Genomic DNA, 72,089 nt, shown 5'->3' with positions numbered 1-72,089 from the left:
TATCTTACTAGAGTATTAATAGTACTAGAAAAATTCAGGGAAATGTATTTTGAAGTAAACTTCCAAAATGTGAACTTTGAACTTTAAAAGAGGAAAGAAAAAACTGAAAGAGTTGGGTTATACTTGCTTTGGGTTATACTCTAAACTCGAGGGTCAGGGGTCACCTGGTTAAGAGTCGCTCTCTCTGCCTATGGGAGTATTTCAATAGAAGAGTCTGAAATGGATGTGTGTGAGGAACCAGCTTCTGCCCAGTGCACAGCAAGCCCTTTTCAGTGCAGTGTTCAGCTTTTTTCATAGGCTTTTGCACCTCTAGTATTTCCCTGGTAAGTCCTGGCTCTCCTGGGCTTCAATCCCCAGCACCAGGACAAGCATCAGGCCTGGCATACCGGTGAGGGGCTAGGGAAGAGGTTCTCTCCTGCAAAATTACTAGGAGTATCAGAAAGGTGGGTGGGAAGAGTCTCTTTTCAGACTCCAGGGTAGTAGGCATGAGGTCAGGTAAGTCACTATGGCTTACTCCAGTTCTCTGAGGCTTAGCTCAGGTGCTCAGGCAAGTTTTAGGCTGACGCTGGGAGTTTGATTGGGAACAGCACCCAGGCACTGGCTGCAGGGGCTGCAGCCATGTTAGAGAAGATAAGAACACATTCCAGGATTCTGGAAACTGGGAGGAGGACAAAGGGATGTTGTGCATAGTATGTTCAGGTTTGGGGCTGGATGAATTACATCTGAGGATTCAGTTAATGCGTATGATATGGTATGCAAATCGGTACCATAGCATTAGATCACACATCTACTGAGGTAGAAGCTACTCAAGGTTCCCCAATAACTTCCTATTACTTTGTCATATAGGTATTTCTTGGAAAATACAGCTGTCTAGAGTGAAGACTACATTTTCCAGCCTCCTGTGTAGACATGTGACTGAATTCTGGCCAATGAGAAGTAAACAAGTGTCACCTGTCTTTAAGTCAGTTTGTATTTGTGCTTTCTGCATCTTTTTTTTGTCCCCCCTCTGTTTTGCTGTTTGGTAGGTGGTTACCATTTTGAACTATGAGGACAAAGGCCACCCTCTTGGAACTGCAAAAAAGTGAGCTGGAAGGAGACAGCTTTCTACTTGTGGGCTTTTATATGAGAGAATAAAATAAACTTCTACTTGTTAAAGTCATTGATGTGTGTCTTAGGTAATCCTCCTTTGTGCCTCATCCCGAGATACCTAGTAAGCAATGCAGTAGGGGACTTGAACTTGAGTCAGTGAAATCTTAAACTCACACATTCCCACCGCAGTCTGATGTTTCTGAAAACCCTCTGATGTTCCTGCTGCACCTTTATCAACACTTAGATGTGAGGCATTACTTGGAGCTATGATGGGGTGGGAGTTAGAAGGGGGTGGGGAGCTTGTCTAATGCAACTCTTCATACTCATTCATTTCAAGTACAGTTAAGGGGCCTTTGATGGATCCAGAGGCACTTTGGGGGTCAAAGCCCAGGACCCTGAGAGGGTGATAGAGATGACACCACCCTAAAAGCCAGGAAACTCCAGCCTTCTGCCACAGGACTTGCCACAGTTTTCTTGATTATCACTGATTCTTTTTGCTTTGGGTCCTTATACAGCTGATGAAAAAAATTCAGTCATTAAATATATATTTACCAACAGAGGGTGCCATTTTAATACAGATAAGTGCTTTTCCTCTGCTAATCGGAACCAGGTTTCATCCAGACAGTCCCTCTTGGTAGGGTTGGTAGGGAAGATCAAATTACATGGCTGAGTGGGCCTAAGAAAGTGCCTTAAGACTGGCACAGACAATGAGAGAGCACAGAACAGGAAGAAACATTGAGTCAAGCTTGTGGGGAAACTTCCTGAAAGGAGGCTTGAGGTGGGCACTCGGGGACCTACGGAGTGAAGGAAATAGTATTCCCAGGGGAAGTCACCACCTTACCCTAGGTGATCAGGGCCTGGGCAGGGAAATGGCCTTGAGGGTGGCTAAAGAGTGTATGAGGACCCCAAAGAGGGAAACAGTACCATGATTCCAGCCAAGGGACTTTAGGAGAACAATGGGTCCTCTGACACAGGGGCAGAAGTCAGGAGGGACAATGACAGCACTTTCTCCAACTGGTTTGATGGCCCAGTTATGGTTTCATCTGTAAGCCATAATTCTGCAGGATTCCTGCTCTCTGCAGAGTCCAGAAACTAGTACAATAGTCATAGATGTTAATAGCATCAAGATTCCATTGGTTCTTTCCAGTCTGAGTAAAGAAGGCAAAATACGACCCACAACTTTCTCTTGCTCCTGATCTAGAAGAGAAAAATCATACAGTAATTTAAACAGGGAAGATCTGATATAAGAATTATCAAACTATTTCCAGGGAATTAACTACAGAGTGGGAATAAAAGGGAATGTTTAAGAATCTCCTAGGGGTGATGGAGAGTACACAAAGAAGAAACATGCTTGGAAGGGGATAGTTCACCCCAAGATTGGGGTTTATCCCTTGGAGAAGGTGTGGTTGCAGCCCACCAGATGACAGAATTTCCCTGGGTTCGGAATTAGAGAGCCAAGGCTGGTGGATCAAGAAAAGCAGGCCAAGGGCCACCAAATGGAAACCTCTTGCTGGGTGCCCACATAATTCCCCAGGAATTTTTTTTTTCTTTTTATTAAATATATTAGTGTGACATTGATTGAGATTATATAGGTTTCAAGTGTACATTTTTCTACGATACATGATCTGAATATTGCATTGTGTGCCAACCATCTAAAGTCAAATTATCTTCCACCACCGTATATTTGACCTTTTTTATCCTTTACTACCCTCCCATCCCCCTTCCCTCTGCTAACCTTCATAATGTTGTCTGTGTCTGTGAGTTTTTGTTTGCTCATTTGCTGCTTTTAGTTTTATATCCTACATATGAGTGAAATCATATGGTTCTTAAATTTTTCTGTCTGACTTATTTTGCTTAGCATAATATTCTTAAATTCTATCCATGTTGTCGCAAATGTCTGTATTTCATCTTTTCTTATGGCTGAGTAGTATTCCATTGTATCACATATATGTATCACATCTTCTTTATCTAGTCATCTATTGAAGGACACTTCAGCTGTTTCCATCTCTTGGCCACTGTTGATAATGCTGCAATGAACATAAGGGTGTATATGTCTTTGGGAATAAATGTTTTCAAATTTCTTAGGTAAATACCCAGAAGAGGGGTTGCTGGATCATATGGTAACTCTATTCTTAAATTTTGGAGGAACCACCATACTGTTTTCCATGGTGGCTGTACCAGTTTACATTCCCACCAGTAGTGATTGAGGGTTCCTTTTTCTCCACAACTCCAACACTTGTTAATACTTGTCTTGTTGAAAATAGCCATTATAACAGGTATGAGGTAGTATTTCATTGTAGTTTTGATTCGCATCTACCTAATAGCTAGTGAAGTTGAACATCTTTTCATGTATTTGTTGGTCATTTGTATATCTTCTTGGCATAAGTATCTGTTCAGGTCCTCTGAATATTTTTTAATTGGATTGTTTGTTTGTTTGATGTTGAGAGTATATTTGAATATTAACCCCATGTTGGACCTGTTGTTTGCAAATATCTTCTCCCATTTGATTGGTTGCCTTTTTGTTTTGTTGGTGGTTTTTTTGCTGTACAGAAGCTTTTTAGTTTGATATAGTCCCATTTATTTATTTTTGCCTTTACTTCCTTTGCCTTTGGAGTCAAATTCATAAAATGTTCTCTAAGACCAAGGTACATAAGTTTAGTACCTATGGTTTCTTCTATGTAATTTCTTGTTTCAGATCTTATATTTAGGTCTTTGATCCATTTTTGAGTTAATTTGTATATTATGGGGACAAACTATAGTCTAGTTTTTCTTTTGCATGTGGCTTTTTAATTTTCCCAGCATCGTTTATTGAAGAGGCTTTCTTTTTTTCCACTGTATATATTTGGCTCCTTTGTCAAAAGCTATTTGCCCATATCCATGTGGGTTTATTTCAGGGCTCTCAGTTATGTGCCATTGGTCTGTGTGTCTGTTTTTCTGCCAATGCCATGCTGTTTTAATTAATGTTACTTTGTAGTATAATTTGAAACCAGGGAGTATGATGCCTCTAGCTTTGTTCTTTTTTCTCAAGATTTAGGAAGTTGTTTTGGGGAGATGCTGCTGAACTGGTGGTAAAGCTACTTAGGGCTCCCCAGAACTCATTGGGAAGCTTCCCTGTGAGAATGCTGGGCTTTCCATGGAACCAGTTGAGTCATTCCCCCACTCTTCATCAGGAGTCCACCCCTGAGGGGTAAGCTGAACTCAGGAAACGAGGTGGGACACTCACATACCTGGCCATGAATATGCCAGTAGGAATGCCGCTGAAATGTGCTGGGGTTGAGCTCCACCAGAGTCCAGAGTCCTGGGACAAAGTAGGCAGGAAAGTGCTAGGGAACCAGGGAGAGAAGGTTCCTCTTCTACTGTTCCTCCAGCATCTTATCCTAAGAAAGCTTGGCATGTGCCGTCTGGCAAGGGAGGGATGTTGGGAAGGATGAATTTGGAGCTGAAAGGCAATAAAGTGGTAACTGGTATAGTATTTTAGTGCACTCCATTAGGGGGTGGAAGGGATCTTCCATATAAACTTTTGAAAATATTACTTTAGGAAATATTTTTGCAGGCTAAAATATAAATCAAATAAAGGACTAAAAAATGAAGTATAAAAGAAAAGGCAAAGCTCTAGCCAGTTTGCTCGTGGTTAGAGCATGAGCCTGCACACCAAAGTGTTGTAGGTTTGATTCCTGGTTAAGTGCACCTACCTGGGATGCAGGTTTGATCCCCAGCCCTGGTCGGGGCACATTCAGGAGGCAACCAATCTATGTGTCTCTCTCACATCTCTCTCTGTTTCTCCCTCCTCTCACCCTCCCTTCCACTCTCTAAAAATCAATGGAAAAAATATCCTCAGGTGAAGATTAACACACACACACACACACACACATACAAAAGGCAAAGAAGAATTACATCAATAGAACTAAATAAATTATATAAACTAAATAATTGTAATTAATATGATATGAAATTCAAGAAAATAATATAAATAATTATTCCAATTATATATAATAAAGATTTTATAATTATGAACTTGGGTTTTTATATCACCATTTGACAAAAACTGGGAAGTAGGAAAGTTAAAATTTTCATCTAACATAATAGATGTGAATAGCTACGGTTTTATTCTTGATGTTAATAAATTTAAGAGATTTTAAAAATGAGAAGTATCCACTAGTAGAATAAAAGTTGAATGAAATTTTTAAGTAGAGAGAGAAAGAGCAAGAAAAAAATGTAGCAAAAACCCAAGAAAATGAAAAGGAGCAAAAATATATAAAGTATAAAAGATTATAGTAGCTCAATCATACTAGTAATGATAATAAATGTAAATATTTTTATGACACTCTTAAGCGAAATGTTTCTGAATTGTTAAAAAAAATAAAGGGACAGGCAAAGATAAAGTAAAGGAAAAAAAAAAAAAAGACCTGAGAAAGATTTTTAAGACAAAAAGTAGCAATGATTGGGAACTAGAAGGCATACAAATATCCATTATGAATATATAGAACTCATAAACTTTAAGGCTTTAAATAAGATTACAGTCGTGTATAGCATGACTGTGTTTCAGCCAATGAAAAAGTGCATATTCAATGGTGGTCCCATAAGATCATAATGGAGCTGAAAATTTTCTACTGCCTAGTGACGTCGTGGCCATCATACCATCACAGTGTTATGTAGTGATGTTTGTAGTGATCCTGGGGTATAAAAACCTGTGCTGCCTGTCACTTAAACATACATAACACTTGATAATGATAATAAACAGCTATATAACTGATTTATGTACTCACTACACTTTTAAGTTATTCTGGGGTGTGCTCTTTCTACTTATACAACTTTGCTGTAAAGCAATATGCCATGTTATGCTGGCAGCAGCCTCATACATCTCATGTGTACTTGATTCTATTACTTTTTCTTGTGCTTGATTTAATTTCAGGTTGTTTTGTTCATCATGGCCTTTAAATGTGAAAAATCTACAGCTACTATTGCCAGTAAGAGGCCGTGTTGAGTGATTAACCTGGAAACACAATGAAAAGGGATTAAGGCCTTTACCAGTTTGGCTCAGCGGTTAGAGCATTGGCCTGCGGTCCAGAGAGACCTGGTTTCGGTTCCCGCTAAGTGCGCGTACCTCGGTTGCAGTTTGTCCCCGGCCCTGGTTGGTCGTGCAGGTGGCAGCCACTTGATGTGTCCCTTTCACATCGATGTTTCTCTCTCTCTCTCTCTGTTCCTCTCTCTCCCTCCCACTCTACCTGAACAAAGAATGGAAAAATGTCCCCGAGTGAGGGTAGAAAAAATAAAATAAAAATAAAAGTGATTAAGGACTACGAAGGTAGAAAATCAATGATGATTATTGCTCACCAGTCAGGGATGTCTCATTCCACCATACCTATAATCTTCAAGAACGAGAACAAAGTGATGAAAGATGTGGAAGGACCTGCTTCATTGAAGGCAGTGGAACTAACAATTCAAGAAGAGCCTGTATCAGACATGGAGAAACTTCTAATGACCTGGATTGAACAGACACAGAAGCGATCCCAAGCACCAAGACAATCACAATCACAGCATAAAGTTTCTTTGTAATATTGAAAGAAAAGGCAGGGCCCCACTATAATGTTGGGTTTACTGCAAGTTCTGGGTGGCTTTAATGATTCAAGAAATTGTTATTTATTACACAGTGTGAAAGTGAGTGGTGACTCTGTGAGTGCTGATGTGAAGAAAGCCGAAGTGTAGGGGTGGGGGTTTGGTGGATGAACAAAATGTAACCTTGAGGTATGCATTCTCATGGCCTGGCCAGCCAAGAATCAAAGTATGCGTGTGAATAGATAAGGTATGTGTAATAAAGGGTTGGAACACCACCCCGAGTGTAAAGTATATATATGAATAGATAAGGTATGCATGAATTGGGTTCAGAAAGCCACCCTGAGAGTGCCGATGAGCGATATGCCCAAACATGAATGTATTTGCTATGTATCTCTGCTGAAAACAGTGAGAGACAGGAAGTATGCTGGGCTTGGCTGTAAGGTCAGCAGAGACATGATCTCAAAGAAAAAATTACCTAAAACACCATGTAACCTAGGGAAACACTTTGCAAATAAATTGGGCTGCATCCAGAGATTTGGAGCATTTGCTCCCTTGCGATGCTCCCCCTCACTCCAAGTAGTGCCTGCTTGTAGTTCATTGTTTTGCGATGACCCCTGGCAGGCCAAGAGAGTTGGCACCAAAGGACTTTTGAGAACTCTAGATAAGCTGATTGTGGAAGAAAATTACTTGCCAGAAAATATGTTTAATATGGACAAAACCTTCTTATTCTGAAAATGAATGCCTGAGAATACTTTCATTCAATAATGATGCCATGCTGCCACATTTCAAGGCTTTTAAAGAAAGGCTAACTGTCTTGCTTGGGGGCAATGTTGCAGGTTACAAATTGAAACCCTTTGTGACTTGGCACAGTGAGAACCCCAGGGCTTTCAAGTATATCAATAGGCATACACTGCCAGTGCAATACTGTTTTGGAGAATAACATACCTTTCAAAATTTTGCTTATTGTTGATAATGCTCCTAGGCATCCTCCTTTTATTGGTGATCTTCATCCCGATATTGAAGTGGTATTTCTCCCTCCAAAAACCACCTCTTTGATCTAATCAATGATTAAGGAGTAATAGCAGCTTTTAAGGCCTACTACCTGTGGAGGACCTTTGCCCAGGCTGAAACTGAAGGGGACACTGATGCAATTCTGGAAGGAGTACATTTATGACTGCATCAAGAACTTTGCTTGGGATTAGGGTAATGTTACTAAGGAGTGTATGAATGACATCTGGAAGAAGACACTCAAAAGGTTTATCCACAACTTCAAAGGATTTGCCAAAGATGAGTTGGTTACAAAACTGAACAAGACTGATTAAGATGACAAACACCTTTAACCTGGGTGTGAATGAGGGTGACAATGAGGAATTCCTAGAGGTAGTTCCAGAGAAATTGACTAATGGAAGTTGTTGGAACTGGAATAGGAATGCATGGTTGATGAATCAGCAAGAGAAAAGGAAACCGAAGAAGAGAGAACCACCAAATAAATTGACAATGAAGGGCTTAGCAGAAGTTTCTGCTAATTTTTTAAAAAACATGTTGATATTATATTTGATTTTTTAATTTATTTTTCAGTTACAGTGGACAAACAATATTATATTAGTTTCAGGTATACAAAATAGTGATTAGACATATATAACCTTACAAAGTGATCAGTGATAAATCCAGAATCCATCTGACACCATACATAGTTATTGCAATATTTTCTACTATATTCCATGTGCCATATTTTACATCTCCATGACTATTTCTATAAATTGCAATTTGTACTTTATATTCCCTTTCAACTTTTTCACCCATTCTGCTAATTGACCTCTGGTCTGGTGATTATCAACTTGTTCTCTGTATCTATGAGTTTGTTTCTGTTTATTTGTTTATTTATTTCCCCCTTTTTAAGATTTCAAATATAACAAATCCTATCATATTTGTCTTTCTCCGTATGGTTTATTTCACTTAGCATAATATCCCGTATATCTATCCATGTTGTCACAAGTGGCAAGATTTCATTTACATTAATTTTAACTATTTATTTGTTTGTTTGTTTATTTATTTATTTTATTGTTGAAAGTATTACAGATGTTCTCCCTTTTCCCCTTGACTCCCTCCTCCCCACTGTACTCCTCTTTCACTTTTCCCAACCTAATGTCCTATTACCCCTACCCCCATCCCTCTGAGGTTTGTCACTCTGTTACCTACTTCCATGACTCTGGATTTATTTTGATTGACAGATTATTTTGTTCATGATGTTCCATAAATAAGTGAGATCATGTGGTACTTCTCTTTCTCTGACTGGCTTATTTTGCTTAGCATAATACTCTCCAGATCCTTCCATGTTGTCTCAAAGGGTAAGAGATCTTTCTTTCTTACAGCTGCATAGTATTCCATTGTGTAAATATACCACAGTGTTTTTATACATTCATCTACTGATGAGCACTTGAGCCGTTTCTGGATCTTAGCTATTGTAAATAGTGCTACTATGAACATAGGGGTACATATATTTTTTTCTGATTGGTGTTTCAGGCTGCTTAGGGTATATTCCTAGAAGTGGGATCACTGGGTCAAATGGAAGTTCCATTTTTAATTTTTTTAGAGAACACCATAGTGTTTTCCATAGTGGCTATGCCAGTCTGCATTCCCACCAACAGGGTACTAGAGTCCCCTTTTCTCCACACCCTTGCCAGCACTTGTTGTTTGATAATTTGTTGATGGCAGCCCTTCTGGCAGTGTGAGGTGATACCCCATAGTTGTTTTAATTTGCATCTCTGATGATTAATGATGCTGAGCATTTTTTCATATGTCTCTTGGCCATTTTTATGTCCTATTTGGAGAGGTGCCTATTTAGATCCTCTGTCCATTTTGTAATTGGATTCTTTGTTTTCCTTTTGTTGAGTTATGAGTACTCTATATATTTTGGAAAGTAACCCCTTATCTAATGTTATCATTGGCAGTTATGCTTTCCCATAAAATGGGTTCCCTTTCCATTTTGATACTGGTTTCCTTGGCCGTGCAGAAGGTTTTTAGTTTGATGTAGTCTTATTTATTAATTTTATCCTTTGTTTCTCTTGCCCTGGGCATGAGTATCAGTGAAAATTCTGCTATGTATGATGTCTGAGATTTTTCTGCCTACATTTTCTTCTAGGATTTCTATGGTTACTCAAGTTACATGTAAATATTTTATTTATTTTGAGTTTATTCTTTATTTTTAAATTTTTTAAAATCCTCAACTGAGGATTTTTCTATTTATCATCAGATAGAATGGGAGGGAGGGAGGGAGAGAGAATGAGAGAGAAAGAAACATTGATGTGAGAGAGACACATTGACTGGTTGCCTCCCCACAACCCAACCAAGGACTCGGGACAAACCGTAACTGAGGTACATGCCCTTGACTGGAATCGAACTCACAACTCATTGTTTTGCAGGCCGACACTCTAAATGCTGAGCCCAATCAGACAGGGCGACTTCATCCTTGTATATGGTGTAAGTTGGTGGTCTAGTTTCATTATTTGGCATATAGCTGTCTAATTCTTCAACACCATTTATTTAAGTGACTGTCTTCTCTCCATTGTATGCTTTTGCCTCCTTTGTCGAATATTAATTGCACGTACTGTCTTGGGTCGATTTCTGTGTTCTCTGTTCTGTTCCATTGATCTATATATCTGTTCTTGTGCCAGTCCCAGGCTGTTTTGATTATGATGGTTTTGTAGTATAACTCGATATCTGGTATTTTGATCCCTCTCACTTTGTTCTTTTTTCAAGATTGCTGTGGCCATTCAGGGTCTTTTTTGGTTTCATATAAACTTTTGGAGTTTTTATTCCAGATCTGTGAAATATGCCATTGATACATTAATAGGCATTGCATTGAATCTGTAGATTGCTTTGGGTTGTATGGACATTTTAATAATGTTTATTATTCCAATCCATTAGTATGGTATATTTTCCCACTTTTTAATGTCTTCCTCTATTTCTTTTTTCAGTATCCTGTAGTTTTATGAAAACAGATCTTTTACCTCCTAGATTAAGTTTATTCCTAGGTATCTTTTTTCTTTTGTTGCAATGGTAAATGGGATTTTTTTCTTTTTTTTAGTTTTCCTTTCTGAGTGTTCATTATTGGTGTATAAGAACGTCATTGACTTCTAAATATTAATTTAGTATTCTGCTACTTTGCCAAATTCATTTATTAAATCTTGTAGATTTTTAAATTGTCTTTAGGGTTTTCTATGTATAATATTATTTCACCTTTGAATAGTGACAGTTTCACTTCCTCCTTTCCAATTTGGATGCCTTTTATTTTTTTATTCTTGTCTAATTGCTGTACCTAAGACTTCCAGTGCTATATTAAATAAGAGTGGCAAAAGTGGGCATCCCCGCCTTGTTTTTGTTCTTAATGAAAATGCTTTTAGTTTTTGCCCATTGAGTATGATGTTGGCTGTAGGTTTTCACATATGGCTTTTATTATGTTGAGATATGACCCCTCTATTTCCACTCTGCTGAGTGTTTTTATCACAGATGGGTACTGGATTTTGTCAAATGTTTTTACAGCATCTATTGATATGAACATATGGTTTTTATCTTTCATTCGGTTTATATGGTGTATCATACCTATTGATTTGTGAATATTGTTCCAGTTTTGCATCCCTAAGTTGAATCCCTCTTGGTTATGGTGAATAACTTTTGTAATATATTGCTAGACCAATTTGCTAATATTTTGGTGAGGATATTGGCATCTATGTTCATCAGGGATATTGGTCTGTAGTTTTCTTTCCTTGTAGTGTCTTTTTCTGGTTTTTGAATTAGGATTATGCTGGCCTCATAAAAGAAGCTTGGAATTTCCCTTCCTCTTGAAGTTTTTGGAATAGTTTGAGGAGAATTGGTGTTAGTTCTTTGAACGTTTGATGAAACTCCCCGGTAACACCATCCAGACCCGGGTTTTTGTTTGCTGGGGGTTTATCGATTACAGCTTTAATTTCCTTAGTTGTTATTGGTCTGTTCAAGTTTTCTAACTCTTCTCAGTTCAGTTTTGGGAGACTGTATGATTCTAGAAATTTGTCCATTTCACCTAGGTTGTCAAATTTGTTGGTGTATAAGTGCTCATAGCATTTTGTAACCATCATTTGTATTTCTGTGGTGTCAGTTGTTACATTTCCTCTTTTATTTCTGATTTTGTTTATTTGATTTCTCCCTCTTTGTTCTAGGTGTGTCTGGCTAAAGAGTCATCAATTTTGTTTATCTTTTCAATGAACCAACTTTTGGTGTCAATGATCTTTTGAATTGTTTTTTTTTTGTTTGTTTTTTGTTTTTTAGTCTCTATGTCATTTATTTACCCTGTGACCTTTATTATTTCTTTCTTTCTATTTGCTCTGGCCTTTTCTTTTTGTTTACTGTCTAGTTTTTTAAGTTGTAGGGTTATATAGGCTATTAGAAATATTTCTTGTTTTTTGAAGTAGGCCTGTAATGCTAGCAACTTCCTCACAGGACTGCTTGGGACCCAGGCCTCAGCCTTCACTGTTTAGTCCTCAGAGCCACAAAACCCAACAACTGAGAGCCAGGTTCAAGGTGCAAGCCTTCAGAGATTTGTCTCTGCCTATTGGCTGGAGGTAGTCTCTGACAGTTAATGAGCCTCAGGTTGCACTTTTCCCAGCTGGGTAAGGTTTAATTTTCAAGGGAGGGGCAGTTGTTTCTCCCCCAGTCTAAGGGATTTTATTATTTTTATCACTGAGTAACAAATATTTATTATATGTGTACTATATTTTTCTTTATCCATGTGTCTATAGATGAACACTAAGGTTGCTTTTATATCTTGGCTATTGTATATAATGCTGCAATGAACATAGGGATGCATATGTTTTCCAATTAGTGCTTTAAATTCTTTTCAGATAAATACCCAGAAGTGAAATTGCTGGTTCATTATGGTAGTTTTATTTTGAATGTTTTGAGGAACCTCCTTCATACTGTTTCCCACAGTGGCTGAACCAGTTTGCAATTCCACCAAGAGTGCATCCTTCCATACACTTATTTTTTGTTGATTTGTTTAAGATAGCCATTCAAACAGATGTGAGGTGATACCTCATTGTGGTTTTAACTTGCATTTCCCTGATGATTAGAGATGTTGAGCATCTTTTATTCCCATTAATCCTCACCCAACAATATCTTTTCCATTCAATTTTAGAGAGAGTGAAAGGGAGGGGGGAGAAGTGGGGGGAGAGATGTGAGAAAGACACATCAATTGGTTGCCTCCTGCATGTGCCCCAGCAGGAGCCAGGGATCAAAATTGCAGCCCAGGTATGTGCCCTTGACTGGGAATCAAACCCATGACCCTAAAATGTGTGAGCCAACTGAGCCACTGAGCCAAACTGTCCAGGGCATTGAGCATCTTTTCATATGTCATTGGTTAACTGTATGTATGTTCTCTTTGGAGAAATGTCTCTTCATGTCCTATGCCCATTTTAAAGTCATATTGTGTGTGTGTGTGTGTGTGTGTGTGTGTGTGTGTGTGTTTGGTGTTAAGTTATAAGAGTTCCTTATATATTTTGTATATTAACCCCTTATCAAATGCATAATTGGCAAATACCTTCTCCCATTTAGTAGGTTATCTTTTTGTTTTGCTGATGGTTTCTTAGCTGTGCAAAACTTTTAGTTTGATGTAGTTTCATTTTTTTATTTTTGTTTGTTTCTCTTGGCTGAGGAGACAAATTAAATACACACACACACACACACACACACACACACACATATTGCTAAGAGCGATGCCAAAGAGTTTACTGCTAAAAGTTTCTTCTAAAACTTTTATGATATCAGGTATAACATTTAAATATTTAATCCATTTTGAGTTTAGTTTTGTATTTTTTTTTAAGAAAATGGTCTAGTTTATTTTTTACATTTGTTTGTCTAGTTTACCCAACACCATTTATTAAAGGGAGTGTCTTTATTTTATTATATGCTCGTACCTCCTTCTTCAAATACTAATTAAGCATGATGTCTTGGGTTGTTTTCTGGGGTCTCTGTTCTGTTCTATTGATCTATTTACCTGTTTTTGTGCCAGTACCAAGCTGTTTTCATTACAGTGGCTTTGTAGTATAACCCGATATTTGATATTGTGATCCCTCCAACTTTGTTCTTCTTTTTCAAGATTGCTGTGGCCATTCGGGGTCTTCTTTGGTTTCATATGAACTTTTGAAGTATTTGTTCTAGGTCTGTGAAATATGTCATTGGTATTTTAATGGAGATTGCATCAAATCCATAGATTGCTTTGGGTAATATGGACATCTTAATGATGTTAATTCTTCCAATGTATGAATAAGGTATATGCTTCTGCTTTTCTGTTTTTCTCTTTTTCTTTTTTAAATGTCCTGTAGTTTTCTGAGAACAGGTTTAGTACCACCTTGGTTAAGTTTATTACTAAGTATCTTAATTTTTCTGTTGTAGTGGTAAAGGGGGGTGTTTTTCTGTTTCTCTTTCAATTGTTCATTATTGGTATATAAAAATTGCACCAATTTCTGGATGTTAATTTTGTATCTTGCTACCTTGGAAAACTCATTTATTAAATCTAGTAGATTTTTTACGGTGCTCTTAGGGTATTCTATGCACAATATCATGTCATCTGAGAATAATGACAGTTTCACTTCCTCCTTTCCAATTTAGATGTTTTTATTTATTTTTTCTTGTCTGATCACTGTGGCTAAGACTTCCTGTACTATGTTGAATAAGAGTGATGAAAACAGACATCCCTATCTTGTTCCTGTTCTTAAGGGAAATGCTTTATTTTTTGCCCATTGAGTATAATGTTGGCTGTAGGTTTGTAATATATGGCCTTATATTGTTGAAGTATGATCCTTATATTTCCACTTTGCTAAGAGTTTTTTTTCAATCAAAAATGGGTGTTAGATTTTGTCAATTGCTCTTTTCAGCATCTGTTGATAGTATCCTATGGTTTTTATTTTTCATTTTGTTTATATGGTATATCACATTTATTGATTTGCAAATATTTTTACCAGTGTTGTCCATCTGGAATGAATCCTACTTGATCATGGTAAATAATTTTTTTAATGTATTGCTGGATCTGATTTTCTTATATTTTGTTAAGGATTTTGGAATCTATGTTCATCAGGGACATTGGCCTGAAGTTTCCTTTATTTAAAAAATTAAATTTATTTAATTAATTAATTTTTGTTACAGATGTTTCTCCTTTTTCCTCCATTGACACCCTCCTCCCTCTCCCTCCCCACCTCGTCCCCAGCTTTGTTGTCCATGTCCACTGGTTATGTACACATGTGTATAAATTCTGTGGTTTATCTCTCCTCCCCCCTTCTGGGGATTGTCAGTCTGTACCCTTCTTCCACATCTCTGGAATTACCCTGTTCTTTAGACTGTTATGTTTATTATATTCCACAAATAAGTGAGATCATATGATATTTGTCTTTCTCTGTTTGGCTTGTTTCACTTAGGATAATACTTTCCAGGTCCCTCCATATCATCTCAAAGGATAGAAAATTTTTCTTTCTTACAGTTGCATAGTACTCCATTGTGTATATGTACCACAGTTTTTGGTTTTTTTTATCCTCACCCGAGGATATTTTTCCATTTTTTGTACAGATAGAATGGGAGGGAGAGAGAGGAAGGGAGAGAGAGAGAGAGAGAAACATTGACGTGAAGGGACACATCGAGTGGCTGCCACCTGCACGACCAACCAGGGCCGGGGACAAACTGCAACCGAGGTACGTGCCCTTAGCGGGAACCGAACCCGGGTCTCTCGGGACCGCAGGCTGACGCTCTAACCGCTGAGCCAAACTGGCCAGGGCTGTACCACAGTTTTTTTATTCATTCACCTACTGATGGACACTTGGGCTTTTCCACATCTCAACTATTATAAATAGTGGTGCTATGAGCATGGGGGCGGGGGTGTGTGTACATATATTCTTTCTGATTGGTTTTTCAAGCTTCTTAGGGTATATTCCTAGATGTGGGATAACTGGGTCAAATGGCAATTCAATTTTTAATTTTTTGAGGTAACACCATATTGTTTTCCATAGTGGCTGCACCAGTCTGCATTCCCACCAGCAATGTACTGGAGTCCCCTTTTCTCCATACCCTCACCAACACTTGTTGTTTGATGATTTGTTGATGGCAGCCATTCTGACAGGTGTGAGGTGATACTGCATTGTTGTTTTAATCTGCATCTCTGATGATTATTGATGTTGAGCATTTCTTCCTATGTCTCTTGACCATTTGTATGTCCTGTTTGGAGAGGTGTCTATTGAGCTTCTCTGCCCATTTTGTAAGTGGGTTTTTTGTCTACCCTTTGTTGAGTTGTATGAGCACTTTTTATATTTTGAAAATTAACCCCTTATCTGATGTATCATTGGCAATGATGCTCTCCCATACAGTGGGTTGCCTTTCCATTTTGATGGTTGTTTCTTATGCTATGCAGAAGCTTTTTAGTTTGATGTAGTCCTGTGTGTTCATTTTATCCTTTGTTTCTGTTGTTTTACGTGATGTATCAGCGAAAATCCTGCTGTGTATGATGTCTGAAATTTTGTTGCCTACAGTTTCTTCTAGGATTTTTATGGACTCATGAGTCACTTTTAAGTCTCTTATCCATTTTGAGTTTATTCTTGTGTATGGTGTAAGTTGATGATCTAGTTTCATTTTTTTGCATGTAGTTGTCCAATTTTCCCAACACCATTTATTAAAGAGGCTGTCTTTACCTTATTGTATGTTTTTTCCCCTTTTGTCGAATATTAATTGAGCATAATGTTTTGGGTCAATTTTTGGTTTCTCTGTTTTATTCCACTGATCTATCTGTGTGTTCTTGTGCCAGTACCAGGCTGTTTTGATTACAGTAGCTTTGTAGTATAACCTGTATTGTGATCCTGCCTACTTTTTCCTTCTTTTTCAAGAGTGCTGTGGCTATTTGGGGTCTTTTTTGGTTCCATATAAACTTTTCAAGTATTTTTTCTAGTTCTGTGAAATATGTCGTTGGTATTTTGATGTGGGTTGCATTGAATTTATAGATTGCTTTGAGTGGTTTGGACATTTTAATTAGGTTTATTCTTCCAATTCATGAACAAGATATGTGCTTCCACTTTTTTATATCTTTTTGTATTTCTTTTTTCAATGTCTTGTAGTTTTCTGCAAATAGGTCTTTTACTTCTTTGGTTAAGTTTATTTCTAGGTACTTTAATTTTTTGGCCAAATGGTAAATGGGATTGTTTTCTTAGTTTCTCTTTCTGTGAGTTCATCATTGGTGTATAAGAATGCCATTGATTTCTTGATGTTAATTTTGTATCCTGCTACTTTGCCAAATTAATTTATTAAGTCCAATAAATTTTTGATGGAGTCTTTGAGATTTTCTATGTATAGTATCATGTCATCTGCGAGTAATGACAGTTTCACTTCCCCCTTTTTCAATTTGGATCCCTTTTATTTTTTCTTCCTGTCTGATTGCTGTGGCTAAGACTTCCAGCACTCTGTTAAATAAGAGTGGCAAAAGTGGGCATCCTTGTCTTGTTCGTGTTTTTAAGGGAAATGCTTTTAGTTTTTGTACATTGAGTATGATGTTGGTTGTAGGTCTTTCATACATAGCCTTTATTATGTTGAGATATGATCCCTTTATTCCCAAATTGCTGAGCGTTTATATCAGAAATGGGTGCTAGATTTTGTCAAATGCTCTTTTAGCATCTATTAATATGATCATATAATTTTTATTTTTCATTTTGTTTATGTGATGTATCACATTTATTGATTTATGAATATTGTACAAGTCTTGCATCCCTGGGATGAATCCCACTTGGTCATGGTGAATAATTTTTTTGATGTATTGTTGGATTCGATTTGCTAGTATTTTGTTCAGGATTTTGGCATCTATGTTCATCAGGGATATTAGCCTGTATTTTTTGTTTTGTAGTGTGCTTTTCTAGATTTGGAATTAGAATTATGCTGACCTCATAGAATGAGTTTGGAAGTCTTCCTTCTTTGCGAATTTTTAGGAGTAGTTTGAGGAGAATGGGTGTTAGTTTTTCTTTGAATGCTCAGTAAATCTCCCCTGTGAAGCCATCCGGGCCTGGGCTTTTGTTTGCTGGGAGAATCTTGATTACATCCTCAGTTTTCTTCATTGTTATTGGTCTGTTTTCTATCTCTTCTCAGTTTAGTTTTGGGAGACTATATGTTTCTAAAAATGTGTCCATTTTGCCTATATTGTCCAATTTGTTGCTGTATAATTGTTCATAATATTTGTTAACAATCCTTTGTATTTCTGTGGTGTCAGTTATTACTTCTCCTCTTTTATTTCTGATTTTGTGTATTTGGGTTCTCTCTGTTTCTTGGTGAGTCTAGCTAAGAGTCCATCAATCTTGTTTATCTTTTTTTTTTTTTTTTTTAAACAACTTTTTGTTTCATTGATCCTTTGAATTGTTTTTTTTTTTTGGTCTCCATGTCATTTATTTCTGCTCTGATCTTTACTATTTCTTTTTTTCTACTTGCTCTGGGGTTTTCTTTTTGTTTGCTTCTTAGTTCTTTAAGTTGTAAGGTCAGGTAGTCAATTAGAAATTTTTTTTATTTCTTGTGGGGAGCCTGTAATGCTATGAAATTTTCTTTCAGAACTGTTTTTGCTGCATTCCATAGGTTTTGTGCTGTTGTGTGTTCATTTTCATTGGTTTCCAGGAAGTTTTGAATTTCTTCCTTGACCTTCATGGTAACCCATTCATCGTTCAATAACATGCTATTCAGCCTTCACGTTTTCAAATGTCTATGCATGTTCTTGTTGCAATTGATATCTAGTTTTATGCTATTGTGATCTGAGGAGATGCTTGATGTGATTTCAATCTTCTTGAACTTGTAGAGACTTAGTTTGTGTCTTAACATGTGGTCTATCTTTGACAATGTCCCATGTACACTTGAGAAAAATATAAATTCTTCAGCTTTGGAGTTTAATTACTTGTAGATATCTATTAAATCTATTTGATCTAGTGCATCATTTAGAGTCTTTATTTCCTTGTTAATTTTTTGTCTAGAGAATCTACCCAGTGATGTCAGTGAGGTTTTAAAATCCCTTCTATTACTGTATTACTATTGATTTTTTTCTTTAAAGTCCATCAAGAGTTTTTTTGTTTTTTTTTTAATACTTAGGTGCTCTGTGTTAGGTGCATATATGTTAACAAAGTTATATCATCTTGTTGGATTTATTCTTTTGCATTATAGTGTCCTTCTTTGCCTCTTGCTATGGCTTTTATTTTGAGTCTATTTTGGCAGATATAAGTAGTGCTATACCAGCCTTCTTGTTTTCAGTCCATTTGCTTGGAACATTTTTTTCTATTCCTTCACTTTCAACCTTTGTGAGTCTTTTGTTGCGTGTTGGGTCTCTCATAGACAACATATGTATGAGTCATGCTCTCTTATCCATTTGGCTGCTCTGTGTCTTTTCATTAAAGCATTTAATACATTTACATTTAAGGTTATTATTGATATATACTTATTTATTGCCATTTTTATTTATTATGCCTATATTTTTCTCTTTATTTCTTTTGCTTTTTACAGCAGTCCTTTTAACATTTTTTGCAAGGCTTGTTTGGTGCTAATATATTTTCTTAGCCTTTTTTTCTGGGATGCTCTTTATTTCACCTTGTATTTTGAATAATAGCCTTGCTGAAAAGAGTTGTCTTGCATTTAGGTTCTTTTTTTCTCCCCCTACTTTGAATATGTAATACCACTTTCTTCTGGCCTGAAGCATTGCTGTTGAGAAATCAGCTGACATTCTAATGGGTATTTCCTTGTAGGCAAATTTCTCTCTCTTGCTGCCTTTAAGATTCTTTCTTTGTCTTTAATGTTAGTCATTTTAATTATGATGTGCCTTGGAGTGGGTTTCTTTGGGCTCACCTTGATTGAAACTCTCTGGGCTTCCTAAACTTGTGTGACTTTTTCCTTCACCAGGTTGGGGAAGTTTTCTGTTATTATTTCTTTAAACAGGTCTTTATTCCTTGCTCACTATTTTTCTCCTTTTGATACCTTTGTGATGTGGATGTTGTTACATTTCATACTGTGTCAAACTTCCCTTAAACTATCCTCCTGCTTTTTAACTCTTTTTTTCTTTTTGCTGCTCTAATCAGGTGCTTTTTTCTACCTTGTCTTCAAAATCACTGATTCAGTCTTCTGTTTCATTCAACCTACCTTGGATCCTTTAAGTGTGTTCTTTTTTTGGAAAATTTTAAAGTTAATTAATTTATTTTGATTACAGATGTATCTCCTCCCCCCCTTGACACCCTTCTCCCTACCCCCCCCCCCAGCATTGTTGTCTATGTCCATTGGTTACACATACATGAATATAAGTTCTTTGTTTTATATCATTCTTCTCCCACTTTATCCCCCCTTCTCTGAAGTTTATCAGTCTGAACCATACTCTTAATGTCAGGTCTGTTATTGCTTATTTCTGCCTGGTTCTTATTTATGTTTTCTATTTCCTATTTCATGCTGTTGTAGTTTCCACTAAAGTTTCTTGAAATTCTCACTAGGTTTCTGGAGCATCCTTATAACCATTACTTTGAACTCTATATCTGATACATTACTTGCTTCCATTTTATTTATCTTTTTTTCTGGAGTTTTCTCTTTTTTTTTTTTCATTTGGAGGTTGTTTCTTTGTCTGATCATTTTTGCTGAGTCTTTGTATTTGTTTTTATGTATTAGATCAAACTACTATGCCTCCAAGTCTTTATGAGGTAGCCTTATGTAGTAAATGTTTTGTGGGGCCTAGTGGTGTGTTTCTTAGATCTTCTGAGCTGGGTGCTCCAGGAATGACCCTTGTGTGATTTATTTGGGCTCTTCTATTATAATTGGGTCTTGAATGTTGTTGTACCATTTATGGATGGGATCTCTTCTCAGACTGGCTGATTGTGAGGCTTACCCCAACCACACTGTGAAAGATGTTATGCAGGTGCTAACAGAACAAAACTAAACACAACTTTCAGGCCCATCCAAGCTGTTGACAGTTGCTTTACCATAGAATTGGCCTGTTATGGATTCTGCTCCAGGTTTTCCTAAATTCTTTCAAACAAGCATCATTTAGTCTCAGCTAGCCCCATGCCTCTCATTAAGTAATACATAGAAACAAACAGAGGGAGGCAGCCAAAATGAGGAGACAAAGAAACAGGTTCCAAATGAAAGAATAGAACAAAACTCCAGGAAAAGAACTCAGCAAAATGGAGGTAAGTAACCTAACAGATGCAAAGTTCAAAACACTGCTTACACAGATGCTCAGTGAACTTAGTGAGAACCTCAGTGAATGTAATGAGGGCCTCAAGAGCATAAAAAAGGAGCAGTCAGAGTTCTGGTCAAGATGGCGGCATAGGTAAACGTGGTATCGCGTCCTCCCACAACCACATCAAAGTTACAACTAAACTACAGAGCAACCATCATTCAAAACCCCCTAAAATCAAGCTGCATGAAAGTCCTACAACAACGGAATTACAGCAGCAGCCACATTCAGACTGGTAGGAGGGGCGGAGGGGCGGAGGGGCGGAGGGGCGGAGGCGCGAGGGCCCCAGGTGCTCCGGCATGGTCCCACACGCATGTGTGGTGAATAAAAATCAGGAGGATACCTCGGCTGGGAAGATCCTCCCTGAGGACTGAGGGGTCCCCGTACCACACCAGGTGCCCCGCTCAGGGTTCCAGTGCAGGAAGAGAAGTTTCCATAACTTCTGGCTGGAAAAACCAGCAGGAACTGAGGCTCAGGGAAGCTCAAGCAGCTGGAGCCCCAGGCAGCTCCTTAAAGGGCTTGTGCACGGACTTATCAGACTCACTCCCTCTAAGCTCGGAGGGGAGGCAGCTCAAGGGGCACCAGAGACATATGGGGAAGAACTGAGCTGTTTGGCACTGGACCGAGGGCTGGAGAGGGGCCTTTCTCCGGGACAAACATGCTGTCAGAGGCCTTTGTTCCTTTGGTGAGCCCTTCCCTTGGGCGGCAGACAGCTACCAAATCTGGGACTCCAGCAACCGGGCTCACACTGGTACCCCCACCCTGGTGATTCCCTGAGGCCCCGCCCCACCCAACTTCCAGGCCCACCCCAGCTGTTGCCACTTGCTTAACCATAGGATTGGCCTGTCTTGGATCCTGCTTCAGGTTTTTCCTAAATTTTTTCAAACAAGCAGCATCTGGTCTCAGCTAGCCCCATACTGATCATTAAGTAATACACAGAAACAAGCACAGAGAGGCAGCCAAAATGAGGAGACAAAGAAACAGGTCCCAAATGAAAGAACAGAACAAAACCCCAAGAAAAGAACTAAGCAAAATGGAGATAAGCAATCTAACAGATGCTGAGTTCAAAATACTGCTTATAAGGATGTTCAATGAACTTAGTGAGAACCTCAGTGAACTTGGTGAGGGCCTCAAGAGCATAAAAAAAGACCAGTCAGAAATTATGGATGCACAGTCAGAAATGAAGGAGGCATTAACTGAAATAAAGAATAATTTACACAGATTCAATAGTAGAGTACGTAAATCCAAGAAGCAAACCATTGATTTGGAATATAATGAAGCAAAAAACACCCAATCAGAACAGCAAAAAGAAAAAAGAATCCAAAAACATGAGGATAGTGTAAGGAGCCTCTGGGACAACTTCAGCGTGCCAACATTCGCATCATGGGGGTGCCAGAAGGAGAAGAGAGAGAACAAGAAATTGAAAACCTGTTTGAAACAACAATGGCAGAAGACTTTTCTAACTTGGTGAAGGAAACAGACATACAAGTCCAGGAAGCACAGAGAGTCCCAAATAAGATGAACCCTAAAAGTTCCACACCAAGACACATCATCATCAAAATACAAAAGGTTCCAGACAAAGAGAGAATCTTAAAAGCAGCAAGAGAAAGGCAGCTAGTTACCTACAAGGGAGTTCCCATTAGGCTGTCAGCTGATTTCTCAAAAGAAACTGCAGACCAGAAGGGAGTGGCAAGAAATATTCAGAGTGATGAAAAGCAAGAACCTACAACCAAGATTACTCTATCCTGCAAAGCTGTCATTTAGAATTGACGGCCATATAAAGAGTTTCCCAGACAAGAAAAAGCTAAAGGAGTTCATCACCACCAAACCATTATTATATGAAATGTTGAAGGGTCTTTTTGAAGAAAAAGATAAAATATATGAACAAACAAAATGGCAATGAATACATATCTATTGGCAATGGAATCTACAAACAAAATGAACAGGCAGAACAGAAGCATTCTCATAGATACAGAGAACATTTTGTTGGTTGCCAAATGGGAGGGAGATTGGGGAAATAGGTGAAAGAGGTGAAGGGATTAAGAAGTACAAATTGGTTGTTAGACTGGCAAACCTCAAAGGGAAGAGGGGTAGGGCGTGGGAAGAGATAAACCAAAGAACTTAGATGTACATATGCATAACCAATGGACATAGATAACAGTGTGGGGAAAGGTAGGAGTGGGGCGGGAGTTGGGAGGAGGGGGTCAATAGGGGAAAAATGAGGAACATCTATAATACATTCAACAATAAAGATAAATTTAAAAAATATATTAACAATCACATCCATTCATGTATTAAAAACACATCATAACCAAATATCAAATATTTCAGGATTGTGAGAATGCGCCCACATTATAAAAATTTATCAGTGGAGCCCAGCTGTTGTGCCTCAGCGGATTGAGCGTTATCTCATGGACTGAGAGGTATTGGATTGATTCCTGGTCAAGGCACATATCTGGGTTGCAGGCTTGATCCCCAGTAAGGGGAGTGCAGGAAGCGGTGTATCAATGTTATTCTCCCATATTAATGTTTCTATCTTTCTCCTTCTCTCTCTAAAAAATCAATAGAAACATATTTTTAAAAATAAGAATTTATTGGTGGAATTTATCATACTGACTAAAGGCAAAGTAACATATGATCATGTCAGAAGATATAACAAAAACTTTAATAAAATTCAATACTCACTTATAATTTTAAAAATTTGTAGGATACTACAGAAAACATCACACTTAAATGCTGAATCTTTTAAAGAAATTCTATCAAAGTCAGGAATAAAACATATCTTCAGTCACTGCTATTATTCATAAATTAACTGGTGTTTTGGCCAAAGAAATGAGACTAAATAAATAAAATTTATGTAGATTAGAAAAGGAAAGACAAATTATTATTTTCTGATCATATCATTTTTTACATAGGAAAAATTTTAAAATCTTCAGACAAATCACAAGAACCAGTAAAACTGAGTCATAACTGCAGAAAACAACTTTAATTTTACACAGATATCTTTCTAACTTGGCTCACAGATTGACACTGTTATTAATCTTGACCTAGTTTAATTAAGAACCAGAGAGGCCTTTTCTCCAAGGTTACACAGCATTTTATTAGGCGAACGAGAATAGGAACCCAAGTATTGTGACTTTAAATCCAGTGATTTTTTTCATTATGAGGTACTATTTGTAAATCATACTAGCACAAATGTGGCAATAATAAAAATAATGGTTCTGAAATGTGTGGTTTTGACTCCTGATATTCTTGGTAAACAGAAGTAAGTTAGAGGGGATGTATTTTTTAGAAGTGACTTAATGGTGGTTTGGAGCACATGTTTTATTTTAATTCAGTTTCACTTTCGGCCCTCCTTGTCTGAGACATGATTAAAACAAGTCTTAGACATAATTAAAACAAGGGAAGATATGGAGAGAAACTGCCTTGAGATGGTCAGTAAAAAATCTTGAGGGTACTCCACCAAGCCATCTAGAGAGAAAAACTGGAAGAAAAAACAAAACAAAACAAAAAAAGCCTTTGAACATGGAAACTTATCAGCATCATTTTTTAGTTAATTATTTCTTCTTTCTTGAGACATTTTGGCCCACAGGGCTCCATTCTCTCTTGGTTCTCTTTTACCCAAGCCTTCTCATTCTCCTTTGCTTGGTGTTGGTAATCTCTCCCATGTATAAACATTGGAAAGTGTCTGGGTTCAGTTCTTAAACTTACTCCTTTTTATCCCTATTTTTTAGTCAATTTCATTCAGTCTCTTGATTTGAAATATCCAATTTTATTTCCAACATTGACCGCTTTCTTGAATTCCAGTCTTGTATATCCAACCGCCGACTGAGCATCTTCATTTGAATATTTAACGAGCATCTAAAACGTCACATGTGCCAAATCAAGCTCTTGCTTCTTTACTCTCTTTCTCCTCCACCTGTCTTCTTCATCACAGTAAATTGTTGCTCTAGTCAATAAGTGTTTCACGCCAGAAAATTATAATTATCTTTGACTCCACTTTCTCACATGCTATATTCATTCATCAGCAAAGTCTCTTGGTTCTTTCTTGGAAAATGCCCACAACTCTGATCACTTTTTATCATTTTACAACCTTCACCACTACCACCACTTGCCTGAACTATTACAATGACTACCTAACTAGTCTCCTTGCTTCCACCTTGGTCCCCTATAATTTGTTCTTCACAGGCCACTACAAAGATACTTTTTTAAAAATTTGATTAATTAATTTATTTTTGTTACAGATATTTTTCCTTTCCCCCCACTGATTGCCCCCTTTTCTTCCCACCCCACCCTGCCCCCAGCTTTGTTGTCCTTGTACATTGTTCATGCATACATGCATATAAGTTTTGTGGTTTGTCTCTCCCCCACCACCCCCTCTTCTGAGAATTGTCCGTCTGTACCCCACTTCCACGTCTCTGAGACTACACCATTCCTCAGACTGTTATGTTCAATATATTCCACAAATAATGAGATCATATCATACTTGTCTTTCTCTGTTTGGCTTGTTTTACTTATGCTAATACTTTTCAGATCACTCCATGTTGTCTCAAAGGATAAGAGATCTTTCTTTCTTACAGCTGCATAGTATTCCATCGTGTATATGTACCACTGCTTTTTTATACTGATGGACACTTGAGCTGTTTCCAGATCTTAGCTATTGTAAATAGTGCTGCTATGAACATGGGGGTACATATACTCTTCCTGATTGGTGTTTCAGGCTTCTTAGGGTATATTCCTAGAAGCGGGATCACTGGGTCAAATGGAAGTTCAATTTTTAATTTTTTGAGGTGACACCATATTGTTTTCCATAGTGGCTGCACCAGTCTGCATTCCCACCAGCAGTGTACTAGAGTCCCCTTTTCTCCACATGCTCGCCAACACTTGTTGTTTGATGATTTGTTGATGGCGGCCATTCTGACAGGTCTGAGGTGATACCTTGTTGTTTTAATTTGCATCTCTCTGATGATTAGTGATGCTGAGCATTTCTTCATATGTCTCTTGGCCATTTGTATGTCCTGTTTGGAGAGGTGTCTAGTTCCTCTGACCATTTTTTAATTGGGTTCTTTGTTTTCCTTTTGTTGAGTTGTATGAGTACTCTATATATATTGGAAATTAACCTCTTATCTGATATATCATTGGCAATTATGCTCTCCCATACAGTGGGTAGCCTTTCTGTTTTGATGATTGTATCTTTCACTGTGCAGAAGCTTTTGCGTTTGATGTAGTCTCATGTGTTCATTTTCTCCTTTGTTTCTATTGCCTTAGATGTATCAGTGAAAATTCTGCTGCGTATGATGTCTGAAATTTTGTTACCTACAGTTTCTTCTAGGATTTTTATGGATTCATGAGTCACATTTAATTCTTTTATCCATTTTGAGTTTATTTTTGTGTATGGTGTAAGTTGATGGTCTAGTTACATTGTTTTTTGCAAGTAGCTGTCCAATTTTTCCAACACCATTTATTAAAGAGGCTGTCTTTACTCCACCGTATGCTCTTGCCACCTTTGTCAAATATTAATTGAGCATAATGTCTTGGGTCCATTTCTGGGTTCTCTGTTCTGTTCCATTGGTCTATATGCCTATTCTTGTGCCAGTACCAGGCTGTTTTGATTACAGTGTCTTTGTAGTATAACCTGAAATCTGGTAATGTGATCCCTCCTACTTTGTTCTTCTTTTTCAAGATTGCTGTGGCTGTTTGAGGTCTTTTTTGGTTCCATATGAACTTTTGAATTATTTATTCTAGTTCTGTGAAGTATGTCATTGGTATTTTGATGGGTATTGCATTGAATTCACAGATTGCTTTGGGAAATATGGACATATCAATGATGTTAATTCTTCCAATCCATGAACAAGTTATGTGCTTCCACTTTCTTATATCTTTCTCTACTTCTTTTTTCAATGACCTGTAGTTTTCTGCAAATAGGTCCTTTATTTCTTTGGTTAAGTTTATTCCTAGGTACCTAAATTTTTTTGCCAAATGGTAAATGGGATTGTTTTCTTAGTTTCTCTTTCTGTGAATTCATCATTGGTGTATAAGAATTTCTTGACGTTAATTTTGTATTCTGCTACTTTGCCAAATTCATTTCTTAAGTTTAGTAAATGTTTGATGGAGTTTTGGGGGTTTTCTATGTATAGTATCATGCCATCTGCAAATAATGACAGCTTCACTTCCTCCTTTCCAATTTAGATCCTTTTTATTTTTTCTTCCTGTCTGATTGCTGTGGCTAAGACTTCCAGTACTATATTAAATAAGAGTGGTGAAAATGGGCATGCTTGTGTTGTTCTTGTTCTTAAGGGAAATGCTTTTAGTTTTTGTCCATTGAGTATGATGTTAGCTGTAGGTCTTAAATATACGGCCTTTATTATGCCGAGATATAATCCCTTTATTCCCAGCTTGCTGAGTGTTTTTATCAGAAATGGATGCTGGATTTTGTTCAAGGCTATTTCAGCATCTATTGATATGATCATGTGGTTTTTATTCTTAATTTTATTTATGTAGTGTATCACATTTATTGATTTGCGAATATTGTAGCAGCCTTGCATCCCTGGGATGAATCCCATTTGGTCATGGTGAATAATATTTTTGATGTATTGCTGGATTTGATTTGCTAGTATTTTGTTCAGAATTTTGGTGTCTATGTTCATCAGGGATATTGGCCTATAGTTTTCTTTCTTTGTAATGTCTTTTACTGGTTTTGGAATTAGAATTATGCTGGCTTCATATAACGAGTTTGGAAGTCTTTCTTCTTCTTGAATTTTATGAAATAGTTTGAGGAGGATGGGTGTTAGGTCTTCTTTGAATGTTCGGTAAAATTCCCCCGGCAAAGCCATCCAGGCCTGGGCTTTTGTTTGCTGGGAGAGTCTTGATTACCTCTTCAATTTCCTTAGTTGTTATTGGTCTGTTCAAGTTTTCTATCTCTTATGGGTCCAGTTTTGAGAGACTGTGTGTTTCTAGAAATTGTCCATTTTGCTTAGATTGTCAAATTTGTTGCCATATAATTGTTGATAGTAATTGTTAATGATCTTTTGTATTTCTGTGGTGTCAGTTGTTACTTCTCCTCTTTCATTTCTGATTTTGTGTATTTGGGTTCTTTCTCTTTGTTTCTTGGTGAGTCTAGCTAATGGTTCATCAATATTGTTTATCTTTTCGAAAAACCAGCTCTTTGTTTCTTTGATCCTTTGAATTGTTTTTATGGACTCTATGTCATTTAATTCTGCTCTGATCTTTACTATTTCCTTCCTTCTACTTGCTCTGGGGATTGCTTTTTGTTTATACTCTCTATTTCTTTAAGTTGTGAGGTTAGATAGTCTATTAGAGATTTTGTTTGTTTGTTTCTTGAGGTAGGCCTGTAGTGCTATGAACTTCCCTCTCAGAACTGCTTTTACTGCATCCCATAGATTTTGTGTTGTTGTGTGTTCATTTTCATTGGTTTCCAGGAAGTTTTTAATTTCTTCCTTGATCTCCTCGGTGACCCATTCATTGTTTAATAACATGCTATTTAGCTTCCATGTGTTCTAATGTCTTTTCATGTTCTTGTTTCAATTGATTTCTAATTTCCTGCCATTGTGATCTGAGAAGATACTTGATGTGTTCTCAATCTTCTTGATCTTGTAAAGACTTAGTTTGTGTCCTAACATGTGGTCTATCTTTGAGAATGTCCCATGTGCACTTGAGAAGAATGTGAATTCTTCAGTTTTGGAGTGAAATTATTTGTAGATATATATGAAATCCATTTGGTCTAGTGCTTTATTGAGAGTTTCTATTTCCTTGCTAATTTTTTATCTAGAGGATATATCCAGTGTTGTCAGTGGGGTGTTGAAGTCCCCTGCTATGATTGTATTGGTATCGGTTTCTCCTTCGAAGTCTTCCAGAAGATTTTTAATATATTTTGGTGGTCCTATATAGGGTGTTTATCAAGGTTATATCTTCCTGTTGGATAGATTCTTTCAATATTATGTAGTGGCCTTCTTTGTCTCTAGTTATGGCCTTCATTTTGAAGTCTATTTGATCAGATATGAGTATTGCTACCCCAGGTTTTTTATCCTTTCCGTTTGCTTGGAAGATTTTTTTTCATCCCTTCACTTTCAACCTATGTGAGTCTTTGTTGTGAGGTGGGTCTCTTGTATACAACCTACAGATGAGTCATGCTTTCCTATCCAATCAGTTACTCTGTGTCTTGTTATCGGAGCATTCAATCCATTTACATTTAAGGTGATTTTTTTTTAAATCACGTTTTCCTTTTAATAAGGCTTTTTACTCAAAAGTGTAGCTCTGAAAATCTCTCTAGCTTGTTGTGGAAACAGCAGAGCAGGGAGCTGCCTCGCTTGAAGCCCAGCACGCAGAGCGGCGGCTGTGCCCGCAAGCTCCCGGCTCCGTCACCTGCACAGGAAGCCGATGCGCCGCAGCCACATGTGCGACTAGGAGGGGGCATGTCCTGCTGACTCCAGGAGAAAGGACACGTTCCTAATACAGTAAAACAAAACACACAAAGTAAACAAATCTTTAGAGACCACTAGATGTGTGTGTGTGTGTGTGTGTGTGTGTGTATTTTATATAATCAGGGTTATCACCAACATTTAAAACTATTAAAATAAGGCTGCCACCTTACCTTCTTTTGGTACTGAAGTGTTATCTTTTTAGGAAAAAGAAAAAGATTTCGAGCAGACAAGTGTCCAAACCTCAAGCCTGTCCACGGCTGCGAGACTGCCCCCTCCCACAGGGAACCCCAGGCCGAGACGCCAGCCCACGGCGCCCTCTGGCAGGAGGCAGAGCAGGCGTGCACTCTGCCGGCACGAAGACAGGCCCCGAGGGAGGAGCTGGACCCTCCCCAGGAAGCAAGCACTGCCCACAGTGGTCTGCCGGCCACACCTTCCAAGGTGCCACCCCTTCCCCCTTTGTTTGTTTTGCCTCAAAGCAAGATGGCCATCTTAATCAAAAAGGGAAGCTAGATTTTTTTAAATAACCTAAAAAAATTATTTTTATATAAAGCAGCAAAAACACTTTCCTCTCTGCAGAAAAACAAAACAAAAACAAAAACAAAACGTGAAACAGGAGCTGCAGCTGTAAGTGACGTGCTCATGAACTTGCTGAGCGGACCCCAGGCGGACGCGCCCTCAGAGGGGCTCTGCGGCCTCCCCAGCGCTCTCCGAGGGAGGTTCTCTGGCGTCTGCAGTTGCTCTTTTCCTTTCCTCTTCATCTAAACTCTCCTTTGCTAACCTGGTCCCGTTGGGGATAGAGTTTTGGCCATTGACAAGCCCGTTCTCCGCCGCCTTCGCACGGCTGACGACCTCGGAGAGGGCGAGGGCCTCCTCCAGGCTCCGCAGGACCAGGGGCAGCCGTGAGTCCGCCCCGCCGCCCCCCAGCAGCCCGGGGTCACTCTCCTCGTGCTTGGGCAGCGGAGCCCCTTCCTCCAATCGCCTGCGGTAATACTCGCGGTTCGCAGCCGCGCTCTTCACTGCTTTTTCCAAAATCTCTTTTCACCCAAACGCAACTTGATGGCCATTCTTTTTTTTTTTTTTTTAATCCTCACCCGAGGACATTTTTCCATTTTTTGTTCAGATAGAGCGGGAGGGAGAGAGAGGAAGAGAGAGAGAGAGAGAGAAACATCGATGCGAAGGGACACATCGAGTGGCTGCCACCCGCACGACCAACCAGGGCCGGGGACAAACTGCAACCGAGGTACGCGCCCTTAGCGGGAACCGAACCCGGGTCTCTCTGTACCGCAGGCTGACGCTCCAACCGCTGAGCCAAACCGGCCAGGGCTTGATGGCCATTCTTGCACGAACAGAAAGGTCATGGTTTTTCAAGAAGGACTTGTCTTCCTCGCTAGTTGTCTTATACGTTTTTAAAAGAAGCGAGGCTCGATCTTCAAGAAATGTCCAAAGTTTGACCTCATTGCCTCAGCTCACAGGAGACTCAGAGTTACCCAAGGTGAAGACTCTGTCGATAGCATTATCTCCTAGCAGATGTGCCTTCAGGTCGTCTTCGGTCATGCAGAACACGCGGAGAAAAGCCAGCAGCTGGGCAGAGATGGGCGGCTCCACAAAGTGCAGGGCAAACACGCTGGAAGTGGGGATGCCAGCGCGGGCCAAGACCTCAGCCTTCATCGCGTAGAGCCTGTCACTTTTACTCACTCCAAGCTTTATTTTCACTCTGTCGTGTGAATTATTGTCAAAGGAAAAACCACTGTGGATCACAAACTCTGCATTTGACCGAGTGCCATAAAAAATGTAAATCTGCTCTCTGGCCCGGAAGTCCTGCAGAGCCACACACTCACAGCGGTCATCCTCCAGGTTGTACCCAGTGGTGATCTGGATGACCTTGTAGAAGTAGGCATACTGCCGAGCTGTGTTCTTGTACTGGCTGAAGGCATCATGGACAGCCTGTATGGACTGTAGAGACCGAACTTCATCTTCCTCAAAGTAGAGAGGAGTGCCATACTCGCTGGGGAGGGTCTGAATGTAGGGCTGCCAGAAAGAGTCAGGGTCAGCATGCTCACACAGCAGGTGAAAAGCCAGTGTGATGTTTCCCATGGCTTGAAGAATTCGGTCTTGAGAGTACAAGGGCCCCAAAACTGAATTTTTAGCAGATTCAACAGTCATTAGTAATTTCCATGGAACCCATAAAAATAACTCTTCTGCCTTGGTATCTCTTGTTGCTCTCAAACCAAAGCCCTCTTCTTTGAAATTGACCATTTCAAAACCCTCAACTGAAGCTCCATTTTCAGAGGCCCATTTCATTAGATTAGGAAAGTAATCTTCTCTTTTCCATCAAAAGTAACAGACAAACCTTTTTGCTTTTTCCGTATTTTCTCCACTAGAGACCGGATCTGCACGTATTCTTCCCACTCTTTCCCTGGACCGGGCGCAGGACTACTGCATTTCTGCAAGAGCTCACTAGTCAGGTTCAAGGTTTCCTTCGGTGACACACTTGCTGTAGCACCAGTGCCTGATTTTTGTGTTTTTACTTGATTTCTGACTGCCCGCTTGCCCCTTTGTGCAGCAGCACCGGCGCCACACTCCGGCCCAGAACCACCGTCCGCCTCAACCAAGCCCCAGGCAGCAGCCAAGGTGATTACTGATATGTAGTTATTTATTGCCATTTTTGTTTAGTGTGGTTATATTTTTTTTTTCCTATTTTTTTTCCTGCTTTTTACAGCAGTCCTTTTAACATTTCTTTCAGTGCTGGTTTGGTGGTAATGTATTCCCTTAGCCTTTTTTTTGTCTGGATAGCTTTTTATTTAACCTATTTTGAATGAGAGCCTTGCTGGGTAGAGTAGTCTTGCATTCAGATCCATGTTTTTCATGACCTTGATTACCTCATGCCATTCCCTTCTGGCCTGTAGTGTTTCTGTTGAGAAGTCAGCTGAGAACCTTATGGGGTTTCCTTTGTAGGAAACCTGTTGCTTATCACTTGCTGCTTTTAGGATTCTGTCTTTGTCTTTAATTTTTGGCATTTTGATTACTATGTGTCTTGGTGTGGGCCTGTTTGGGTTCTTCTTACTTGGGGCTCTCTGTGCTTCTTGACCTTGATTGCCTTCTTCCTTCACTGAATTAGGGAAGTTTTCTGTCACTATTTCTTCAAATATATTCTCTAACCCTTGCTTATTTTCTTCTTCTTCAGTGACTCCTAGGATGGGAATGTTATTATGTTTCCAGTTGTCCCACAGTTCTCTTAAGCTGTTTCCTGTTTTTTTAATTATTTTTTCCTTTTGGTTTTCTGATTGGTTGATTTTTTTCTACCCTATCTTCTAATTCACTGATCCGGTCCTCAGCTTCCTCTACTCTGCTATTTAGACCTTCCAATGTGTTCTTTATTTTTGATATGTCATTCTTTATTTCTTCTTCGTGTCTTTTAATTTCTAACTGGTTGATTTCAACATTTCTATGTCTTTACTCATGGTGCTCATGTCCTTACACATGCTGTTGAGCTTCCTCAAGATCATGGCTCTGAATTCTAGTTCTGTTAACTTGCTTAACTGCACCTCATTTATTTCATCTTTGGTAGAGGCTTCTTGTTCTTTCATTTGGCTTTTGTTTCACCATTTTGTCTATCTCCATGGCCTTTGGAGCCTGCCAAATTTTCTCTGTGGGTGTTGGTGTTCTGCTGTTTGTGGCTCCCTCTCCTGGGTTTCAATGAGCCAGGGAGGACCCACGATAAACAAAAGTTTTACTTTTCTGGTTAGAGTTGCTAGCCCAGGGATGGTACAGGTATCCTCTAGATTTTTGCCTGGTGGCTATCAGTTGAGGTTACCTGAAGAGCCTTGGTTTCTCAGTTGAATAAAAAACTCCCTCAGGTGCTCAGTGTAATGGGGATTTCCTGAAGGTGGGGTGATGCTGGTTGTTAATGGGCCTCAATTTGCATTTAAATGGCTACCCGGTGGGGTTGAATCTCTGAGGGAGGGGCCACCATGTCTCCCCAGAGCCCTAGGAAGGAGTAAGATGACCAACATCCTGTGTGGCTGCAACTCAGCAAATGCTCTGAGCACCCTCCAAATTCCGAGTGTCCCCACGCAGTTCCAGTCCAGTCTGCCCTTTCTCTGCTGGAGCCCAAGGTAAGTGGCTGTGGCTATTTTAGCCTCTGTCTTGGCTCTGCACTGTGGAGCTCTTGGGACTTTAACCCGAGGACGCTGCTCACAGCTAAGGCCACTGCCGACCGTTTGCTCCCAGCTCGCCTCTCGCGTCTTCGCAAACCTACCAGGATTGAGTCAGTGTCCCTGGTTATGTGGTCCTCCAAGCTGCTTTTCTGTTGCTTTTTCCTGACGATTTGTCTTTATTTTTGTTGTAATTCCAGTTTGGTCCTGGGATATGGTCTATGTAGCTTCCATTCACTCCACCACCCCATACGTTTTTATATCATGTTCAGTTATGCTTAGGTTTTTAGACAAATCCACAAAGAAATGGCTGCAGCTTAAGTTCCAGTTTAGGCAAATACCTGAGGGGTTCACCTGCTGCTGCGGTGGCCACCATCGCCAGCCGTCCTGTTCCCTTCTTGGTCACTGTGGCCACTGTTGCCAAGCAACTGACAAGAAACTACTCGTGTCCACCAAGTCCACCGTGCACTCCCGGCCGCCCGACACCATCTGCCTGCCCGCCTCCTCGCAGTCCCCTAGAATAATACTTTCAACAAATAAATCAGATCAAGTCATTTCTTTGCTTGCCAGTTGTTTCCTATATCACTTAAGATAAAATGCAAAGTCCTTTCCAGGGCCTCCAAGACCCTACATGATGGCTCTTGGTACCTTATTAATGTCATCTCCTAGTTCTTTCTTCCTAGCCTGTTCTACATCTGTCACATTAACCTCCTTACTGCCCCTGAATACACCAAGCACACTCCTACTTCACGGCCTTTGCACTAGAGGAAAACTCTTTTCTCAGATATCGATACAACTATCTCTGCCTTAAAATTTACTGTTACTTATTAGAGATGACTTCCTTGTCCTCTCAATAAAATATTACTCCCTGAAATTTTACTCTTTATCCCCTTACCCTACTTTATTATTGTTTTTCTGTAGGATCTACCATACTAAAATCTAAGGATGATAAGAAGAGGGACTTCTTCTCACTATTTTATTTTTCTCACTATTTTATTCTTAGCACTATTTTATTTTTCTCACTATTTTATTCCTGGTACATGGCAAATCCTAATACATGTGCTGAATACATGAATGAATGTCCTGAGCAATAGAAGCAGAATAATTATGAATGACACCAGCATTTCCTCCTTTTTAGTTGGAGAGGAAAATTGGGAGCAGAAAGGGAGTGGGATTTCTTGGGGCTTCAGGACTTTATCTTCTGTGAGATTGGTACAGTGACAGAGCAAAATATGAGGAAAGATTCTGCCATTCTACAGGAGTAGAGAAAACTTAGAAAGAATAGAATGCTTGCCCGGCCCATGTGGCTCAGTGGTTGAGCGTTGACCCATGCACCAAGAGGTCATCGGTTTGATTTGCCATCAGGGCACATGCCCAGGTTGTGGACCCAATCCCCAGTGGGGGGCATGCAGGAGGCACCTAAGCGATATTCTCTGTCATTGATGTTTCTATCTCTCTCTCCTTCTCCCTTTCTTTCTCTCTAAAATCAATAAAGAAAAAAAATTTAAAATCAATAAAGAAAAAATAAACTTATTAAAAAAGTGCCTATTTCTTTAAAAAAAAAAAAAAGAATGCTTGTATGTTTCAAGGAGAAAATTTGTGTCATCTCAAAGTGAGAAATGGTCATTGCTTTAAAACTACACTTATTTCATTTTAAAAACAGATTTTTCAATAGAAATAACTATTTCTTTTTCAAAACACATATAATTAGAGTATGTTGTGAGAAAGTGGGCATATAGCAAGCATAGCAATCACTTTCCATAGATGTGATTTTTGCACTCAATCACCACTTAATTTTTCTTTGTAAAATAACCAAGTATGACATTATAGTATGAAATCGATAACTTTACATTTTAAGCTAACAAAATACTGAAACATTTTGATGCCTTTCTCACTAATATATTTTAATCACAATTTGATCAAGATTTTGGACATTTTTAGGAGATTATTGGACATCTTCTTTCAACTTGCTCTGAAATATTTATATGACTATTTTTTTTCCTCACCAGAGGACATTTTTGCATTTATCTTCAGATAGAGCAGGAGGGAGAGAGGGACAAAGAAAGAGAGAAAATATCAATGTGAGAGAGACACATTGTGTGGTTGCCACCCACATGACCCCAACTGAGGCTGGGAACAAACTGCAACTGAGGTACATGCCCTTAGCGGAACTGAACCTGGACTCTCTGGACCACGGGCTGACGCTCTGACTGCTGAGCCAAACCAGGACTTTATATGACTATTAAAAATATTCCTGAGAATGCACATAACTGGTCCTATCTTTTATATTCACAAAGATGAACTCTGCTGATTATCATTTCCTGTTACATTTATCTGACAATGAGTCAATGGCTTGGCTTTTCTGAAACTGTCCATTTCTACATGTCATGTCTAAATAAGTGTAGAGGAGATCATTATTTCACATCTCTATGTGCTTTGCAGTTTCTGTTCTCCTTTACTCACATTCTGTCTCTGGGTCTCACCAATCACGCTGCATGTCTTCTGATGAAGGTACTCTGGGAAGGAAGGCAGGATGGGCACCTGCTCATTTTAGCCTCTGGATTAATCAGGGTGATTCCTGCCTGGGAAACCACGAGCAGGTATTCTGTTTCAGGGATCTTTACACTTTCTGCGCACTGCACTGACCCTTCTGAGAATACAATAGAAGCTACGGAACTTCTCCCAAGAAAACAGAACCAGTGCACATTCAAACAAAATTGTTCATTCTGGCCCTGGCTGGTTTGGTTCAGAGGCTAAAGCGTCGGCCTGTGGTCCAGAGAGACCCGGGTTCATTCTTGCTAAGGGCGTGTAGCGCAGTTGCAGTTTATCCCTGGCCCTGGTTGGGTCATGTGGGAGGCAGCCACTCCATGTGTCCCTATTACATGAATGTTTCTCTCTCTCTCTCCCTCCCACTCTATCTGAACCATAAATGGAAAAATGTCCTTGGGTGAGGATAAAAAAAAAAAAAAAGTTCATTCTGTTTTCATGATGGTCTCAGATAAAAAAAAAAAAAAACAAACAAAAACCTATTGCACTTCCTCTATCTGGTCTCCGGGCCCCACCCACAAGCTGCGGAAGAGAGAAAAGATCCGGTATTTTTCTCTAACCCCCAGACCACGAACTCAAGAGGATTAGGATCTCTGGTACCGCTATAGCCTGAAATCTTATCAGGCTGCAGTATTCCTGGGAAGCTCTGGAGGGAAACATGTGCTCCAAAGGGTTGAAGTGGTGTCTGGCTCTACAACTCCTACTGCTTCCTCATTGCTTCTTGGAGACCAGCATTCAAGGTATTTTCCATAGATGGTCTGCCTATGACTGTGCACAGAGGTATGGTTGGATGGAAAAGAGGACATGGCATGTGTCTCAACCCTGGAAGTAGAGTATGGGTTACAGGCCACAGTACTTCTATTCTGGTAGCCTGGTGGTGGAGGGTCGGAGAGCTTTCCTTATCCTTGGAGTATTAAATTTCATCTCTTTTCCCATTGGGACATGGCAAAAACAGGACCATGAAGAGATGAGAAAGTAAGCCATCATATTTAGTCCCTTGGTTTGTGGTCTTTGATGTAGTTTTTGAGCATTTTTTTCCTCTCATGAAGTTATTTATTTATTTATTTTTGTTACAGATGTTTCTCCTTTCCCCCCCATTGACACCCTCCTCCCAATCCCACCCCAACCCCAGCAGTTTATGACCTTGTTTACACATGCTTGTAAGTTCTGTGGTTTATCTCTTTCCTCCCCCCATATCCACCTCTTCTGAGGTTTGTCAGTCTGCATCCCACTTCTATGTCTCTGGGTTAATTTTGTTCCTCTGCTTGTTTTGCTCATTATATTCCACAGATAAGTGAGACCGTGTGACATTTGTCTTTCTCTGATTGGCTTTTTTCGCTTATGATAATACTCTCCAGGTCCCTCCATGTCATCTCAAAGGATATGAGATCTTTCTTTCTTACAGCTGCATAGTACTCCATTGTGTACATTGACCACAGCCTTTTAATCCACTCATCTATTGATGGATACGTGGGCTGTTTCCAGATCTTAGCTATTGTAAATAGTGCTGCTATGAACATAGGGGCACATATATTCTTTTGTTTTTTTGCATTTTGAATAAGAGGCATTGTTGACTGTGGTGGGAGGGAATGGCACCAAGTGTTAGATAGATGGGGTCACACCGGACCTGGGTTCAGCAACCTTGGTACTTGAGTTCTGGCTAGGAAAGAATTCAGAGCTAAGACTCAAACTATAAGAAAACACTTACTTGGAAAATCAGAGAACCAGAAGTTAAACCAGACAATGAATGGGTCTGGACTGCCTGTCACTACTTGAGGCAACTAAGCAGAGACAATGTTGAATGGTATATGAGCGTTTAATCCAATATTTCTGACAGTATGGGGGAGCAGTGGGTCATCCAATCTGCTCTGCCTGCCCTCCTCACTTGCCAGCTGCTTTTAAAGGGTAGAGAAACAATGACAAATTGGTAAAATGGTTACTGGCAAGGGGAAAAGAATGTGGGCTGGGGAGGATTGTAAAAGGCTTTGGGCAAAGGAGAGGAAGTGAGCTGGGGGCTGCAGGGGCTGGTCACCAATGAGTCACAGTCACAGGCCCAGTGTTCAGATAATCAGGTGGTTAATCTTTCCATGATGTCAGGTAGTCCCCTTTGTCCTCAGATTAGAAGAACAGACAGCATCCCCCAGGTAAACTCTTGAGGTGCACACCTTCCAGCCCGATCACAGTGGGCTTTTCTTTAATCATAACAAAGCAACCACAATTAGCATTATAAAGGATGATTAACATTTCTTGTAACTATGGCTAGTATGCCATTATGATTATTACTCTGTTCTATTATTCTGTCCCACCCCTTTCAGAAGAAGTAATTTATAGAAGAAATGGATTTAAGAAACAAGCTATAAAGGCAAAGGAAGAGCCTTGGAGCTTAGAAGTGAGGAAGGTAAAGGTGACATACCCGAAGGGAGGAGGGCAGCGGCATGCTCCTAAGGGCAAGCGCTGTGGTCTCTGTCCTGGGGGTTTTAAGGGTGTAGTTTTTAAGGGAGGTCCCAGGGGAACATCTCAATAGAATACTCAGCAGCTTTCCACCATGGCAAATGAGAGAGAGTACAGCAGTAACTCTGAGCATAAATCTCTGTCAACTAAGAACAATTGTAAGCTGTAATGAAGAATAAACAGTATTTATTTGAACAAAAGATTGCAACCCAAGAGACACAGATTCAGGTAGCAACCCAAAACTGTGGTCCTTCACGACAAAAGAGAGGCTATATTTTATGCGAAAACTTCCCTCCCAGGTTCCCATTCAGATGACCTCACTGGTGTTGACCAGAACATTCCAGACTGGTTGATTAAGATGATGTTGCTGGGAGAGGCTGAAACAGCAGTTAGCTCACATATTAGATCTAGGTTTTGTATCATGGACTTTTAGCACAGTGACACCACATGAGGCCTGTGGTTTTTCCTTGAACACTACCCTCACCTCATCTTGCTTCTTTTACTTTCTCAAATGAATGTTGCTTTTGTTTCCTGTCTAGGTGCTTGATATTATTACATTCTCCTCTGGCTGGAACACTCATTATTCCCAGCCTTCATCTTTCTCTGCCTAATTTCTACTTATTTTTTATTTTTTATCCTCACCCAAGGACATTTTTCCATTTTTTGTTCAGATAGAGCGAGAGGGAGAGAGAGGAAGAGAGAGAGAGAGAGAAACATCGATGTGAAGGGACACATCAAGTGGCTGCCACCCGTACGACCAACCAGGGCCGGGGACAAACTGCAACCGAGGTACGCGCCCTTAGCGGGAACCGAACCCGGGTCTCTCTGTACCGCAGGCCGACGCTCTAACCGCTGAGCCAAACCGGCCAGGGCCTAATTTCTACTTATAATGATTCCTACACACACTTTCCATGGAAGCCATTCCTGACCCCCATATTTAAGCACGTGCTCCCTTTTATGTGCCCCCTCAGCATTCCACATTTTTGTTTTCTTTTCCTAACATTTACCACCAACAGTAAAGCTATTTTAGTAATTGTCTGTATCCACTGGAAAGGCAGTTCCTTAAGGGAAGGAGCTATATCTCTCATGTCTCCCTGTCCTGCACTGGCTCCTTCCCTTAGGTCTTTTTCTTCTTTTTTTTTTTATTCTCACCCGAGGACATTATTGCATTTTTTTTTTTTTATCTTGAGATAGAGTGGGAGGGAGAGAGGGAGAAAGAGAGGGAGGAAAAGAGAGAGAAACATCGACGTGAGAGAGACACATCGAGTGGTTGCCACCCACACGACCCCAATCTGGGCCGGGGACAAACTGCAACTGAGGTACATGCCCTTAGCGGGAACCAAACCCGGGCCTCTCTGATCTCCGCTGAGCCAAAGCGGCCAGGGCTGGTCTTTTTCCTTTTTAAATAAAACTAAAAACTAACAACCCCAAACTCTCTTTACCTTTCATGTCCCTTTACATAATGTCAAACCATTCTCCTTCCCATTCACACTAACATGTCTTACAAAAGTAGTTTAGCTTTATTCTCCCCTTCTATCCCTTCAGTTTAGGTCATGACACTTTGTATTCTGACTTACTGACTTCATTAGACTTCTCATCTCAGGAAACAGGTACTAAGTTTATCTTGTCGCTCACTGCCAAATAACTTCCTAAAAAAGTTTGTAGAGGTTTGTAAATAGTTGATCACATCAGAGAGCTCCAGGTACCTTCATATCAATATTTTTAAAATACACCTCTTTCCATCTTAAAAGTTTTACTAGAAACCATGTGACTTGATTTTAGAATAACTAGAACTTCTTTTGTAGAAGCTCTTTTTTTTTTTTTCCCTTAGTACACTCTTCGGTATAAAATTGTGACTTCCTTTGATCTGATTTTTTCCCTATTTTAACTTTGTTATTTTACAAACAAAAAAACATGGGTAAGCACAGAAAATGTCTGCTTTCTTTTCTATTGTAAACTACAGGTAAACACAGTTACTTTATCTTAAGCATCCAGACCCGTACCCAACTACTTCTTCTTGTTAGAATTAAATAAAAAGAGTAGCTTTCCTTAAGGTTGTTTCCCCTACTTTTTAAAATAAAGGATTGGTAGGAAGGCAAATTAAGATTTTGTCAATTTACTTTAAAAATTGAAAAATACATAAATATACTTTACATAAGTAAAATATTAATCAATCTATCTAAGTTTATTAGATAATTCATTGTTAGCTGACTAAACTACCACCTTGATGCCCTAAATTGTATTACAATGTCTCTGGATTAATTTTGCAATTTCTACTAGTAAAATAAATCTATCCTTCTTCTTTATTTTGTGAATGGATTATAGAATTCTTTCAGAAAACTAGAATAGCTTAATTTCCTTCTTTTATGGTCAACCATTCTTTCTGGTGTTTCTATCCTCAGGTTTCTGTTGCTTTTCCAGGCCACTCATTCATTAGATATTCTACAAAAAAAATTCACTCTTTCTTTGGCTATTTTGCATGTGTCTTGGCCCAGCTGAGCCTGTTGGGTTTACACTTCAATGTTTTCCTTAGCTGATTTGTATTGATTTATAGATATCTGAAAACTTGAGTGCATATGTGACCAACATGGTTACACTACTTCTTTCTTTCTTTCTTTCTTTCTTTCTTTCTTTCTTTCTTTCTTTCTTTCTTTCTTTCTTTCTTTCTTTCTTTCTTTCTTTCTTTCTTTCTTTCATTTATTTTTGTTACAGAGGTTTCTCCGTTTTCCCCCACTGATACCCTCTCCCCAACCCTCCCCGCCCTGACCCCAACTTTGTTGTCCATGTCCATTGTTCATGCAAACATGCATATAAGTTCTGTGGTTTAACTCTCTCCCGCCACCCCCTCTTCAGGGGATTGTCAGTCTGTACCCCACTTTCACCTCTCTGGGACTACCCCGTTCCTCAGACTGTTATATTCATTATATTCCACAAATAAGTGAGATCATGTGATATTTGTCTTTCTCTACTTGGCTTGTTTCCCTTAGGATAATACTCTCCAGGACTCTCCATGTTGTCTCAAAGGATAAGAGATTTTTCTTACAGCTGCATAGTACTCCATCGTGTATATGCATGACAGCTTTCTTATCCATTCGTCTACTAATGGATACTAGGGCTGTTTACAGATCTTAGCTATTGTAAATAGTACTGCTGTGAACATGGGGGTACATATATTCTTTCTGATTGGTGTTTCAGGCTTCTTATGGTATATTCCTAGAAGTGGGATCACTGGGTCAAATGGCAATGTAATTTTTAATTTTTTCAGGTAAGACCATATTGTTTTCCATAGTGGCTGCACCAGTCTGCATTCCCACCAGCAGTGCACTAAAGTCCCCTTTTCTCCACACCCTCACCAACACTTGTTGTTTGATGATTTGTTGATGGCGGTCATTCTGACAGGTGTGAGGTGATACCTCATTGTTGTTTGAATTTGCATCTCTCTGATGATTAGTGATGTTGAGCATTTCTTCCTATGTCTCTTGGCCATTTGTATGTCCTGTTTGGAGAGGTGTCTATTCAGCTCCTCTGACCATTTTTTAATTGGGTTCTTTGTTTTCTTTTTGTTGAGTTATATGAGTACTCTATATATTTTGGAAATTAACCCCTTACCTGATGTATTGTTGGCAATTATCCTCTCCCATAGAATGGTTGTCTTTCCATTTTGGTGGTGGTTTCTTTTGCTGTGCAGAAGCTTTTGAGTTTGATGTAGTCCCATGTGTTCATTTTCTCCTTTGTTTCTGTTGTCTTAGGTGATGTATCAGTGAAAATTCTGCTGTGTATGATGTCTGAAATTTGTTGCCTACATTTCCTTCTAGGATTTTTATGGATTCATGAGTCACATTTAAGTCTTTTATACATTTTGAGTTTATTCTTGTGTATGGTGTAAGTTGATGGTCTAGTTTCATTTTTTTGCATGTAGCTGTCCAATTTTCCCAACACCATTTATTAAAGAGGCTGTCTTTACTCCACTGTATGCTCTTGCCCCCTTTGTCAAATATTGAGTATATTGTTTTGGATCCATTTCTGGGTTCTCTATTCTGTTCCATTGATCTATCTGCCTGTTCTTGTGCCATTACCAGGCTGCTTTTATTACAGTGGCTTTGTAGTATAACCTGAAATTTGATAATGTGATCTCTCCAACTTTGTTCTTCTTTTTCAAGCTGTGGCTATTTGAGGTCTTTTTTCATTCCATATGAACTTTTCAAGTATTTGTTCTAGTTCTGTGAAGTATATCATTAGTATTTTGATGGGGATTTCACTGAATCTATAGATTGCTTTGGGTAGTATGGACATTTTAATGATGTTGATTCTTCCAATCCATGAACAAGGTATGTGCTTCCACTTTTTTATATTTTCCTCTATTTCTTTTTTCAATGACCTGTAGTTTTCTGTGAATAGGTCCTCTATTTCTTTGGTTATGTATATTCTTAGGTTCTTAATTTTTTCTGCCACAATGGTAAATGGAATTGTTTTCTTAGTTTCTCTTTCTGTGAGTTCATCATTGGTGTATAAAAATGCCATTGATTTCTTGACGTTAATTTTGTATTCTGCTACTTTGCCAAATGTCTTTCGTAAGTCTAGTAAATTTTTGATAGAGTCTTTGGGGTTTTCTACGTATAGTATCATGTCATCTGCAAATAATAACAGTTTCACTTTCTCCTTTTCAATTTGGATCCCTTTTATTTTTTCTTCCTGTCTGATTGCTGTGGCTAACATTTCCAGTACTATGTTAAATAAGAGTGGCAAAAGTGGGCATTGTTGTGTTGTTCCTGTTCTTAATGGAAATGCTTTTAGTTTTTGCCCATTGAGCATGATGTAGCTGTAGGTCTTTCATATATGGACTTTATTATGATATGATCCCTCTAGTCCCAGCTTGCTGAGCATTTTTACCAGAAATGGGTGCTGGATTTTGTCGAAGGCTTTTTCAGTGTTTATTAATATGATCATATCATTTTTATCTTTCATTTTGTTTATGTGGTGTATCACATTTATTGATTTGTGAATATTGTACCAGCCTTGCATCCCTGGGATGAATCCCACTTGGTCATGGTGAATAATTTTTTTGATGTATTGTTGGATTCGATTTGCTAGTATTTTGTTCAGGATTTTGACACGTATGTTCATCAGGGATATTGGCCTATAGATTTCTGTCTTTGTAGTGTCTTTTTCTGGTTTTGGAATTAGAATTATGCTGGCATTATAAAAGGAGTTTGGAAGTCTTCCCTCTTTTTGAATTTTTAAAAATAGTTTGAGGGGAATGGATGTTAGTTCTCCTTAGAATGTTCGGTAAAATTCCCCTGTGAAGCCACCCGGGCCTGGGCTTTTGTTTGCTGGGAGAGTCTTGATTACATCTTAAATTTCTTTTGTTGTTATTGGTCTATTCAAATTTTATATCTCTTCCCGGTTCAGTTTTGAGAGACTATGTATTTCTAGAAATTTGTTCATTTTGCATAGATTGTTGAATTTGTTGCCATATAATTGTTCATAATATTTGTTAACAATCTTTTGTATTTCTGTGGTGTGAGTTGTTACTTCTCCTCTTTCATTTCTGATTTTGTGTATTTGGATTCTCTTTGTTTCTTGGTGAGTCTAATCAAGGGTCCATCAATCTTGTTTATCTTGTCGAAAAGCCAGCTCTTTGTTTCCTTGATCCTTTGAATTTTTTTTTTTTTTTTATCTCCATGTCATTTATTTCTGCTCTGATCTTTACTATTTCCTTTTCTCTACTTGCTCTGAGGTTTTCTTTGTGTTTGCTTTCTAGTACTTTACGATGTGAGATATGATAGTCTATTAGAAATTTTTCTTGTTTCGCCCTGGCCGGTTTTGCTCAGCGGTTAGAGCGTCGGCCTGCGGTCCTGAGAGACCCGGGTTTGGTTCCCGCTAAGGGCATGTACGTTGGTTGCAGTTTGTCCCCGGCTCTGGTCAGTCGTGTGGGTGGCAGCCACTCGATGTGTTTCTTTCACATCGATGTTTCTCTCTCTCTCTCTGTTCCTCTCTCTCCCTCCCACTCTACATGAACAAAAAATGGAAAAATGTCCTCGGGTGAGGATAAAAAAAAAAAAAATTTTCTTGTTTCTTCAAGTAGGCCTGTAGTGCTATGCACTTCCCTCTCAGAACTGCTTTCGCTGCATCCCATAGATTTTGTGTTGTTGTGTATTCATTTTCATTGGTTTCCAGAAAGTTTATAATTTCTTCCTTGATCTCCATGGTAACCCATTCATTGTTTAATATCATGCTATTTAGCCTCCATGTTTTCAAATATCTTTGCATGTTCTTCTTGCAATTGATTTCTAGTTTCATGCCATTGTGATCTGAGAAGATTCTTGATATGATTTCAATCTTCTTGAACTTGTAGAGACTTAGTTTGTGCCCTAACATGTACTCTATCTTTGAGTATGTCCCATGTGCATTTGAGAAGAATGTGAATTCTGCAGTTTTGGGGTGTAATTCTCTGTAGATATCTATTAAATCCATTTGATCTAGGGCATCCAGTGATGTCAGCAGGGTGTTGAAGTCCCCTGCTATGTTTGTATTGCTGTTGATTTCTCCTTTGAAGTCCTCCAAAAGATTTTTAATATATGTCGGTGCTCTTATATTGGGTGCATATATGTTTACCAAGGTTATTTCTTCCTGTTGGATAGATCCTTTCAATATTATGTAGTGGTCTTCTTTGTCTCTAGTTATGGCCTTTATTTTGAAATCTACTTCATCAGATATGAGTATTGCTACCCCAGCTTTTTTTTCTTTCCATTGGCTTGAAAAATTTTTTTGTATCCCTTCACTTTCAACCTATGTGAGTCTTTTGTTGTGAGGTGGGTCTTTTGTTAAAAAACATATATGTGAGTCATGCTTTCTTATCCAGTCAGCTACTCTGTGTCTTTTTATCAGAGCATTCAAACCATTCACATTTAAAGTGATAATTAATATGTACTTATTTCTTGCCATTTTTGTTTAGTGTGGTCCTATTTTTCTTCCTATTTCTTCTACTAATTTCAGCAGTCCTTTTAGCATATTTTGCAGTGCTGGTTTGGTGTTAATCTATTCCCTTAGTCTTTTTTTGTCTGGGAAGCTCTTTATTTGACCTTCTGTTTTGAATGATTGCCTTGCTGGATAGAGTAGTCTTGGATTCAGAACCTTGTTTTTCATGACCTTGATTACTTCATGCCACTCCCTTCTGGACTGTAGTGTTTGTGTCTAGAAGTCAGCTGAGAGCCTTGTGGGGTTTCCTTTGTAGGTAACCTGTTGCTTATCTCTTGCTGCCTTTAGGATTCTCTCTTTGTCTTTAATTTTTGGCATTTGAATTACTATGTGTCTTGGTGTGGGCCTGTGTGTGTTCTTCTTACTTGGGGCTTTCTGTGCTGCTTGCACTTGAATGCCTTCTTCCTTCACCAATTAGGAAAGTTTTCTGTCACTATTTCTTTAAATATATTATCTAACCCTTGCCCATTTTCTTCCTCTCCGGGAACTCCCATGATGCAAATGTTATTATGTTTTCAGTTGTCCCACAGTTCTCTTAAGGTATCTTCCTGTTTTCTACTTTTTTTTTTTTTTTCTGATTGGTTGATTTTTTTCTACCCTGTCTTCTAATTTACTGATCTGGTCCTCAGCTTCTTCTACTCTGTTTGTTAGTCCTTCCAATGTGTTCTTTATTTCTGCTGTATTATTCTTCATTTCCACTTGTTTGGTTTTCAATTTTTCCGTATCTTTACTCATGGCGCTGATGTCCTTACTCATGCTGTTGAGCTCTCTCAAGATCATGGCTCTGAACTCTACCTCTGATAATTTGCGTAACTGCATTTCATTTATCTCATCTTTAATAGTGTACTCTTGTTCTTTCATTTTTGGTTTTGTTTGTTTGTTTGTTTGTTTGTTTGTTTCATTGTTTTGGCTATCTCAGTAGGATTTGGAGCCTGCCAAATTTTTCCTGTGTCTGTTGGTGTTCTGCTGTTTGTGGCTCCCTCTACTGGATTTGGATGGACCTGGGTGGGCCCATTTTAAAAACCACTGTCAAGTCTTACTTTCCTGGGTAAATTTTCAAGCCCAGGAAAGGTTTCGTTATCCTGTAGCTTTTCCTGGAAGCTAGTATTCTCAGTTACTCAGGGCCTTGGAATGTTACTCAGTTACTCAGAGCCCTGGTGTTCTACATAAGAGGATTTCCAGAGGGTGGGATATGTGGTGGTTGTTAATGAGCCTCAAGTTACATTTCTTTGCCTCACCTGGGAAAGGCTGAATCTCTGGGGCAGGGGGCTGCTATTTTTCCCCACAGCTCTGGGAAGGAGCACAATGGCCACTGTCCTTTGTGGCCGCAACTCAGCAAAAACTCTGAGTGCCCTTCAAATCCCGGTTATCCTCACAGTGTTCCAGCCCAGTCTTCCCTCTCTCTGCTGTAGCCCCCAGGTGAGTGGCTGTGGCTATTTGGGGGCTCTGTCCCTGCTCTCTGCACTGTGGAGCAGGCTTGGTCTTTATTTCCCAAGGGCGCTGCTCACAGCTAAGACTGCTGCTGTCCCTGGGCTCCCAGCCTGCCACCCTCTCACACCTTCACAGATCTTAACAGTGTCCGTGGTAATATTATCCTGTCCTGCTGCTTTTCTGTTGCTTTTTTCTGAGGATTTGTCTTTATTTTAGTTGTAATTCCTGTTTGGTCCTGGGAAATCGTCTGTGTAGCTTCCATTCACTCCGCCCCCATTTTCACATCCTCTATGCCTATCTTGTGTGCAGCCATGTTGCACAGGCCTCTCTGGTGCCCCTGCACCCTGCAGGTCCTGCGGGTAACTGGATCGCACAGTCCCTTTGGGGACCAGGCTCTATGCCTATGTTATGAGCTGCTGGGTCGCACAGGCCTCTCTGGTGCTGCAGCACCCAGCAGGTCCTGAGGGTAACTAGATTGCACAGTCCCTGCTGGGTCACACAGGCCTCTCTGGTGCCCCTACACCCTGCAGGTCCTGCGGGCAGGTAGGTGGATCACACCAGTCTGTCTCTGGCTCCCGTTTTTCATTGCTCTTGCGAGCTGCTGGATTGCACAGGCCTCTGTGGAGCCCCAGGTCCCGCCAGTGGCGGCTGGGGAGTGCTGCTGCCCTGTGGGGCTCAACTCCTGCTCAGCTTTTGGTGTAGTTTTTGGGGATGGGTCTCAGTTGCTGGTCTGTGCTTCTGTTGCCTGAGGATGGAAGTCTTCACCCCAGCCTCTGTTGCTGGGGATATATCTCCACTCTCCATTATTTCTTTTGAGAATTCTTGGGAATCTCCTCCAGTGTTGTTCTGCTTTTTATGTCATAATAGTGATATTTTATTCATTTATTTAGGACCCAGCCATAAGATAGGGCTCCACTGTCCCATTTTGAGCATATTATCATATTTTATAAAGCACAGTTCACTTTCTGTGCTGACAGCACTCATGTAAAACAGGGTGAATGTTTCTAAAACATGCTGGACTCTCTGTAAAAAGTGGGGCAAGCATCAACCCCACAAAGTAACACAGTACAACAAGGGTAAGGATTCTCTGTATGCGCAGGGAAAGCAGAGTTATGACAGGAAGCAGAGTGGCTATGGTGGGCAGACTAAGCTGATTTTCCACAAAAGGCTAAAACTACAAAGAAGATTGTGCTGAGGCTTGAATGCCTTGAGTCCTACTGCAGATCTAAGAGAATGCTGGCTATTAAGAGATGCAAGCATTTTGAACTGAAAGGAGATAAGAAGAGTAAGGGCCAAATGATCCAGTTCTAAACGTCATATTTTGTTTTATTATGTGACAATAAAATCTTGAGGGTATGTTCACTTCAAAAAAAAAAAAACAAAAACAAAAACCAAACAGTTCATCCATGTTTTCCCAAGGGTAAGAAATCTTTTCTTTTCACAATTTTTTTATCCACTCATCTACTTATGGGCACTTGAACTGTTTCCAAATCTTAGCAATTGTAAATAGCATTGCTGTAAACACTGAGGTGCATATATTTCTTCTGATTGATGTTTTGGGACTCCTAGGATATATTCTCAGAAGTGGGATCCCTGGCTTACTTCATTTAGCATAATAATATCCATGTCCACTCTTGCTGTCACAAAGTGTAATTGTCAGAGAGATGCAAATTAAAATGGCAATGAAGTATCACCTCACACCTGACAAAATGGCTTTCATCAATAAATCACTAAACAAGTGTGGTGAGGATATGAAGAAAAGGGAACCCTAGTACACTGCTAGTGGGAATGCAGACTGGTGCAGCCACTATGGAAAATAGTATGAAATTTCCTCAAAAAATTAAACATGGACCTGCCATTTGACCCAACAATTTCACTTCTAAAAATATATCCTAAGAATCCTGATGCTAGTGGCATCTAGTGGGCAGAGGCCAGGGATGCTTCTAAACATCCTACAATGCACACGGACAACCCCCTACATCAAAGAATTGTCTTGACCAAATAGTCAATAGTGCCAACATTGATAAACACTGATCTAGGCTATCTATTGTCACCACTTATATTAATCCACATGGAAACAATTAATAAAATGAGAACAAGTGTAGAATACATGTATGATAATTTTAAATCCTATAGAGAATGTCCAGCTATGTTATATGCTCAAAGAAGCCACAGACTCTGTCTGCATTGCTGATGTAAGAGCTTAGCACAGTGCCAGGAACACAGTATTTGTCCAAATACTGTATTGGACTGAATTGATTATGTCACAGAGATTATAAAGTATAAAATGACCAATCAGAAGCACTGTAAATGAATGCTTAAGTGTGTCTGTATATACCTCAGGCACAGGGTGTTTAATAAATGTTTGTTGAATGGATAGATGGATAGTTAGAAGGATTAATAAATGAAAGCTAGGTATATTATATAATGTTGAACAATATGATTCTGTTTTTATATTATAGTGTATGAAACCAGAGTGAAATAGGTTATATTCCCTCTTTCCTTTACCGTTAAGGTTTTTCCGCTGCTCTTTCTCAGCCTATGCAGTCATGTGCTATGTAACAACAGTGAAAACATGTTGAGAAATGTGTCATTAGGCAATTTCCTCATTGTGCAAACATCACGGAGTAAACTTATACAAACCTAGATGGTAGAGCCCATTGTTCCGAGGCTACACACTTGTACAGCATGTTCCTGTACTGAAACATATCTAAATGTAGAAAAGGCAGAATAACAATATGGTATAAAAGATAAAAAAATGTTACACCTGTAGAGGGCACTTACCACGAATGAAGCTTACAGGACTGCAAGTTGCTCTGGGTAAGTCAGCGAGTGAGTTGTGAGTGAGTGTAAAGGCCTAGGACATTGCTGTACACTATTGTAGACTTTACAAACACTGTACACTTAGGTTACACTAAATTTATAAAACAACATAAGATTAAATTAAGCAGAAGGGAATATGATGTAATCAAGAGACATGCCACGAGGCTGCTGGAAGTGTAACACAGCGTATCATTTTACAGGAAACTTTTTATAAGTAAAGAGAGTACACTCTAAAATAACAATGAAAATATAATATAATAAGTACATAAACCAGTAACTATCATTTATCATTATCAAGAATTATGTATTGTACATAGTTGTATGTGCTATACTTTTAAATGACTAGCAGTGCAGTAGATTTGTTTACACCAGCATCACCACAAACACATGAGTAATGGGTTGTACTACCATTAAAATGTCTGTGATGTCAATAGTCAGTAGGAATTTTTTTTTGTTATAATCTTATAGGACCACTGCTATATATGAAGTCCATCATGGACTGAAGAATTGTTATGCAATACATAAATGTATATGCAATACATACACACACACACACACACACACACACACACACACACACAGAATTTAGTTCTCCCTATCCATAAAAAGAGTCAACAGACCTCTTCACCTTGCATCTTGTAGCTATCATTGTTTCTTTCTCCAACTTAACCAAACCTGATATTTTAGAGCTGTGGCTTATATACAATTTTGGGTACCTTCATGAAAGAAAGAACGAAAGTGTATATACAAATAAATACAAAAATAATTTTCTCAGAATAAAAAAAGAAATCCCAATGTATCACAAGTTTTAAAAAGCTTACAAATACTACCAGTATCACTAAAGCCAAGAAAATAGCAAAAAAAATTTTTTTAATAAAATGCCTTCATCCTTTTATAATACTTTGCCACTGAATAGCTCTGTCTCCCATTCACTTTTGTTTTTCCTCCACTCTCCACCTACTGCTGGGAAATTAATTGAACCATTAGGGAATGCAAATCCAGAGAAGAAATGGCTTGTCATTACTTTGTTTGAAAATCTACTGGGCCAGCCCCAGTGTTCTTTTTCTTTATCATTTGAGGTGGAGCTAGATGGATTGTAAGCAACATTCTCTGTCCCCAAGCCCATTTCTCAATCTCCAACTTTCGTTGAATTCCTGATCAGGGGTCCAGACCCTCTGATAAAGACCATATTCATGGCAGCAAGCAGAAATTCCTTTCTTCTTCCCTGACCCACCTTCCCAGGCCAAAGCCTGAACCTCAGGGCATCTCTGCCATCTCTACCATCTCTAAGATGGGTCTCACTCTATATTTCATTGACAGGTCATTCAGAAAAGATGGTATTTGCAGTCTCTGGCAGCAACGTGAGTCTCAAAATCTCCGATCTGCCTGATAACCCTCAACGTTTCACCTGGTTTTACACGAGGAACCAGAAAATTTTGGAATGGGAGTCCAACAACTCTAGTCTTTACTACTTCAAAACTAAATTTAAGAACAGGGTCACGTTTGATCATCAAGATGGCGTGCTCTACATCTATAATGTCCATAAAAATGACAGCAGCACCTACATCCTGAAGGTGTTGAAGGATGGACTGGAAGATACATGGACCATCCCACTGAAAGTGTTTGGTGAGTTTGGGAAACCCAAGGACAAGTTCCCATTCTAGGCCCCTGGATGGACCGGTGGGGGACTTCCTGATGATTATGGGGGCTCTTCTGGGAGGAGGAGAGACAAACCTCAGGACAGGCTTAATTCATTTTTCCTAGAGCCAATTCTACTTCTGTGAGCCTGGGCCAGCAGAAACCAAATTGATAAACTTGGGACATTTAACACCTCTTCTGATGTTAGTGAATCTAAGATTTGAAGAGAAGAAAAACAATAAAGATGGTTTCCTCTCTATTCTCTTCATGTTCTCCTGTGACCAACCCAGACTAGTTCTGAGCTCCTCTTAATAATATGTTTAAACAAAGACTTTATCAGACTTAAGGAGAAAGATAGAAGAAGTAAAGGATGGAGCAGAATGTTAAGGAGGATTTTTAATTTTTCAGAATGTATGGGACAAAAACTTCTACCCATAGCTCCAGACTAACCAGTATACATAGAATAAGAACTAGGACATTATACTTGGAATCAGATAGTCAAGGGTTAAAAACTCTGGTCACTTACTAGCTACGTGACCTTGGAGGAAAATTTGTAACATTGCTGTGTCCATATTAGGTAAGTTTCTTTGGATGGCAAGTAGCAGAAACCAATTCGATGTACCATTAGCAAAAAAAAAAGGAGAATTAGTTTAAGAAACTAGGATTATTTTAAGCAATTGAAGGACTTTAGAAGATTCAAAAAGGGATGAGGGGAGGAAAACGGAGAACAAGGGCCAATCCAGAGTCCATAGGCACAGGAACCTGTGGGCTATACCTATAGATTCCTGCCATTTACATGACTTATCTCTGAGGGAATAGACTTTTGTACCTTTCAGTTTAAATTCTCAAGAGAGAAAAACTGGTTGTGCTGGAGAAGGTGTAGCAGCCTCTTCCACAAGCCACCCCTTTGCCTCTGGATTTGCCTGAGAGGCCCAGGGCTGCGGGAGCAGCCAACTACCATAGGCTCTGTGTCAAACCAGCAGTTTGCAGAGTAAGCTGCACAGGGAGAGCTTCTGGAGCCTGAAGGGGAATGAGACAGTAAGTTCACCTTTAAGGCATCCAACTAACTGCACTAAGTAGAGTGCCTACTCTAGGACCTTTTAAAACCTCCTAACTCCTGCGATGCAGCTGTAAGTAAGAAAGATCTTTTATCTTTTGAGACGACATGGAGGGACCTGGAAAGTATTATCCTAAGCGAAACAAGCCAAACAGAGAAAGACAAGTACCATATGATCTCACTTATTTGTGGAATATAATGAACATAACAGTCTGAGGAATGGGGTAGTCCCAGAGAGGTGGAAGTGGGATACAGACTGACAATCTTCAGAAGAGGGGGTGGGGGAGAGATAAACCACAGAACTTATATGCATGTGTGCATGAACAATGGACATGGACAACAAAGCTGGGGACAGGGTGGATAGGGAGAGGGAGGGGTGAAAAGGAGAAACATCTGTAACAAAAATTAATTAATTAATTAATTAATTAAGAAAAGGAAGGATATGTAAAAATAATATTTCTGGTGCCAGAGTGAAAAAAAGATTAAGTATGAGACCAGATTGAGGGACCCAACCCACAAACCACTACATCCTGTGGGAGGGCATCTCAGGTAAGGCAGAGTTTTTCCACATTCCTTTTCTTCATAACCCACTCATGAGATAGGGTTCTGAGAATTGTCCCAAGCAATGGGTTGTGATGATAGGCAAAAGTGTTGGTTGGGGGAACCAGTTGCAGACCTGCTACTCTTAAGCTCTCTCCCACTCCATTTTGGGCCAATACAATTTTATTTATTTGGTCCCTAGGAAAACTGCTCATTGGGTTTCACTTTTTCCAGGTTGCCAACTGCACTATCTGGGTGTAAATGACCTATCTTATGTAGCATGCAGTTTAACTTGTTTTTTGCTACGTTTTTTTCACTTTCAGTTTTTTAAATATTTTTTAATTGACTTTTTTTTTTTTTTCTTTAGAAAGAGAGAAACATTGACTGCCTCCTGCACACCCCCTACTGGGGATTGAGCCAACAACCTGGGTATGTGCCTCCATGGAGAATTGAACCAGCAAACTTTTGGTGAACAGGGTGACACTCAACCAACTGAGCCACACCAGCCAGGGCCACTTTCAGGTTTTGTTTGTTTGTTTTTGGTTACTGTTAGCACTCAACACTTTTTAAATTAATTAGTTTCAGGTATAGAGCACAGCACAGCAGATTGCTATTCATATAGGTTACTAGGTGTTCCCTCCGATTATTCAAGTGCCAACCTGGCACCATAGATAGTTATTACAGTATTGTTAACTATATTCCCTATGCTGTACTTTACATCCCCATGCCTATATTGTTGATTTTTTATTATAGCTTTTCTGACAGATGGGAGGTGGTATCTCACAGAAAATGGTGGGAAAAAATAGTATGAAATTTGCTCAGTTAAAACATGCAGGGTGAGTTGAGCAACCAGAGAAAATTTCACAGAGAAGATGAAGTCTAGTGTTCAGGACACCAGCTTGATAGAGCTCCCTTTGCCCCTGCACACACAAGCCAGAGGCAAGCTCTGATCTGCTCAATTCTCTGCCATATTTTAATCCTGTGACATCTGAGCTTCACTGATTTTGCAGATGGTTTACCCTTGACTAGAATGAAAAGACCTCAGAGGATTTCAAGTAAAGTGACCCTAGCAAAGGAAGGAGCAGATGTTGGGATTACCTTTTCTTGTCTGGTAGCAGGACAGCAGCAGTGGTAATGATGTGACCTTCAGCATGCATATAACACTTACAGTCTGCAGAGAGCACCTCCTATGGGCAATGCCATTTTACAAATGAGAAGAAAATTCAAAGTATAAATTACCTTGTCCAGGATCCTGGCTGGTCTCAATCCAAAGCTAGTGTTTTGTCCTTTCTATCTCATAACTGCTCCATCCATCCATCCATCCATCCATCCATCCATCATCCATCCATTCATTCATCCATCTATCTGTTCATCAGATACTTACTGAATACCTACTATGTGACAGGCACTGTACTAGACACTGAAATACCAAAGTTAACAGAAACAAGGCTGTTGGTCACTGCTGACAGGTACAGGGATTACATGAAGAACTTCATGTAGCTCTGTCAGAGTTCAAAAAGGGGCTTTGCCATGTGCAGGGCAGTATCTCTTATCCCAGGAATCTTGCTGAATATGAGTTCAAAAGTCTTTGAAAGACAACAGGCCAAGGTGCCAATTGAGGGCCATTGCTAGAGAAGGAGCCCTAAGCAGTTCAAAGAGCTGGGATACCAACTCTGACCCTAGCAGATCTCTCTGCCAACACTCTGCTGTTCTGTCTGGCCCACAGACAGTCATAAACCCATTTTGTTTATGGGTGCATGACTCCTCATCTTGAATCCTGCTTAGCTTCACTTCGAGGAGAAGGTCTTCCAGTCTGAAATCCTCCCAGAGGGCAAAGTTGCTGACTGGTTCCCTCTATAGGATCTTCTTCTTCATGACTCCAATTCCCACAGTATGTGTACCTCATAGCTTCCTTTGTACATTGTTGACCAAACCCTCATAAAATGAATGCCTCATAAATGCATAAATCCATTGTCTCATCTTATAATATTCTCCTCATCTTCAGATCCTGTACCTAAGCCTGTCATAAAAATTAAGAAGATACAGAAAGTGAACAATAGCTGTCATCTGATCCTTTTATGTGTAATCCTGGATCAGCCTGTCAACTGCACCTGGTATGGGGACTCAGGACTCCTTCCAGAAAATCTCCAGCGTAATGCACTTGAAATCACTGTTATGCCAGAAAACTACTCCAAGTTTTACACGTGTCAAGTCAGAAATCCTGTGAGTGACAACAATGATACCATCTCCTTCACTTCAGCCTGTCAACTGGGTAAGAAATATTCCCAAGGGAACTGAGGTAGGTTTAAGGTCACTAGTTTTCTCTTGAATGAAGAAAGGTGTGAGGATCCTATTCAGCCTTCTGGCACAGAATTTGGTGGAGAATCACAAAGGCATCTGGGAGACTCAGGTTCTACTCATGGCTCTGCTAACACCCCCAGTGAACCCACCTCACCTTTGTGGAGATCAGTGTCCTTACTTCAAAGGGTAGATGCACAGGATGTCCCCTCTCCTCGCCTGCCCTAACAGTCCTAGAATCCCAGGTCAGAGTAATTGTAGGACAATCTGAGGTATCAGGGTAGCAGAGAGAAAAAGTACAAGTAGGAAAGCAGGCCACACATTGTTGAGTAGGTGCATTGAGGGGTTTCTGATAGACAGCCTAAATCAACAAAAGAAGGGCCAAAGAGATTATCATCAGTGAGAACGAGTAGTAAACAGTAATGACCAGTCTCTCACCTAAGGTAGAGACTCTCTGCTCTCTCCAGCTGTGTGCTCCTTGAGGAATTTAGGCAGGGAAATTCTAGGTTTTATGTTTCAGATTCCTCTGTCTCCTGGGAGTATCTACGCACTTAGTGGAGCATCATTCCTGGATCTCTATCAAGCCTACACAGATCTTATAGAGGAGTAGCTAAGATCGGGTATCAAGTTCATAGGTTTTGGAGTCAGACACCTGGAATTAATTCTGGGAATGTCACTTACTAGATAAGCACTTACTTCTCTAAGTCATTTCCCTCTTAAATAACAGACAAAATATTAGTTCTAATCTCATGTTGTTGTAAGGATTGAATGAGACAATAAAAATAATCTAGCATAGTGTCTGACCAATCTTCAGTGAATGGTAACTAAATTAGGCCCAGTCCCTTCAATTTGAGAGGCAGTAGGTGTTTGGGGGCCTCATTAATAAACAGGGATCACTATCACCAACATTCAAGTCTCTCTTACTCTCCACATCCCTGAAATCATATATGTGAGCCCTTGTGTGCATCTTTCTAGAATAACTCATACCTGTGATGCCAACATTTACCTGAGATCCCTGTCATGCCCAGTCATCAGGGACCATGGCCCCCAAGGACATTGCTCTTTCATGGTCTTCTTGGAACCACTCTACTCTCCAACCTGTACTGATTTCTTTATCTCTGTTGCTACAGGTGGACTATGCAAACTGTATGCTCTTCTCTATTCTTCCCAACTAATTGGTCATGTCTCTTCTAGTCTCCTCATATTCACTGCTTTTCTGTCATCTCAGACTCAATATGAAATTTGGTGTCTGATATTGAGACCACAAGTTGACTGGGCAGTTTCAGCACCACCTTTATATTAACACCATATCCTGAGATCTAGAAAAAGGAAAACACACAGTTTCTGTTCTTTATAAAATGAGGGTGACTGCTCATTTGCATAGAGCATGAAAACAATAATACATACATTTGAGATTCCAAAATGGCGTCAGTGTGAATGGAAGCTACACAGACCATCTCCCAGGACCAAACTGGAATTACAACTAAAATAAAGACAAATTGTCAGGGAAAAGGCAACAGAAAAGCAGCTTGCGAAGACCATATAACCAGGGACACTAATTCAATCCTGGTAGGATTGCAGAGGTGTGAGAGGGGGGCTGGGAGCCCATTGACAGCAGGGGTCTTAGCTGTGAGCAGCGCCCTTGAGTTAAACTCCCAAGCAACTCCACAGCTCAGAAAGCTGGTACAAAGCGCTAAAATAGCCACAGCCACTCACCTTGGGCTCTGGCAGAGGGAGGGCAGACTGGACTGGAACTGTGTGGGGACACTCAGGCTTAGGAGGGTGCTCAGAGCTCTTGTTGAGTTGCGGCCACACAAGATGGTGGTCATCTTACTCCTTACCAGGGCTCTGGAGAGAGGCAGCAGCCCATCCCTTGGAGATTCAACCCCACTGGGTGGCCATTGAAATGCAAATTGAGGCTCATTAACAACCACCATCTGCTCCACCCTTGGGAAATCTCCTTATGCTGAACACCTGAGGGTGATTTTCATTCAACTGAGAACCCAAGACTCTTCAAGTAACCATGACTACTAGCCTCCATGCAAAAAAACTAGAGAATAACTGAACCATTTCTGGGCTTGCAACTCTGCCCAGATAAGTAAGACTTGACAGTGATGTTTAACGTGGGTCATCCCACGCTCATCTAAACCTAGTAGAAGGAGCCACAAACAGCAGAACACCAACACCCACAGGGAAAATTTGGCAGGCTCCAAAGCCCATAGAGATAGTTAAAATAGAGAAACAAAGAAACAAATGCCAAATAAAAGAACAAGAGACCTCTACCAAAGATGAGATAAATGAGGTGCAGTTAAGCAAGTTAACAGAGCTAGAATTCAGAGCCATGATCTTGAGGGAGCTCAACAGCATGAGTAAGGACATAAACACCATGAGTAAAAACATAGAAATGTTGAAAATCAACCAACTGGAAATTAAAAACCACCAAGAAGAAATGAAGAATGACATATCAGAAATAAGAACACATTGGAAGGTCTAAATAGCAGAGAAGAGGAAGCTGAGGACCGGATCAATGAATTAGAAGACAGAGTACAAAAAATCAACCAATCAGAAAACCAAAGGAAAAAAAAATTTTAAAACAGGAAGACAGCTTAAGAGAACTGTGGGACAACTGGAAACATAATAACATTTGCATCATAGGAGTCCCCAAAGAAGAATAAAATGAGCAAGGATTAGAGAATATATTTAAAGAAATAGTGACAAAAAAACTTCTCTAATTTGGTGAAGGAAGAAGGCATTCAGGTTCAAGAAGCACAGAGAGCCCCAAGTAAGAAGAACCCAAACAGGCCCACACCAAAACCCATAGTCATTAAAATGCCAAAAATTAAAGACAAAGAGAGAATCCTAAAGGCAGCAAGAAATAAGCAACAGGTTACCTACAAAGGAACCCCCATAAGGCTCTCAGCTGACTTCTCAACAGAAACACTACAGGCCAGAAGGGAGTGGCATGAAGTAATCAAAGTAATAAAAAACAAGGATCTGAATCCAAGATTATTCTACCCAGCAAGGCTATCATTCAGAATAGAAGGTCAAATAAAGAGCTTTCCAGACCAAAAAAAAAAAAGGCAAAGGGAATACATTAGCACCAAAGAACAAAAATGGCAATAAATAAGTATATATCAATAATCACCTTAAATGTAAATGGATTGAATACTCCAATAAAAAGACATAGAGCCCTGGCCGGTTTGGCTCAGCAGTTAGAGCGTCGGCCTGCGGTCCTGAGAGACCTGGGTTCGGTTCCCGCTAAGGGCACGTACCTCGGTTGCGGTTTGTCCCCAGCCATGGTCGGTTGTGCGGGTGGCAGCCACTCAATGTGTTCCTTTCACATCGATGTTTCTCTCTCTCTCTCTCTCTCTGTTCCTCTCTCTCCCTCCCACTCTACCTGAACAAAAAGTGGAAAAATGTCCTCGGGTGAGGATAAAAAAAAAAAGACATAGAGTAGCTGATTGGATAAGAAAGCATGACTCATCTATATGTTGTTTACAAAAGACCCACCTCACAATAAAAGACTCACATAGTTTGAAAGTGAAGGGATGGAAAAAACTTTTCCAAGCAAATGGAAAGGAAAAAAAAGCTGGGATAGCAGTACTCATATCTGATAAAACAGATTTCAAAATAAGGGCCATAACTAGAGACAAAGAAGATCACTACATAATATTGAAAGAATCTATCCAACAGGAAGATATAACCTTGATAAACATATATGCACCCAATATAGGAGTACCAACATATATTAAAAATCTTCTGGAGGACTTCAAAGGAGAAATTGACAGCAACATAATCATAGCAGGGGTCTTCAACACCCCACTGACATCATTGGATAGATCCTCTAGACAAAAAATTAGCAAGGAAATAGAGACTCTAAATGAAGCACTAGACAAAATGGATTTCATAGATATTTACAGAGAATTACACTCCAAAACTGCAGAATTCACATTCTTTTCAAGTGCACATGGGACATTCTCAAAGATAGACCACATGTTAGGGCACAAACTAAGTCTCTACAAGTTCAAGAAGATTGAAGTCATATCAAGAATCTTCTCAGATCACAATGGCATGAAACTAGAAATCAATTGAAATAAAAAACCTGCAAAGGCATTAGAACACATGGAGGGTAAGTAGCATGTTATTAAACAAGAAATGGGTTACTGAGGAGATCAAGGAAGAAATTGAAAACTTCTTGGAAACCAATGAAAATGAACACACAACAACACAAAATCTATGGGATGCAGCAAAAGCGGTTCTGAGAGGGAAGTTCATAGCACTACAGGCCTACCTGAAGAAACAAGAAAAATTTCTAATAGACTATCTAACCTCACAACTTAAAGAACTAGAAAGCAAACAAAGAGAAACCCCCAGAGCAAGTAGAAAGAAGGAAATAGTAAAGATCAAAGCAGAAATAAATAACATAGACACCAAAAAAAAAAAAAAAAATTCAAAGGATCAAGGAAACAAAGAGCTGGTTTTTTGAAAAGATAAACAAGATTGATGGACCCTTAGCTAGACTCATCAAGAAACAAAGAGAGAGAACCCACATACACAAAATCAGAAATGAAAGAGGAGAAGTAACAACTGACACCACAGAAATACAAAACATCCTTAACAACTACTATCAAAAATTATATGGCAACAAATTCAACAATCTAAGTAAAATGGACAAATTTCGAGAAACACATAGTCTCCCAAAACTGAACCAGGAGGAGATAGAAAACTTGAACAGACCAATAACAAAAAAGAAATTGAAGATGTAATCAAGACTCTCCCAGCAAACAAAAGCCCAGGCCCGGATGGCTTCACAGGGGAATTTTACTGCACATGCAAAGAAGAACTAATACCTATTTCCCTCAGACTATTTTTAAAAATTCAAGAAGAAGGAAGACTTCCAAACTCATTCTATGAGGTCAGCATAATTCTAATTCCAAAACCAGAAAAAGACACTACAAAGACAGAAAACTATAGGCCAATATCCCTGATGAACATAGATGCCAAAATCCTGAACAAAATACTAGCAAATTGAATCCAGCAATACATCAAAAAGTTTATTCTCCATGACCACGTGGGATTCATCCCAGGGATGCAAGGCTGGTACAATATTTTTAAATCAATAAATGTGATATATCACATAAATAAAATGAGGAAGAAAAACCACATGATCATATCAATAGATGCCGAAAAAGCCTTCGACAAAATCCAGCATCCGTTTCTGATAAAAATGCTCAGCAATGTGGGAATAGAGGGATCATATCACAACATAATAAAGGCCATATATGAAAGACCTACAGCCAACATCATACTCAATGGGCAGAAACTAAAAGCATTTCCCTTAAGAACAGGAACAAGACAGGGATGCCCACTTTCACTACTCTTATTTAACATAGTACTGGACGTCTTAGCCACAGCAATCAAACATGAAGTAAAAATAAAAGGGATCCAAATTGGAAAGGAGAAAGTGAAATTGGAAAGGAGAAAGTGAAACTGTCATTTTTTCCGGATTACATGATATTATACATAGAAAACCCTAAAGACTCCATCAAAAATCTATTAGACTTAATAAATGAATTTGGCAAAGTAGCAGGATACAAAATAAACATCAAGAAATCGGTGGCATTCTTATACACTAATAATGAACTCACAGTAAGAGAAACTGAAAAAACAATCCGATTTACCATCACAGCAGAAAAACTAAGATACCTAGGAATAAACTTAACCAAAGACGTAAAGAACCTATTTGCCGAAAACTACAGGTCATTGAAAAAAGAAATAGAGGAAAATATAAAAAAGTGGAAGCACATACCTTGTTTATGAGTTGGAAGAATTAACATCATTAAAATGTCCATACTACCAAAAGCAATCTACAGATTCAATGCAATCCCCATCAAAATCTAACAACATATTTCACAGAACTAGAACAAATATTTCAAAAGTTTATATGGAACCAAAAAAGACCCCGAATAGCCACAGCAATGTTGAAAAGGAAGGACAGCCCTGGCTGATTTGGCTCAGCGGTTTGAGCATTGGCCTGCAGTCCAGAGAGACCCATGTTCAGTTCCCGCTAAGGGCATGTACCTTGGTTGCAGTTTGCCCTGGCCCTGGTTGGGTCATGCGGGAGGCAGCCACTCGATGTGTTCCTTTCACATTGATGTTTCTCTCTCTCTCTCCCTCTCTCTCTCTCTTCCTCTCTCTCCCTCCCACTCTATCTGAACAAAAAATGAAATAATATCCTCGGGTGAAGATAAAAAAAAAAAAAGGAAGGACAAAGTAGGTGGGATCACAATACCAGATATCAGGTTATACTATAAAGCTACTGTAATCAAAACAGCCTGGTACTGGCACAAGAACAGGCATATAGACCAGTGGAACAGAACAGAGAACTCAGAAATGGACCCAAGACATTATGCTCAATTAATATTTGACAAAAGAGGCAAGAGCATACAGTGGAGTAAAGACAGCCTCTTTAATAAATGGTGTTGGGAAAATTGGACAACTACATGCAATAAAATGAAACTAGTCCATCAACTTACACCATACACAAAAATAAACTCAAAATGAATAAAAGACTTAAATGTGATCTGTGAATCCATAAAAATTTTAGAAGAAAATTAGGCGGCAAAATTTCGGACATCATACGCAGCAGAATTTTCACTGATACATCACCTAAGGCAACAGAAACAAAGGAGAAAATGAATACGTGGGACTACATCAAAATAAAAAGCTCCTGCACAGCAAGGGAAACAACCATCAAAATGGAAAGGTAACCCTATATGGGAGAACATCTTTGCCAATGATGTATCAGATAAGGGATTAATTTCCAAAATATATAGAGTCCTCATACAACTCAACAAAAGGAAGACAAAGAACCCAGTTAAAAAATGGGCAGAGGAGCTGAATAGACACCTCTCCAAACAGGACATACAAATGGTCAAGAGACATGTGAAGAAATGCTCAACATCACTAATCATCAGAGAGATGCAAAGTAAAACAACAATGAGATATCACCTCACAACTGTCAGAATGGCCTCCATCAACAAATCATCAAACAACAAGTGTTGGCGAGGGTGTGGAGAAAAGGGGACTCTAGTACACTGCTGGTGGGAATGCAGACTGGTGCAGCCGCTATGGAAAACAATATGGTGTTACCTCAAAAAATTAAAAATTGAACTGCCATTTGACTCAGTGATCCCACTTTTAGGAATATATCCTAAGAAGTCTGAAACACCAATCAGAAAGAATATATGTATTCCCATGTTCATAGCAGCCCTATTTACAATAGCTAAGATCTGGAAACAGCCCAAGTGTCCATCAGTAGACAAATGAATAACAAAAGCTGTGGTACATATATACAATGGAGTACTATGCAGCTGTAAGAAAGAAAGATCTTGTATTCTTTGAAATGACATGGAGGGACCTGAAAAGTATTATCCTAAGCGAAACAAGCCAAGCAGAAAAAGACAAATACCACATGATCTCACTTATTTGTGGAATATAATGAACATAACAGTCTGAGGAATAGGGTAGACCCAGAGACATGGAAGTAGGGTACAGACTGACATCCCTCAGAAGAGGGGGTAGTGGGGGGAGGGAAGAGATGAACCACAAAACTTATATGCATGTACACATAACCAATGGACATGGACAACAAAGCCAGGGATGGGGTGGGGAGGGTGTGGAGGAGGGTGTCAATGGGGAAAAAAAGGAGAAACATCTGTAACAAAAATAAAATAAAATAAAATAATAAAAAAATAATAAAATAAAAATAAATAAAAGAACAACTGAATGAAAAAAAATAATACATACATTTTTTTGAAGGGCTAAACCTGTCTTGTCACTTTTTAGCCACCCAAATTATCCTAGAAAAATATCCCTAATCTCCCTTCCCTATTTTATCACTCATTTTCTTTTTCTTGTTATTTTGTACTTTCTTCTTCTCCTCCCCCTCTCTTCTCCTCTCTTACTCTGTGTTTACTCCCTTCCCTCCCTGTCTGTCCTTTCCCTCTCTATTCCTTCTTGTTGGTGCAGATGGTTAATGGGGTGGAGAAACAGGAAGAAGTAGTCCTTCCTTCCCTAAGATCAGCTTTGCATAGCATTATATGGCCATCCGTTTACACCTGGAGCTGGGTCCTACCTCAGTGCTGTCTGTTGGAGGGGGTGACGTGAGCAAAGGACTCAGCTGAGGCAGTGATAGTTAATAGGTTTCTGCACTCTTTAGACTTTACATCTGGGGATATTGAGTCAGACTGGGATGAGGATGTCTCAGGCACACTGGGACTAGATTCAGGGAAGAAACACTCCATGTCCTGCTCCCATGACACAACCCCATCCCTTGTCAATGCAGTAATCAAGACAACTAAATGTTTGGCATTCTCTTGTCCTTTCAGCCCAATCCTCTGGAGTAGCTTGGACTGCAGAGTTCCTAGTGGTCATGATACCAACCATTGTTGGTCTCCTATGGATCTGAGACAGACTCTGCCAACTGAAAGGTGAAACTTGAAGACCGCAGGATCTTGCCTTCATCAACAACCATGCTCTTAATCTAGACAGAAGCTCTGCCTCTATGGGATGGAGAAAGTGTGTTACAACATCTATAAAGATTTGCAGATTAACTTTTAAAAGATCATGACTATAGTATGGTGATCACCAGAGAAAAAGAAGGGGTTGGGGGAGATAAATGAGGGATAAATGGTGATGGAAGGAGACTTGATTTAGGGTGCTGAACATAACAATACAATATACAGATGATGTACTACTGAATTGTATACTTGAAACCTATATTATTTTATTAACCAATGTCACTCCAATAAATTCAGTTTAAAAATAATATAATAAAGAAGAGAAAAAATAAGTGAAATTTCATAATTCGGGTTTGTAGACCTTCCATAATTGTGGGTTGAACTGGTCCTGGTTCAGTTCATGGTCAACCACATGCACAGGTTGTGGGCTCCATCTCCAGTAGGGGACGTGCAGGAGGCAGCTGATCGATGTTTCCCTCTCTCTCACATTGATGTTTCCATCTCTCTCTCCCTTCCTCTGTGTCTAAAAATAAATCAATAAAAACATACTTTTTTTTAAGAAAAAGAAAAATACTGAACAATTCATGGCCAGTGTAGCCATAATTATGCTATTTAGACAAGTGCTAGGTGGGAATAGTCTCCTTTCTCAAATATGAAGGATTTTCTTTATGACATGTCATTCTAAATCTCAATGTAGAATAACTAATAAAAATGATTACAAATCACTTTGCAAAAATAAAACCACTAAGCATGAAAATCAAAATCAGGAATAACATTTTATTTTATATCCCCTAGTTGTTTTCCAACACGCATATATAAATACACATGCATATTTTTCCACTGAAAGTGTGATTATACTATACAATGTTCTCTTGCTTAAATCAGCATTTGATATTATTGTCAGATCTGAAGTTGCCCCAGATCTGTCCGACCGTGCCAGCTCTATCACCTGGGCAAACTGAAACATCAAGATACGCAGGGGAAGAGCCAGGACCGTAGGTTCCTTTGTATCAGCGCCTATGTGGCCAAGGAGTTAATTTGTGCTATTTCTGACTCTTGCCCCCACATCTATGTCAGACCTCCGTGGGTTGCAGCACTCCCAGACTTCCCCCTCACTGAGTTCTAGCCTCCTTCCTGGCTCCTTAGAGGAACCTATTTATTAGGTTTCCTGGGAATATGGAGTCAGGAGCAAGTCAGTTCTGAGTGGGCAACTCTTCAAGTGCTAGCTGTCATTGGATCCAATAAAACCATCAAATATTCTCACCAGGGTTTTTCATTATATAAAGGCAGAAATGCCCAGGCCCAGCACTGACAAATAATTGTAATTTTTTTTTAATCCTCACCCGAGGACATTTTTGCATTTATCTTCAGATAGAGCAGGAGGGAGAGAGGGAGGAAGAGAGAGAGATAGAGAGAGAAACATCGATGTGAGAGAGACACATTGAGTGATTGCCACCCACTCGACCCCAACCAGGGCCGTGGACAAACTGTAAGTGAGGTAAATGCCCTAAGTGGGAACCAAACCCAGGTCTCTCTGGTCTGTGGGCTGACGCTCTAACCACTGAGCGACCAGCCAGGGCTGTAATTTTTGTTGTATGTTTTTCTCCTATAAGGCTCTTTATAAGCCTGGAGCTAAGAGGGTCACTAATGGATAGGCTTCCCCTTCAAGGACAGCACCGCCACACACAATGTTCCCTTGACACCAGACTATTCTTCCCCATATCCCCATATCCCCATATCCAGTCCTCTGTGGCAGAGACAATACTTTGTCTTCACCAAATTTCATTTTTCTCCTGGGCTGTGATGGTTAATGTTAAGTGTCAACTTGACAGGGCTTTGGGGATACCCAGACATTTGGTCAAATATTACTCTGGGTGTATCTGTGAGGGCATTTCTGTGTGAGGTAAACATCTGAATTAATAGACTCAATAAAGCTGATTACCCTCTCCAGTGGGGGTGGCCTCATCCCATCAGTTGTAGACCTGAATAGGACAAAAAGGCTCGCCCTCCTGCACGTATGGGTAAACTCCTCCTGCCCGACTGCCTTCAAACTGGGACATTTGGTTTTTCCTGCCTTCGGACTTGGACTAGAACTACACCGTCCGTCGACTCTCCTGGGTCCCCTCACTTCCCCACTCAGATCTTGGGACTTGTAAGCCTCTATAACTGCATGAGCCAATTTCTTATAATATCTCTCTCTCTCTCTCTCTCTCTCTCTGTCTCATTGGTCTGTTTGTCTGGAGAACCCTAATACATGGGCCAATAGAAATTCTCCTTTTCCTAGTTCGCTTTCATCTAGCTGGAACCATGTGTCTGGTTTTAGCCAATAGAAAGTCAGTGGAAGTGCTATGACAGAAAGTGAGGGACACAGCAGTGGAGCCATGTAATGCAAGGAGCCCATCAGTTAGAAGGCAGCTGCCTGGTCTGCATTGGACATGCATGATAAGAATGTTTGGGTTTGTCCAGCTGGTGTGGCTCAGTGAATTGAGCATGTTCCCCTGGACTGAGAGATCCCAGTTCAATTCGCAGTCAGGGCACATGCCCAGGTTGTGGGTTCGATCCTCAGTAGGGGGTGTGCAGGAGGCAGCCAATTGATGTTTCTATCTCTCTCCTTTTCTCCCTCTCTAAAAAATCAACAAAAACATACCTGTTTAAGAAAGGAAAGAAAGCCCTGGCCGGTTTGGCTCAGCGGTTGGAGCGTCGGCCTGTGGTACAGAGAGACCCGGGTTCGGTTCCCGCTAAGGGCATGTACCTCGGTTGCAGTTTGTCCCCGGCCCTGGTTGGTCGTCCGGGTGGCAGCCACTGGATGTGTCCCTTCACATCGATGTTTCTCTCTCTCTCTCTTCCTCTCTCTCCCTCCAGCTCTATCTGAACAAAAAATGGAAAAATGTCCCCGGGTGAGGATAAATAAATAAATAAATAAATAAATAAATAAATAAATAAAAAAGGAAAGAAAAATGAGTGTGTGGGTTTTGTGTTTTCTCACAAGACAGCCAGTCTTCCTAAAATACCTACTCTCTCCTTCAGTGGCGTGTGGACAGCTGTATCTGTGTCTCCCGATAACTCGTTAGAAATGCAGGATCTCAGTTCCCACCCCTGACCTACTGACTAAAGTCAGCATTTCAACAAGACCACCACGTGATTTTCTGCAGTTAAAATGCAAGTTTGAGAAGCACTGATCTAATCCAGGGCTTTCGGTTTTACTGAAACATGCTACAATGGGGCCAGCAGAGGGCAGTGCTGCAGGGCTGCAGAGCAAGCTGAGGAACTACAGGCCTGCAGTCCCACCGCGAACTCACCTTTTATCAGCGTGCATCCTTCAATCAGACATCCAGGTTTTCTTTCTGTACACGGTGTCCTTCGCTTTTCCCTCACTCTTTCTTGGCAGCAGAGGAGGTTTGCTTGGGGGAAACACACACACACGCACACGCACACGCACGAGTGGAATAAAAGAGGATTTCTGAGGGATGCAGTAGGAGGAAAGAAATGTCACTGTGTATCTCAGGTCAGCATTTTGCTCAGCTGCTGAGGCACACGCACACCTCTCTGAGCACCATGCTTCTGTTGGTTCTAGGTACTCGAAGCATGAACCAATCCCACCTTAGACAGCCTAGGTCGCGGGCAGCAATTGTCCCCTGCCTCTCGCATCCCTCGAGGGAGTGCAAGATACATAATTTGTGGGGCTCAGTGCAAAATAAAAATGTGGAACACTTTTGTTCAAAAAGCAGGAAAAAAGTGCCATGAAATGTATTAAAACAAAGCTTTTCCCTTTCCCCCACAGCCCCTCTCTACATGGGATGGGATATCTTTGTTTATTTGCTGTTTAATGTTTTGAGTAAAAAAATTTTTAATTCTAAAGTACTATTATGAATTTCACTGCTTATTTTGTGCAATGTCAGTTTTGAATGAAATGCAAGAACATTTAATTTGTATGTGGAATCCTTGAAAGTACTCAATCCATATTCTGTAGCTTGGACATGCATGTGTATTTTCTTACCAGAAAAGTGGAAATACTGTACAATGCTAACTTAACTGTTTTTATTTTACTTCTTGATGCACACACACTCTACCAACACTCTATGGAAGACAGTAGCTTCCATAACATACTTTCTTTATACTCACTTTGACTCTCACTGAAACCCACCCCCCCATACATCATGGGTCCACCGGACCCTGTACTTATGGGGTACCATGAATGCTACAGGTGAATGGGGCAACGAGGAGCCATGATTGACGTGCATACTGCACACATTTTCTCTGCTCATGTGCGTGTTCCATTGTCTCAATGGAGTTGACTTAAATACACAAGTTGAAGGATAAAATTGTTAAGAATTTCAAGATTGTGGCAGCAGACTACTAACCCAAGTGTAGCACCCTTCTGAGCATAGGGCACTGTTTGAATGCACGGGTCATGTGCTGGTGAGTCCAGGTTTGCCTTAGGGACACCTGATACCCTAACTTTGTCTGGGAATTCTAACACAGGGACCACGCCTGATTCTCTTGTGTTCTCAAACCCCTCCTTTGTTTTCCTATACATAAACAACTAATGGGATGATTTGAGCCATTTGTCTTTGTGCAAAGAAAATATTCCAACATTAGCCCAAAGTTCTCACCATGAACTGCAGTCTGAGGACAAGTTTTTCCATGTAGTTACTCAGCATGCTCGGCAGCGCTGCAGTACTGCCCTCTGCTGGCCGCACTGTAGCATGTTTCAGTAAAACCGAAAGCCCTGGATTAGATCAGTGCTTCTCAAACTTGCTCTTTAACTGCAGAAAATCACGTGGTGGTCTTATTAAAGTGCAGACTTTAGTCAGCAGGTCTGCGGTGAGAACTGAGATGCTGAGTTTCTAATGAGTTATCAGGAGACACAGATATGCTGTCCACAAACCACTGTTTGAACAGCAAGGCACAAGAGGCCTCTAGGCTTTCTGCTGTTCTGACAATTAGCTTTGTGGTTCTAGGTCTGTCCATAGGACTTGGTTCTCTCCTCCACGTACTACCCTGCTCAGCTCCTGGATATCACATTCATTGCCTTCTCAAGTTAAAATTTCCAGTGGTCCTTCCTAGGTTCCCGTGGTGCCCAGGTGCATTGGCTACACTGCCAGGACCAGCTTGTCCCAACAGGCAGTACTAGGTGACACATGGAAGGTTTGCAGGGCCAGGAGCTCCTGTGAACTGAGGGAATGCAGCCTTCACATGTCGCTTTGCACAAAGCAACAGCTTAATTGGGCCCTGATGGTGGGACCATGTAGGAGCACATGTAAATTAGACCTGGACCTTCAAATCAATGAGTTCATTCATTCCCCACCCATAGTTACCAAGTACCTGACCATGCTGGGAGCTGAGGCCCTCTGCTGGGAGCTGTTTAATGAGAGCCAACGTTGATTGAACCAGTCTGTGCTGGCTCTGTGCCTCATTCTCTGCCCAAAAGTTCCCTTCTATGGAATGGGGTAAGAAAGTCTTTCCAAGATTCTTCATTGTAGGTTTTAATTTTAAGTGGCTTCCTTGACCATGTTTATTCTGCACAACTCTTGCTGAGACTAAAGCAGTCTTAGAAGGGTTCCATCTTTTATTCTCAGTTCTTGTCCAGGGATAACAGGATCCACTTTGGGGCTAGTGTATTTGTTAAAGTGGCAGCCCTTGTGCCTAAAGAGGTGTGCTCTCCCCTCCCCCCACCTCCTTCTCTCTCTTCCATCACACTTCCTCAGAAGACTTCATGGGATAAGGAACCGATTTCGCTCAGAGCCACCTGCACCAGCTGCAAAGCGGTAACCACAGGCCCTTGTTCGCTGTCGCCAGCTGTTCTGCCCATCCCCCTGTGCTCCAGCTGGGTAAGCTATAGCTCAGTTCCTTTGCCCAGTTTCCTCCCCTTGATCTCAGCCTCTTAGTCTTTCCTCCTCTCTCCTCCATCATCTTTCTTTCCAAATTTTTGTTGCCCTCATCTTCTATTTTCATCATCTTTCTGTCTCTTTTTTCCTTTCCTCTGTTCCACCTCAACCTGCTGACATATTTCTTTCATCGCTTCTGCTTTTAACCAATCCTCTGCTGTGCTCTGTTCTGCCTCTGATGTTCCATCTGCCCACAAGGGTCTCACAGCCCTCGATAGTTCATTGGTCAGTTTGTTTTCTTCTTTAGTGAAATAGGAACTATGGTCCTCTCAATAACTGCTTCCCAGCCCAGTGACCCCTGTGTCCGGGAGCCCAGCTTGGGCAGAGGCTCTTTATGGAGCAGACAGCACAGCAAACACATTGGTTCATTCTCTCAACAGATATCTGTAATGGGACGCCTGATGGGACTTTTCCCAATGCCTCAAACTTAGAGCTAAGACAAAGAGACTTCATGTTCCAAAAAGAGCTACAAGTAAGTCAGGCTAAGCAAGGGTGGTCAAATTGATTTTGCTCCCCCAGCAGTCACCCCAGCACTCTTCATCCCCATTCTATATAAATAGAAGACTAGGGAGAGAGGAGAAAATCATCAGGATCAAAATTATTGGAACAAAATAGGTCAAGAGGTATGGATGCATGGAACAGACGGACAGATCTCAGTGGGGGTGAGGGTGGGGAGGGAGTCAGGAAGAGATTAACTGGGACTCAGACAATATTATGAGGAAGGCCTGGGGTGAGGTGGGAGTTGGGTGGAGGGAAAGCATCAAGGGTGAAAACAAGAGACATCTGTAATACTGTCAACAATAAAATAAATTGTTGGAGCTGGGAGAGACCTGTGGCTTTTCCCTCTCTTCCTCATGAACGAGATCCCCGTTCCCTAGAGCTAAATGAATGGGGCTCCAAAGCACGACTTGAGAGAGTCAAGAAATACAAAAAAGTGGTCTCTCTCCCTGGTTGGGCAGTGGATTCGTTGATCTTCCCGAAGACAGAAGCGTGGCATTGTGGTGAGATGACGAGCAGCCTGCGCACTCACAGCTGGTACAGCGAGGATGTAGGAGTTCCCACAGAGAACACTGCACACAGGAGCCAGGCTTCGGTTGTCTTGCCACTCAGACACCAGGCAGGCAGATCCCAGCAGTGAGGTTGGGTGGTACATCACTGGTGGGAGCTGAGCGGAAGGAGGGTCAGGAGAGGCCAAACCAGAGGACATCTCCCACATCATCCCTGTTCAGCGGAGCGCTCCACACTCCCACCCAAAACACTCACACCCGTGCTCCACAAATGAGTCACTATTCAGGTGTTTGTCAGAGTAGTCATCCACAGTGGATCAGTACTGGTCAGAGAAACAAAGAAAACCAACAGCAACCAGAGAACTGAGAAATAGTTCGGCCCTCTCTGCCATGCCCTAAACGACCCGAGAAGCTGAAACTAGATGAGGCAAAAGAAGAGGGAGAAACCATTAGACCGTACCTTCCTCCCTATAATAGACTTTTAGACCATGAGACCAGCCTTTGCTGGAGTGACAGGAAAAAGTTAAGGGGAGTTTTACACTGAACTGTACTGTTAAATTACTAGAAGTGATAAAAACAAAACTGAGGGATTTTCCCAAAACATCCTTAGGTGATGGAAGGCAGATTTGACATATTCCTGATGCAAATTGGGGGGAAATGTTAGCTTCCAACCAATCAAGTTCAAACTATTTAAAAAAACTGTTTATATGTATTTATTAAGCAGCTACTATGAGGCAAACGCCAGTCTAGACTCAGCACTGAAAAAGACAGACACAGTCCTTGCCTTCATGCATATTATAGTCTAGTCTGGAAGACTGCCCCAAAGAAAATGAAAAATTCAATTTCATGGCAATGCTCTAGGTGTCATCAAATACGACAACTGCTAGGTAAAAGAGCTAGTGAGAATGGAGCAAAGGCAAGCTAGGAAGATCAGATCCAGTTCTGAGGACCAGGGAGAACTTTTCTTTGGACTTTGAGCCTGGACAATGGAATGTCAGGGAAGTGTGTGTGGAGAAGCCTTCAAGAAAGAAGAAAGGCCCTGGCCAGGTGACTCAGGTGGTTGGAGCATCACCTCCAAACTGATTGCAGATTCGATTTCTGGTCATGGCACATACCTAGGTTGCAGTTTTGATACCCTGTCAGGGCCTGTCCGGAAAGCAACTGATTGATGTTTCTCTCTCACTTCAATGTTTTTCTCTCTCTCCAAAAAAAAAAAAAAAAAAAATCAATGTGAAGCATATCCTTGGGTGAGGTTTAGAAAAAAGAAAGAAAGAGGAAAAGAGAATGAAAAGGGGTGCCCTGGAGGGAAAAATAACAACAACCCACATATCTTGTTGCTGGAGAGATGTGAATAAAAAGTTCCTAAAGAAAGCTATTGTCACGTTTCTAGGTGACAAGTAGAGAGCCATCTCGGGTGGTGGTGATTG

The 72,089-nt window shown here is 40.1% G+C and overlaps 2 protein-coding genes and 1 pseudogene across 4 annotated transcripts; 2 read left to right on the top strand and 1 right to left on the bottom strand.

Moving 5' to 3' along the window:
- Positions 1–30,003: 30,003 nt before the first annotated feature.
- Positions 30,004–33,858, bottom strand: LOC118637726 (actin-histidine N-methyltransferase-like). The gene is given in 4 exon segments (XM_036273274.1): positions 30,004–30,380; positions 30,651–31,655; positions 31,658–31,966; positions 33,837–33,858. Coding segments are annotated over 4 exon segments (1,713 nt in total).
- Positions 33,859–36,554: 2,696 nt separating this feature from the next.
- Positions 36,555–63,980, top strand: CD48 (CD48 molecule). Of its 3 annotated transcripts, none has more exons than XM_036273026.1 (4): positions 36,555–36,769; positions 51,033–51,338; positions 54,953–55,219; positions 63,636–63,980. In XM_036273026.1, exons 1-4 carry the CDS (start codon positions 36,688–36,690, stop codon positions 63,713–63,715), a joined length of 735 nt encoding a protein of 244 aa, XP_036128919.1. In that variant the 5' UTR covers positions 36,555–36,687; the 3' UTR covers positions 63,716–63,980. The 3 variants fall into 3 exon arrangements, with proteins under 3 accessions (XP_036128919.1, XP_036128921.1, XP_036128920.1); XM_036273028.1 differs by lacking the exon at positions 36,555–36,769 and adding an exon at positions 36,793–37,004; XM_036273027.1 differs by lacking the exon at positions 36,555–36,769 and adding an exon at positions 49,374–49,709.
- Positions 47,878–48,236, top strand: LOC118637599 (annotated as a pseudogene).
- Positions 63,981–72,089: the final 8,109 nt, after the last annotated feature.

This window comes from Molossus molossus, unplaced genomic scaffold, assembly GCF_014108415.1.
Source record: "Molossus molossus isolate mMolMol1 unplaced genomic scaffold, mMolMol1.p scaffold_m16_p_20, whole genome shotgun sequence".
Classification (NCBI taxonomy): domain Eukaryota; kingdom Metazoa; phylum Chordata; class Mammalia; order Chiroptera; family Molossidae; genus Molossus; species Molossus molossus.
This window is presented reverse-complemented; position numbering and strand designations above follow the sequence as displayed.

What these genes read in the sequence shown, in the direction of transcription:
- CD48 (XM_036273026.1), top strand. Translation starts at nt 36,688, where the DNA reads ATGTGCTCCAAAGGGTTGAAGTGGTGTCTGGCTCTACAACTCCTACTG. An exon ending in CATCCCACTGAAAGTGTTTG is followed by an intron (nt 51,339 to 54,952) that starts GTGAGTTTGGGA and finishes CCTCATCTTCAG; the next exon opens with ATCCTGTACCTAAGCCTGTC. An exon ending in CACTTCAGCCTGTCAACTGG is followed by an intron (nt 55,220 to 63,635) that starts GTAAGAAATATT and finishes TTGTCCTTTCAG; the next exon opens with CCCAATCCTCTGGAGTAGCT.